Here is a 66342-nt window from a genome sequence, read left to right on the forward strand (position 1 = left end):
GGCCCGGCCAACCAAACCGTCCTGCACCCATTTTCTTTATTATTTAAAATTAATTGTTTTTATAAAGAAATACATATCTTTTTAAAAAAATAATAATAACAATAAATAATACATATCTTATACTTAGTGGGGAAGCCAGAAAGGGATAGTGGCGCTCTCTCCCCTCCTATTATTGTAGTCGTTCCAATTCAATTTCAAAATGGATTTTCTTTTCCATTATTATTTATAAAACCATGACAAGTAAACGATGTCGTTCCACTGGCCGAAGACTTAAAAACTTAAACCACCCACTATGACAGATGACTTGTTATTTTACTATAAAAATATTAACTACTTCCAATTTGATTTCTTCATAAGGAATCATTGATATTTCTTTGGACGAAGACTTGTAGAAAAAATAAATAAATTATAGTTATTGTTCTTGTCGCAGCATCAAAATTTTAGGTGAGAAGTTGATTGTACCATATTATTATATTATGGGACATAAGAGTACGGTCAAGTTATAATAAGAAAATATCGAAAATCATTAGTTGTAAATTCATACAAAATTTATAGTCTGAATAAGCTCAACGAGATATCATATTGTCACCCAAATATCAAATATATACTAGAAAATTTTAAGAGCTACAAAAACAACTTTATAAAAAATTAACAATTAATATTTATACCAACAAAATCATCCTGAGGTTAAGAATGAGAAATAGAAATAGAATTAGAATCGAATATGTGTATTTTCATTGAAGCAACTAATACCTACCAACAAAGAAAATAAAATATATTATAAATCAAATTATAAAGAGAAGAATATTAAGATATATCCATAAATAATATATACTTAAAATACTATATCTCGACATGTTACTAGATTATCTTTAAAACGACTATCACAGTCATTTTAACATGTTTTGTCTTCGCTCACATGCTTTTTAGAAAAAAAATTTAAGAAGTCATCGAAAGCAAAACTACTCCAAATTAAACGGTTAACTTTAGGGTTTTTATGATTGAGCCACCGAAAAGGAAAATACATCTTGCTAGTACAGTAACGATCTTAAAAAAAGATGTGAATTTTAGAAATTAATTATAGAGGTTGAAAATATTTATGAGAGGAGACAACAATATGATTTAGCCGTTGAAAGATGGAGTGAAACTGTTCATCTCAAATTAATTTTCTGCGTTTCAACGATGAAGCAAAATTTATATTTTAACTCCCAAACTGATACCTACCTCTAAATTAATTATATTACTATTCTCCATTTTTTAATTATTGGAAACAAAATAATGTATACATAAAAAATATTCAATTCAAATCATAATAATTTAATATAAGAAAAAAATAATATATAGTTGAAATAATGATAGTAATGACAATTCAATAAAATTAATTGATTTTCCCTCATACTTACAAGCATGAAAATAAAACAAACTCATAGCCAGCTGATCATAAATAATTCACGTAAGGAAATAAAATGGAGAGAATTTTAGTACAGAGGCTGTACTGAATATTTAATACTATTATAAATAGCAGTAAGTCAAAAGAAAGACATATTTATAATTATTATGCAATTAAATGTTTTAAAATTATTATACAAAAATTTAATGATATCAAATATTTAGGTTTAAAAAATATTTAAGAGAATTTATAATTATTATTTATATTAATAAAATTTATAATCTCAAAATTAAACGTATTTGAAATTATTTGATTGTGAATAATTTTATGTTCAATGATTTGTTAAAATTATTTTAAATATTTTAAAATAAACAAAAATAAGTAACTCCAAGTATTATTTTTGACACGTGTCAGTTTGTTAGGTGTAAAATTCTTTATGAATTATGCGTTAACCCATTTAAAGTCTTTTATATATATATATATATATATATATATATATATATATATATATATATATATATATAATTTATTATTTTATTAAAAAACTAGATTCATAAATAAATGTTGAGACATTATTTATTTATTATTATTTTTAATTAATAAACTAAAGTTACTTAATTAGCTATTTAACTTAATGTATGATGTTTATTTTATTCAAGATAACAAAAAAAAAATGCTTTTATTTTTAAAATTAATTTTTATAATATGAAAATCATAGTAAAATTACAAATTAAATTGACTTAAAAATACATAGACATAACATTATTTTAAATATGATTCTCTTACTCTAAACTTCCTTTAAATTTTAATTTTTTTAAAAAAATGATAATAAAAATATATTTTTAGTTCATTTTATAAGTTATTCCAAACACGTTATGAATTCGAAATTATTTAATTTTAATCTTATTATATTAAAATAAAATGATGGGTGGGGATTTTGAGAAGCTAATCATCTAAAGCTTTAAACTTGGAATTCAGGTCACCTACTAACTTCAGGGCAAAGTTTGGTTATCATATATGTAATCATTGGGACACTCATCAAAGCTATTCTATTTTTTATATTCATTTTCAAGAAATTTCCAATTTAATGTAATTTCAATTCTTTTGAGGAAAAAAAACCCAAAGAAATGTTAGTTTATATTAGATATATAAATATTCTGGCTTTTCTTAACAAAACGAAAGGCAAACCTCTACCTACGCGCGTGTACGTCAAACAAATAACTTTATCAAATTGGTATATGTAGTGTACAACACGCGCTATAAACATGAGTGGGATAAAAGTCGTTACGAAGTACCGTTCGTTCGCTTTATATATTTCCCAATTCTTCGTTTTAGAAAGCGGAATTATTACACATTTCTTTGGAATTGCTTGTAAGCGATGGAAGTGGAGCCGATTCGGCCGGCAGTGAAGAAGAAGCTGTGGAATGTGTTGCGAGCGGTTGTGTTCATGTTGAGGAAAGGCGTACGGACATTCGATCTTCACTTGATACTAAAACGAAGCAAAATCGCAGGTAAAGCGATTGGAAATCTGATCGAATTTCATCACGGATCTGCTTTTAGTTGCCAAACGATTGACATCGCCAATTCCTACATCTCAACTCGCGATTACGAATTCAGTTGCAGTAACAGTCCTGCAGCATATCCGTTCCGTTACTTCAACAAACTTCGAAAGCACCGAAACCACCAATATTTCCCCAAATCTTACCGCCACGACGATTTCTCCACCGTCGCCGCCGTCACGAGAGTTCTTGATATTCTCCAAACCGATCAGAACTCCGAGAAGTCACCATTAGTGCCGCTGCCTGGATTCGGAAAGAGTCCGCTAGTTGTACGGCAGTTGCGCGTTACGGATTCGCCGTTTTCTTTGAAGGATGACGGCGATAGTCAGTTCGTCGATAAAGCCGCCGAGGAATTCATCAAGAAGTTCTACAAGGATCTAAGGCTAGAGCGAAGTTTTGCAGCTTGTGAATCGCCTTACCGGAATACGCTTTGCCGATGAAAACAAACGAACGAACGAACTTGAACTTTTTCAGATCGGCGATGTTTACAGTTACACATCGTCATAAATGAACGTCGAATCACTGTGTTTAATGGCTTCAAGAGACGTGATTCATTCTCAACCATATCAGTCTGAAAGCTCCAACAGTTCAAATCTTTAATAAAATTTAGTTTCCAATTTTATTTGAATTTCTAGATTTTTTTATATATATATAGTATTTCTAATGTATTAGTTTTAGTAGATTTAAAATTTTGACCTTAAAAGAGTAAAAGTATACTATTTTCAGAAAAAATTAATTTGAAATCTTTTTATTTTCTATAATTGTTTGAGTGAAATTAGTTGGAACACTATTCCAATATTTAAAATAATTTACAAATAGTTATCTATCTTAAAAATAATATTTTTATTATCAATATAATAATTATAAAGGTAAAGAGATCCAACAATTAACATGTAAATTTTTGCTCTTTATCTCTTTCGCAACAAGTCGATGTTCATTTAAAAAGTGTCGTATATACTTAAAACTATCTCTTCTTGTTTCTCGATGGAACCCACATTTTAATATTTCTCTTTCGAGATGAAGAAGAGAGAGGTTGAAAGGTTGGGTCTGGATTTATTACAGGTCTCGTTAATTTCTCTTTTGTATAGTGACGTTTTTAATTTGTATATTATTAATGTTTTTATTTTATTTTATATTTTTTATTATGATTTCAAGGTTATATGGAATTAGAATGAAAATATTATACGTTATTATTTTGAACGAAAATATTCTCTTAAGACATGCATGTTGAGTTTTATGTCATAAAACTCATAGTTTGTAAATAAAAACATATTCTATTTTCAATAAAGTTATTGTTGTTGTTTATTCAGTAAAGATTGTTATTGAATAAAGTGAACTTTTCGATCATTAATCTAAATCCAATAAACTAAGAACACTCTGACTATAGTATGATTATTTGAACTATATGTAGAGACATCAGAGTTGATCAAGTTCAAGTATATAGTCAAAATGATCTATAGTATAAGGATAAGGCTGAGTACCCTATTCTGGGGACACTATGGATACGGCCCACTTTTGTATATGATATAAACAAAGTGATCACTAAAATTGTACATGTGGAGACATGTGAGTGGGGGCGTCCTATGCAATGAGTAATGCATAAGATCGGACCATGAAGAAAATCACACTCACTTTATAATGTCGTTTACAGTTGAGACTGATTTTCTTTTCATTCAATGACCTAGATAACTCGATCTTAATCCTGAGCTAACCATAAACTCCTGTTTATTCGGAATTATCCTTAGATTTGCATGGGTGAGAGTAGCTAAAGTTCGCCGACTCAATAGGCTTCCCATTTCAAGGGTAAGACTAGGTAAATGGCTGGGGACGTGGGGTGCAAGATGGAATTCACTCCTAGGGATAGAAGAGAGGTAATTCCCTTAAATACTGACTTCAGGTCTTGAACAAGGGGCCCCACCCTCTCATTGGCCTGAGAGGGATTTAGTTTACTGGTTGGACCACAAACCAATTTTTTTTTGGAGGATTAGTGAGACATAAGAAAAAAAGAAGTAACTTCAGGGGTAAAATGGTAAATTGACCCAGCTCTAGTTACGAACAACCTGTGAATGATCGACTTACTAATCATGGTTATATCAAATGGACAGAAATATATCTATAGTAAGGGGAGTGCAACTACTAGGCTATAGTGAAATGTCCTAGTAGTTAACGAATATTGGTTAACAAGGTTAATGAGTTTAACTGGTTAATCTTGGATCGTTGGAGCCCATGATTTATAGGTCCATTAGGTCCCTCTCCTAGCTCATATCGAACTAAACCATAGAACACTGTGACAAGTGAGTTCGAAGTGTTCGAATTCAAATTAGGGAGAATGCGCTACATATATAAATAAGATTTAAATATCTTAATCAAATATTTGTCTAGAATTAATTGGAATTGGTATTTAAATTAATATTAAATGTTAATTCATTTAATATTATTTTAGTTTGAAATTAATAATTCAAATTGGTTGTTGAATCAAAATGAATAAAGTCAAAAGGTTGACTCTAGAAAAATCCATGTTAGTGAAATTTTGAGGTGTCAAAATTTGGTTTAACCAAATGGAATTTTGAGTGTCAAAATTTGGTGATCTCAAATTTGCATGAACACTCTTCTCATATATACAAAATCCCTCCCAAGTTTAGTCACTCACGGATTCCACAATCCCGTTCTAAGGCCGGAGGATAATGGAGAAAACACTAATGGTGGTTCGAAACCGGTTCGTGAGGAAAAAGGAATTTGAACTACAAAAGGTTAGTATTCAAATTCATTAAATTTTAATACTTATGAAATGCTAGTTATTTATTATAATTGATGTTCTAAAAGTGCCTAAGATCCAAATTGCTTCCGCATGTGTTATATTAACACCATCAATGCATATATTTAAATCTCGTCAACTAAAATCAAATCGATTTACACATCATAGCACCATGTCGACGACTATAATCTTACTTTTAACCGCACAGATCATTCAAATAGAGACTAGGGCGACAACTTTTTCTTCCGAGCCTCAATACATTATCATTAACTCTTCTATAAAGATTTCTTGTCTATCATGATGGTTCTAATTACCATATCCACTTTTTAACGTGAAAAGTAAATTATAAAAAGCACCCTACATGTAAATGTTATTCTTGAATTTTCCAATTTAAATATTAAAAGTGTTAAAAAAATTCCACTTTTTTTTCCCACTTTATGATGGTTTATTCAAAGTAATATTAGACATAATAATTATGAGTAAACAATACGCATCAAAATAAATCTAATTATAACTGTTTTGACTTTTATGAGTGTCACTTAAGTTTTGCCTAATGTATAATTTATTTTTCCCCCTTATTCCTTTTATTTATTTCAATCTATCTTCGTTGGTGATTTATTTGCTTATTTTGGTAAAATAATGTGAAAATCAAATGATTTGAACTATCCTTTTCTTTTTGTGTTACAAACCACCATGAGAATTGGGCTGGTAGTTGAGCCCATTTGATCCAATCAATTGAGAGGCTATTGGGCCGATGACCAGTGAGCTGGTAGTCCAGTCCATTGATTCAGCAAAGCCCAAAATGCTCAACAATTTTAATTTTACTATTTATACTTATTTTTATGGGGATGTATCTCAAATATTTTAGATTAAACGAAATACTCGCAATTGTTATGTTTAATAAATTCGATATTAAATATCAATATAAACATAATTAAAACAATGTCTACTTTCACAACTTTATTTGAATATACCAAACGATGAGTCATGTTTTTCTATGTCTTATTGATATTAATCGAGCACTAATCAACTCCAAATAATAACGAGTTTTTTAAAAACATGGTCGTAAAAAAATGTTTCGAAATTTCCAACCTCGGTTAAAAATTCAAAAATTCTAACTCAATCTTCAATTGAAAAGTCTTGTTTGGATGAATAGATTAAGTAAAATATAATTTTTGGCATATAAAATAATTTGAATTTAATTTACCAATAAATTTTTAACTAAATTCTTTATCCCTAGAGGATAGAAATATAGGGATATTGAATTTAGTTTTAAAAAATGATTGGTGTTCCTCTTAAGCTAACGAAATCACGACTTTTTAATGTTTTATTGACAGCCACAACTCAATTCTTTGCGTGTTTCCTTATTTTAAAACCGTTATTATTGTCTTGTTCCTGTCAAACCACATCGTGTTTGACTAATCAATATTTAATTATTTTTTTTAGTGTATCCTTGCACTTTAGACGGCTGGCAATGACCGATTTTGCCTTAACAAGAATCAGCCAATTAGAATTCGACACGTGCGCTTTCTGTATAAATTGCAAAAACATTAAAAAAACAATTAACAATTTCCTTTCCTTTTGTCCTCCAACACTGTAATTTGTAGATGAAAACAAATCTTGTCAGTTCGTTTCATTGTACGGATGGTTCTGTCACGTGGTTGTAAGAATTTAATTCGGTGTAAAAGTGCTAGTTAAAGTAATCCGTTGATATATATATTTTTATTTAGTATTATTGAGAGTGAGTCCACGTTTCTTAGTTTAGTTGAAGATCTCGAGTTTATAATTGAGAAATAGTATCTCTACGAGGCCTCTTCAAAAAACTTAAAACAAAGTTATGAGAGCTTTTATTCAAAATGGACAATTTTATACTATTCTACATAGTCGCGATTTCTTAATATATATATATATTGTTTGCTAGTAGATAATAATTTTTAGGGTAAGAAGGTGAGATTCTTACCTTATCCCAAACTTTCCATGGGGTCATCTTGGCTTGGCTGTGCCAAATTAAAGAATTTTATTCTACTTTATATTTTTGAAAAAAATAATAAGTTGGTCAAACTTGAATGTGAGACTTAATTGGCGATTCGAGCTGTTTTTCTCTTAATAATTACCTTCGTCTTTGTGGTTCTATTGAATATAGACTTTAGTCCGTGTACGGTCCTCTTTAGTCATGGATCTTCTTACGAAGTCTTTCTCAACCGTAGAATTCCAATAATATAAACCTGAACTAGGGATAGATCAACAACTTGTAGTGGCTTTTACCGGAGCTGTTGGTAATAATAGTGCTATCTTTTTACTTAATTATTCATTAAATTGTCCTTCTATTTTCTTGCCTTTTAAAATGAATAATATTACCATTAATTGAGATTTAATGGTTGAATTAATGAATAGATGGAGTTTCCAACCTGGGAGCCCACTTTAACGAATTATTATAATATTATTGAATATTATTATTATTATCATTATTATGTAGGTCCCACATTCATTAATGTAATTAATTTGATAGAGAGATTTAATCCAAACAATAAAAAAAGAATCCAACTCTACATAGAACTTATCTTTAAAAATTCTACAAAAATAATAATAAAAGAAAAATTTTAGAGAGAATAATGAGCAGAAGAGAATTCTTATTGGACAGCATGAAGATTTGAATTATGGCTGTACATCCAACGGCTCAAAATTGATTCGATACGACCAAACAAATGAACAAACTAAACCTGAACGGGTTTAGTAGTTTCCAATTTGTTGTCGGAGGAGACGTGGCAGCGGCAGAGAGGGCAACAGTCGCCGACGGAGAGCCATGAGGATATACAACTTTGATGGTACACATGACCGCAGGGGATCTGTTTACCACCTTCATCCGCCCGGAATTCCTCCATACAAACTGCACATACGTCGTCTGTGACCACCGTTGGCAAATCGGAAACCACCACGGACGGCGGCTCTGTGATGATCATCTGGTCGTTATAATAGTCATCGGCACCGGTGAGGACCGTGTCGAGATCGAACATGGATTCAAGGTCCATGATGTAGCTCGCTGCAAAAGCTGATCTTGTTGCTTCTGGCAAGACAGCAGCCATGGAAAAATGGAGAAGTAAACAAGCAAAAGAGAGAAATTTGTGGAACGGATGCAATATATTGCTTAGCTGTGTATATATATATATATATTAAAACTGAAAGGATCCCGAATTTGACTTTATTTTTTAATTAGATTATTGAATTAAAAATAAAATAATTTGACATAGACGTGAATTGGATATAATTACATGTTTTTGTATTAAATGTCCGAAATAAAATTACAACATAAAAAAAATAATAATAATTTTGAAAATTACTTTTAAATTTTAAAAAATTAAGTTTGTAATTTAGAACTTTTTAAGGGTAATTTTATAATTATATATTTATAGATTGATTTATAATATATTTAATAAATAGATAAATTCAATTTGGAAGGGGGACATTTCCTTTGTCCTTTCTAGCGTGGGGCAAGTCCATTTTAAAGAATGCAATGCAACTTGCTTGCTCATTCAATTCATTTTATATTATATGATATAAATAACAAAATTAACAAAATAATAATAATAATAATAATAATAAATAAATAAAATCACTTTAAAATTTTAAAATATGTGGAGTGAAAAATAAAAAAAATTATTGTTTTTTTTTTTTTTTAGATTTTAATTTTTATTTGTCAATTTATTCATATAATTAACATTTTCAAAGCAAATAATTATTTTTCAAAAAAATTGAAAACTTCCTACACTAGAAACTTCAAAGCTTCTAGGTTAGATTAAGTCTTTGTAAAGAAAAAATAATGCAGTTGACAAATACAATTATTGAATAACAGGATACCAAAATTTTAGTATTATAATTAATAACATTGTAGTTTTTTTTTTCTTATAAATATTTTCTAAGCCAACTTGGTCTCAACTAGTAGGATGTGGTTCGAGAACGAACTAAGGAAGTTATTATATATACCAACAATTTGCATCTCCTTTTTTTCAATGACTCAATTATAAGAACTTCAAATTTAAGTACGATTTGCTGAAAATAATTTTATATCGGGTGATATTTTTGAAATTTGGTAAGTGAAGACAAAACATGTTGAAATGACATGGGTTAATCTATGAGAATAATTTTCTCTTTTTTAATTATTTTAATCTCAAACATTTAATTTTAATATTGTTTTGAAATGTCTATGTTATATTCATAATTTAGAGAAAGATTAAACTTGAACCAAATTCGTCCTCAAACTTGATTAAAGTATTAATTACAATTATTGAGCAAAAGATTTGAACACAATTTTTTTTAGTATCTGGGGGACACAAGCATCCTAATATTTGGGACCTAAACATTTAATTTCAGACTAATAGTCCTTACAGGTGGCAAGAAATTTTAATTTTGTGCGTTCTGATATTATATTTATGATATTATATTTAAATCAGTGTGGAATTTTAAATATATCTATGTAACAAAAAACATTATAATTTCTATGGAACATTAATTATATCAGGCTCGGCCCACATACGAAGCCCAAGATAATATGACAGCTCAGGCCCAAGCCAAATTGAAAGTCAGGAGGCCCAAAACGGAAGCCCAATATAATATGGAAAACTCAGGTCCAACCCAATGTAGAAGTCCGGTGGCCGAAAATGAAGCCCAAGCTAATATAGAAACTTAGGCCCAACCCAAAGTAGAACTCAGGTGGCCCAAAACTGAAGCCCAATATAATATGGAANAACTCAGGCCCAACCCAAAGTAGAAGTAAGGTGGCCCAAAAATGAAACACAAGCTAATATGGAAACTCCGGCCCAACCCAATTAAGAAGTCGGGAGGCCCAAAACTGAAGCCCAATATAATATGGAACTCAGGCCCAACCCAAAGTAGAAGTAAGGTGGCCCAAAAATGAAACACAAGCTAATATGGAAACTCCGGCCCAACCCAATTAAGAAGTCGGGAGGCCCAAAACTGAAGCCCAATATAATATGGAAACTCAGGCCCAACCCAATTAAGAAGTCGGGAGGCCCAAAACTGAAGCTCAATATAGTATGGAAACTCAGGTCCAACCCAATGTAGAAGTCCGGTGGCCGAAAATGAAGCCCAAGCTAATATAGAAACTTAGGCCCAACCCAAAGTAGAACTCAGGTGGCCCAAAACTGAAGCCCAATATAATATGGAACTCAGGCCCAACCCAAAGTAGAAGTAAGGTGGCCCAAAAATGAAACACAAGCTAATATGGAAACTCCGGCCCAACCCAATTAAGAAGTCGGGAGGCCCAAAACTGAAGCCCAATATAATATGGGAACTCAGGCCCAACCCAATTAAGAAGTCGGGAGGCCCAAAACTGAAGCTCAATATAGTATGGAAACTCAGGCCCAACCCAATGTAGAAGTCTGTTGGCCCAAAAATGAAGCCCAAGCTAATATGGAAACTCAGGCCCAACCCAGAGTAGAACTCCGAAGGCCCAAAAATGAAGCCCAAGCTAATAAGGAAACCCAGGCCCAACCCAATGTAGAAGTCGGGAGGCCCAAAACGGAAGCCCAATATTATATGGAAACTCAGGCCCAACCCAATGTAGAGGTAAGGTGACCCAAAATGAAGCCCAAGCTAATATGTAAAGTCCGGCCCAACCCAATGTAGATATCTGGAGGCCCAAAGCAGGAATCCAAGATTATATGGAAACTCAGGCTCAACTAGCTGTTGATATCAAGTGGCCCAAATCTCAAGCCCAAGCTAATATGGAAACGCAGAAGTAACCCAAAATGAAGTAAGGTGGCCCAAGCTGATATAAAATATCAGGCTCTTCCCGAAGTGTAAGTCGGGTGGTCCAAAGCTGAAGCCCAAGCGAAGGCCGGCCCAAAGTGGAAGTTATGTGGCCCCAAGATGAAGCCCAATTGAATATGCAAACTCAGGCCCATCCCAAAGTGAAAGTCATGTGGCTCAAATTTGAGGCCCAATCTAGTAAGGAAACTGATGCCGAACCGAAAGTAGAAGTCAGTCTGGTGTTTGATGGGGATCCGGTGGGCAGAGTGCAGTGGAAATTCGAGGGTCTAGATTTTACCGGCGAATTCATTTCGGCATTCAGTTCGCCGGATATTCGATAAGCTCACTGCTTAGTCGCTAAATCCGATCCATATTCTTTAGGTAAGTTCTCAGTTTCGCATCGCTTAGCTAAATCATCTGCATCAAAACTAGCTTAAATCAGTGACCGGATGGTCCGAGAATCTTTGCTGAATTTGTGGATTCTGGAGCATTTTCTTGCTTACCAAACAAAATTTTTATTTCTTAGTTTCAATTTCGGAATGGTAATGCTTCGTTGCAGTACTATGTTTTGCATTTATTGTGAATCTGATTTAGCAGTGAGCTATATAAAATGATGATCATTGTAGCCGCATTGGTTCTCGGTGTGTTGTTTGGCGCTCTGATTTTAATCCCACGCGACCGTAAGCTTGGTGAAGTGTATTGTTTCAGTTCTTTAATCCTTTTATGCATAAATTCACATCGATTTGAACAAACAATGCTCTTATTTTCTGGATGCAGGAAATGCACAAAAGGTTCAATTAAATTCTACCAACAAGGTAAATTTGGACTTGTTTTCCTTTAGTTTCAATTTTTAAATGAATTAAGCAACCCTTTGCCCGCTTAGAACTGGAACTTAAATTGTAAATCATCATGGTTTGTGCAATTTTCTATTTCCAGATTTCAACTATGGAGAATGTATTGCTTTTCCATTGGATCCGACTAAAACTAGGATTTGTTGAGGATTGTTGGGAGAGAGTCCCACAGTAGCTAATTTAGGGAATGATCATGGGTTTATAAGTAAGGAATACATCTCTATTGGTATGAGGCTTTTTGGAGAAGCCCAAAGCAAAGCCAAGAGAACTTATGCTCTGGATAATATCATACTATTGTGGTGTGGAGAGTCGTAATTTCTAACAGGATTTAGAAATAGAAATGGAAATAGAACATTCCAAGAGATTTAGTGAAACTGAAACAATTTGTACAATTTTCTTTTTCGAGCTTATCTGTTGATGCTGCAAACTTTAGTGATGGGGCTTATTTGTGTTCAATTAAAGGATCTGCGTTGATATTTCATATAGGAAGAAGTGTTCTTTGTGGTTTCTCATTATATTCTAAAAGTTTTTCTTGCTTATAGGCATCTAAAGTGTACGGTAAAGACGAGGTCTCGGTTCATAACAAGAGAACTGATTGCTGGATCATTATCAAGAACAAGGTATTATCGGATGTCTAAGCTCGTAGCAAAACTTGGGGTTTGCTTGTATGTTGTCATAATTGTAATCTATTTTTCGATTTTTATCGAGCATAGGTGTATGATGTTACGTCTTATGTTGAAGAACATCCAGGAGGAGATGCCATCCTAGCACATGCTGGGGATGATTCTACAGAAGGGTTTTATGGGTAAGACAATCTGACACCTCCTCTCTCAATCATTGTTAGATCATATTAATTTGATCTGTCCAGATAATCTGGATTGGATACTCTTATCATTGTTTTAGCTTTGATAAACAATAATTAAGATCAGCAAAGCTTTTTCAAAATGGTTGCTTCTGCGATCCTTTTTTCCCCTGTTTTGTATGCAAACTACAGAATCATGGTGTAAAAATCGATAGCACTTGGATTTGTCAATGGTGGTATATTGATTTTAGTTTGGTTAGCATGTTCATATCACACACTCTGTCATTTGTTGAACACATCGAGCATTTGTTATGTATACTAAATAGATATATAATAATAAATTTTAAGAAATGCATAAACTTAAGGACTTTGAATTCTCTTCTTGTATAAAAATAGTAATCTGGAAAAAATATATTATTTGAATAAATGTGTCCTTGTCGTTTCTATGTCCTAAAATTTTAGATTATGACGTGCATAATGTGCGTCATGTTGTATAAGTGTCTCTTATTTGTATATGTGCTTTTTAGCATGTGGAGGTGAAGATTCGAACACATCTGACTTTGTGATCGATGATATATGTTCTAACCAATTGAGTTATGCTCAGGTTGAGCTCAAAGATCCTATATATAAAAAAGCGGTCAAATTGGCTTTACTCAAAGTTTTACCTTTCTTTCTTCCATCGTTGCAGCAATCTTCCGAACATGTTTATTTCAACCTCAATATTTTTTTGTGCAGGCCACAACATGCAACTCGAGTCTTCGACATGATCGACGACTTCTATGTTGGAGATCTGAGGCTGTAATATCCAAGAAACATCTGGCTTTGCGCTATCACGTAGAGGACGTATTTCGCAGCGTTCCAGCTCTAGAGATGCCTTTCAGGGAAGATATCTAATGATTTGAATTGTCTGGTTAGCATTCTTGCGATGTTGTAACATTTGTAGCTGTACACTTTCATTTAGATCTTCAACTTTGTAGTTTTATCTCTTTAGTTTGAATTTGTTCTTTCTTTTTTCATGATTGCAAGAGGAGAGAAACTTTTCATAGTGGTCTATTTTGATGTTCTAATTTGCATTGTCATGGTGGAGGTGGTAAGGGAAAGCTTCTAGGCAGATTATTTCATAACTTTTAATATTACTCTCGAAAGTTCTGAGCAAGTACTTTTTAAACGTGCTATTGTAAAGGTATTTTTGAATTTTTTTTAAAAAATATAAAATTATTTAAATGTAGTTTTTGAATGATATTTTTGAAACTTTTTTAAAATTTAGGAGTAGTTTGGAACATTTTAAAAAACATTTTAAGTTAAATGATATTTTTGTAAGTAAAAAAAAAAAAAAAAAAAAGATTTATTATTTTAAAATATTTTTATTAAATTAGTCAGCCGGGTCCCACTGGTCGTTCTCAAATAAATCAAGTTCTATAAATATAGTTAAAAACCCATGACCATTAAAAACCCACGTTACAGTTAGGCGGTGGCGATTGAACGCAGAGGACTGGAAAACCCTAGCTGATCGGATCGACGCCATGGGAACGCCGGAAACTTCAAGGGAACCTTGCCCCGATCGCATCCTCGACGATATCGGCGGCGCTTTTGGCATGGGAGCCGTCGGCGGGTCAGCTTTTCACTTCATCAAAGGTCTATACAATTCTCCCAAGGGATCCAGGATTATCGGCGGCTCTCAAGCCGTCCGAATGAATGCACCACGCGTCGGCGGAAGCTTCGCTGTTTGGGGTGGTTTATTCTCTGCTTTCGATTGTACAATGGTGTATGTCCGCCAGAAGGAGGATCCATGGAACTCGATCATCGCTGGCGCCGCTACGGGCGGTTTTCTTCAGATGCGACAGGGACCTGCATCAGCAGCTCGTTCTGCTGTTTTTGGCGGCGTTTTGTTAGCGTTGATTGAAGGAGCTGGGATTATGCTCAATAAAGTCCTCAGCCAGCAACAGAATATGCCTGTTGTCACTGAGGAGCCTGCTGGTATGGCTAGTGTACCTGGATATCCTACAGGCCAATTACCTGGCCGTGCTACTCCCCTGTCTCTACCGCAAGCGGAGTTGACAAGTATTTCTTCTTCGTCTTCTTCAGATTCTGGTAGTGATTCGTGGTTTGGAGGTTGGTTTGGTGGAGGCAAGAAGAAGGAATCTGCAGTGTCAAGTGGAGGAAGTGAGACAACGATTTTGGAAAGCTTTGATGCACCGCCTGTGCCAAATTTTGAGTACAAATAAAACAGGCTTGAATTAAGCTGAGATTTTGAGATAAGAAGACAATGAATTCAATCGTAGAACGTTTGGCATGTGTTATAGATTACTTCAAATTATTGATTATTATGTGCAATCTGCTGACATTGTTACGAATTTATCTAATAATCTTTCACACTACGCTGAATTGTACAATAAGCTCAGGTTATAGTTGAAAGGATTGCATATGTTGCTATTACAATATCCATTTAGTACTGAAGTTGTTTACTTGAATTTTTGTTTCCCTTAGATTTCTTCACTCATTTGATGGTATAGATTCATCTTCTTTTGGTCGAGCTGTTCTCCATGATCTTTCATGATAATCGACCAGTTCAATGCGCATGAATTAGTCATTCAAGTGCAGAATCGTTTGGTGTTCATTGTAGTTTTCATATGTAAAGGCTTCATTTCAGGTTGCTCCCTTTTTGGGTTGTCATTGTGTATGAATGATTTAGAAGTTGAGGGCATTTTTTCTCGAGTTCTTATGGCTTGTGTTTATGTTCATGCTCTGCATATAAGAGTTTTTGGCATCATTTTCTGGTTTTGTGGTTGGCAGTTGCTGTTGTTTCGAGTCTCCGATGTTATAATTTGCTTGTTCTTTGGCTGGGCGGTGTCGGTGTTTGTCTGAGTTTGCATCTCAGTGTTCTGGTACTTGGCTTCATGAATCTATTTTCTGGCTTTTCTGTAGCAGGGAATCTGGTAGTCTAATGCATTTTAGGGTCTGCGCCATGGCGGTTGGAAGATACCAAACATCCTGATTCACACCATGGATTCAGCAGTACAATGTTGAGCATATTTGTAAGGTTTGTGCACCCTACCTCTCATTGAAAATCTATTCAAGTTAGTTTCCGTCTTGCATTCATCTATCCATGGGATGGTCGGCAAAGGTCTTTAGTATCCCGTCAGGTTAAGGATTGGGACCTCACAATTACTGGCCAATATGCTTTTTTCCAATGTGTTTCTTAGTTCATGGTTCGATATTTTGGTGTCCTAGGCATAGAGGAATCACGTTAATCCATCCCAAACTTAGTGGTTAAACTCTACTGTGGTGACGATACCGTAGGGGAGGTCCTACAAAAAAAAAAAAAAAACAGCTAACTCCTTCTCTCCCACTTTTCTGTTTCACTTCACACCTTGGAACACACCATTCTCATCGAGAGAGGGACTTTCACATCTTCTTAACCCGAAATGGCAAATGGCTGAGGAGAGGAAAGGTTCCTTAAGGTACCTTGGGAACAGGTCTAGTGGAGACGGGATGAGACATGTAGCTTAGAGGATTAAAGCACGTGGTTACGAACCATAGTGTCGGGGGTTCGAATCCCTCTTTGCCCATAACCGGCAAAAAAAGGAAGGATTTTTTCCTCTAGAAGTAGGAAAATCATGATTGGGGTAGCGGATCTTATCACATAACAAAGTAAGAATATATATATATATATATTAAACATGAATTCTCCTTTACACTGTACAGAGCTTTTGAACCTGAGAAACCAAAACTAATTAAAATCCAACAAAAACCAAATAAAATTATGTGTTAAAATAATACAAAAGGGAATTAAAGAATGAATGAAGAAGAAGAGAAAATAAAGGGTTTTGAAAGAGGGAAAAAAATGAAGATTACATAAATATACTATTTCACTGCTCAAATCCGGCTTTTGCTTAATTAGATGATCACGGGTTATCATCGCAAACAAGAATAGACGAAAAATTCCTCGAAAAAATTGATAGGATTTCAGAGAAAACTGGAATCGTGTTCATCGTGACAAAGCTCCCTCCTTAGTTTTTGTGTAAAATGTCTACAAGCATCCATGCTTAGATCAATGGCCGCTGCGAGTGCGACAAATAAAGCAGCATCCGCCATGCACGTCACGTGCTGAACTCCGACTTGTACGATGGGCTTGCTTACCTTCCCTTCTCCTTCCACGCTCGAAGCCATTACAAAATTACCTTTAATCATCAATATAATTAAAACTCATTAGAGTTTAGAAACTAAAATAGATACGCAAATTGGCATAAAAAGTTATAAATCTACCTTTAATGTTGGATCGAGAATTTGGACTGAAATCTCTCACGGTCTTACGGTCAATACAAAATTGGCCACCTTTTTTCACGCTCATGGTAGCTTCAGCAATGGGAATGCCAGTTGCTAGTCCGGTATCAGCCACGAGCTCGAACTTGTAGCCGAGGCCATCGATCGGTCCCCGCTCGCGCCAAGCCTCAAGGCGGCCCCATGGCTTCCAACTGCTAACAGAGAAGCCATGGGGGCGGAGGATGAGCCAGGCACCAGGGTTGGAGCGGGAGACACGGTCCGTGCCAGGAGAAGGGACGAATGGCGTAATCATGGAGGCCGCCGCAACAGCGGACCCCGAGAGGTCGTAAACCATGATCATCCAACCCTTTCTTTCTCTCCCGGGCTTCTCTCTTTCGCCGGAAAAAGTTCTCATCCATTTTCCTTTGGTGCTGTTGAAGCTGAAATCTGATGGCAGTGACCTGTTTGCATAATTTTTATTTAATGATTTCAATTAGTTTCTTATAAATATTAACCATACAAATAAAAAAAATTACCATCATATAAAATTTTAAATTAACCCTACTTTCAACTCTTTACGACAACTTTCAATAATTTATCTAATTTTTTTTTACTCTTAATATCCGTCTCTAAATTTTTGTCGAAAATAATTATTTAAATTATTTTCATTAATTTTTTTGCTCCTAATCTACCCAAACGACCTAAAATATAAATTTTTAAAATATAATTTATACAAAATTAGCTTCTTTTTTTTTTTTTTTTTTTTTTTGTAAAATTGAGTTATAGGGAAATAATTACACATAATTTAAGGTAAAATAAAAAAATGGAAACTTTTTACAAATTAAAAATGAATCACTACATGACTTGATAAACAATAAAAGATGGAATGCACATGGGATGGAATCAAAGGTGGTTGAGTTCGACAGTTGCGGAAGATTTTGTAATCTTTTCTTTTGTATTTGACCAACCCCAAATTATTAATTTCGGTTCATTATTTTCTAATAAACAAATAAATGGAAGAAACCAACCGACCTTCTAAATTGCAACTGAGCTTATTTAATCTATCAGCTACCTACTCATCTAAGCACTAAAGACTAATACTAACCTAATACATAACTTTTAGATTAAAAAGCTTTCCGTTTTAGAAATCACGTAAATATATCTATTTAATGGAGCTAATTTAAATTATTATTTTTTTTTTTAATTTTGTTTCATTAATGTTAAATTCTGAATTATTCTTAAATTTAGGTTAAGTTTGGTATTTGTTTTGGTGTAAAGTATGACTAAATGTTAAATACATTTAAAAATTAATTAAAGTGCAATGTATCAAGCATGTTTACTCCAAAAGAAAATATTATTGACCGGTTATGAAACAAACTAGACGACAAGTCGTTAGCTAAGGAAATTTTTAAAAAAGAATAAAACGACAACGACATGGTTCATTCTGGAGACTCGTGTGACAACCCACTTCCACCGTGGCACATGTAAAAGAAATGGTCGAAAAATGTAGGAAAAAGTAAACTACCGTCACCTGTGGGTGACACTGTAAAAAACAAAACCTTGCCTATTTACCGTTGAATGAGATCCTAATTTACTTTCTAATATGATTTTAAATTTTATAGTTTAATTATCGTTAAAGGGTTAAAAAGTAGTATAATTCACTTATTATAAATCGGCTATAAATAATTAATTAAAATATTTACTTTCAGAAATAAGATTTTATTAAGGGATGGATGGGTCGGATAACTTACCGGGTTCTCGAGTTCCGATCAGCACTGAACTTGCAACTGAAAACCGGCTGTCGGATATTGCCTTGGATCTGGAAAACCACCGGGCTACATTCCGGTTCGCCGCCGAACTGAAACACGAATCGGGGGTCCGGTTCAGACCGGACAAGCAAGTGAAGTCGTGCAGATGTTTTATCCTCATCTTTTCCCAAGTTCACCCACCCATTCTGAAACGTTTTCGGTTTATTCTCAGCGCCGTCGATCGAGATAGCGATCCGAACCCGGCCGAGCAATTTGCCGGAATTAACCCCACACGTGTTACCCATCCGACCGGCGAAAACCGAAAGACACATTATAACTGGCTTACCGGAGAGCCGGCGTAGAGATGTCGGGTCGAGGTGGAAACCGGCAGACGACGCGGCGGAGTCTGGCGGTGAGTCGCCTGAGACAGATGAAAGAGGAAGAAGCGCCGTCTGCGAAGGGAAATTCTTGATCGCGATCTTACAGAAGCAGGGCGTTGTCGACGGGTGGACGGCGGCGCCGGCGGGACGGGTTGCCTGAGGAAGGTTGAGAGAAAGGGATTCGACCATCAGTCGGACGAACGGACAGGGATCCATCGGAAATGTGGCTAGAGGAAGAAGAAGAAAAATTGGTGAACATCTAAGTTGGGGAATTGGAGTGTGAACTGTCGGCCATTGATGTATTGAAGGTTTTGCTTTTTATTCTGTTTCTCTCTCTCGTGACAGATGGAGAATGAGCTCCTCTCGACTTTTTTACCAAAAATATTACTATTTACTTCAAATCTTTATAAACTATAATCATTTCTCATTTATTAACATAACATATATCTTTTTTTAATATAAACCCATTTTTTATTTCAACCATATAAAGTTAATTTTATTTATTTATTTATTTATTTATTTTCGTGTATTTTTTTAATGTTCGAGAAATTAAAATTTTAATAATTAATTAGACTATTTTTTTATTTAGAAAATAGTATTTTGAATTTCAATAAAATATTGAGAATTTGAAATGGTATGGAAATGTTATAGAATACTTATTCTTTTATTTGTGGTTATTATAATTAAGATTTATGATAATTAGCGAAATTAGATGGAGATGATTTTATTTTATATTATTTTCATGTTTTAAATTTGTAATCCAATAATAAATATCCAAGTCAGCATATAACGAATTCGGATTCCTCAAGGGAAAGTGGGTCCCATGGGGAGGGAACAGACAGCTGGATGAAAGCTGTAACCATGTTGTCAAGTGACGCCAATGTGGCGCTTGTTTGGGTTAAAAAAATTGCATTTGATTCCAATCTTCAAATAAAAATAATAATTCGTACTAAAAAATACCAAAATAATAATTGTTTTTTGAAAAAATTAGGTTTATTTAGAACTTATGACGTGGCATTCTGTACCGTCTTCTAAATCGCGATCGTGGATTTGGACGGCTGTGTTTGACAGCGCTATTTTTCTTTTTAAATCAATTTTGTAAATTTTTAATTTTTATGAAATTGATCGCATACAAAAATACTTTTAACGTGAAGAAATTAATCATTGAACAAAAATATGTTTGACGGCGTTATGTTTCTCTCTCACGTTAAAGATAGGCTTCTACCGGTTAAATGCAAACATTTTTAGTTTCAATCGAGTGGATGTACACTAAAAAGGACAGAACAGACAAAACTTGTTACAACTGTAGTTGAAAATGAAACATAAAACGTGAATCTTCCGTCTCAACTTAACCATTTTCGTGATTGTTTATTAATCTTTACTCGATATACTTCTATTCTTTATAATTTCTAAATACGGCTAAATCGTATCGATATATTATTGAAAATTGTAAACGAGTATTCGAATGAAATAATGAACAAATGTCTGAATTATTTAGCCCTCGTCAAATTAATTTTTTTCGCACAAAAAGATAAAGAAATAGTGGAAGCGCTTTTAATTGTGGGTGCGGTGGGGGTGGGGCGGGGGCGGGGTCAGGGGGCCCTAAAGTTATTGGCAATGGGCGTGGGGAGCAAGCCTTGTACTCCTTCGTCTTCTTCTACCTTCCTCTATTTTTTTTTTTTTTTTTTTTTTTTTTTCTTTTTTTGAAATTTCTCATTCATTCCAAGCTTAAAAGCAATAATGTTTGTTGCATCCCCACGCTACCAAACACGAACCATTTCTTTAGTTTCATTGACCTAAACCGAAGTTTAAGGAAGTTGTGCTTTAACCGTCGAAACTTTAATCAATTCAATTTTGTTAATAAAGTAATTAATATTAGGGTGTAATTGTGAATCAAACATAGCAATTTAATAGATATGACACTGATTATCATTAGAAATATCAATGATTTGATGTTTAAGGAAAAAAATAGAGAGGGACCATAAACTCTTTTCTAGTTAAAATACATTTGACCAAGTTGAAATAAAAAAAACATATGTAGAACCAAAAAAAAGGATGATGAGTGAGTAAAAGGAGGACTACATGAATGAACCGAGATGTGAGATCCCACATCGATCGGAGAGAATAGCGAAACATTCCTTACAAGGGTGTGAAAACCTTTCCCTAACAGACGCATTTTAAAACTATGAGGCTGGCCACGACATGTAACGAGCCAAAACGGACAATATATGTTAGTGGTTGGCTTGAGTTGTTACAAATGGTATCAGGGCCAGATACTGAGTGGTGTGCTAGTAAAGACGTTAGGTCCCCTGGATTGTAAGATCCAACCTTGGTTGGGGAGGGGAACAAAACATTTTTTATAAGGGCGTAGAAACTTCTCTCTAACAGACGTGTTTCAATATTTGCCAGCAGCAGACTTGGGCTATTACACGAGATCACTTTCGTAGATAATATCTAGTAGCAGTAATCTTGAGTTGTTACATAAGATCACATTCGAATGAAAGTGATCTTTGAGAATGAAAGTTACGAAAAACTTAAAAGAATTGATAGTTCCACTTATATATCAAAATAAAGTTCACTTCCTTTTTGGTAGCTCAATAGGACCCGTGTTAGTTAGCAGAGACAATTTTCACTCTTTAAAGCACTTAAAGGTAACTACGTAAGGCGTCCCCTCGTCCATTATTTTCCACCTAGCTTGACCTAGTGTTCCAACTCAACCAAGCATCATGAAAGGGTCCATTTCATCCTCTTGAATTCTCCTCAAAATTCAGCAACAAAGTAATTGTTTCACCTTTTCAAATTTGAACTTTATTGATTATATACACCTAATTTAATAATAATGTCTCTTAGGATTAATTACATTATAAAATTTAACCTTTTATTTGGTATTTGAGTTTTCAATGCTCAATAAATTACATATTATAAAATTTATAAATCAAAAATAAAAAATAAAGTAGGGAGAATCTAAATCTACAAAGTAAAATCAAACGTTGGCTTGAATGTTGTGAACATAGGACAGACCAATTGGTTGTATTTTTGTTCAACCCCCTATTGCGGGTCCCATGCCAGCCTGGAAGCAGCGTGTTACACGTGTCTCCTCTCAGGTTTTAATAACCTAAATAAATGTTGGTCATATTATAAATTTAGTTATCTTTAAACTTTAAAAAAAAATAAATTGAAAAGAAATTACATATGGTCCTCTTGTAATTAAGAAATTACATAATTACAAATGTACCATAAGAAATTACAAATAGAGACCTTCATTTATATATACTATTATATTTTTTTATTTCATTTATTCACTAAAATGGGCCTCTCTTCTGGGCCCAATAGCTAACAAAGACTGAAACAGAAAAGCCCATTGCCCGTAACCACTCATCTACATATGGCCCAAAAAAGCATGTTGGTAAGAAATACTTAACCATGGTATATAAATAACCTGAGTACTAACTCAAGTGGTTTTTTCAAATTAAAAAATACATTTAATCTCATTTAATTTTTTTTTCTTTTAATTTTATAACAATCTTTTTAAACTAAACAAGTAAGTAGTTACAATAATATTTATCGTCTTATTTCAATTTCTATATTTTTTTTTTCCATAAACCAATAATTACAAAAATATTAAAAGAAAAAAAAATGGAATTCACATATACGTTATAACAACTCTCCTATTTTGAAGGGTCTAAAAACCTGGTCTACTGGAGGTTATATGTGGTTCATTTGCCCGGTTGAATAGGAACTAAATTATCTGATTAAAATAAAATAAATAAATCTTCCCGCCTTTCTATTCTTGCCCTATTTATTTCCATTTCACTCGAAACACAAACAGGAAGAACGAACCGAGCTTCATCCTTAATCTGAAGAAGAAGAACAAGAAGCTCAACGATCCGCAAAGAACAAACGCGAACAGCGATCCAATTTCTCAAGAAAGATGTCGTGGCAAACGTATGTTGATGATCATTTGATGTGCGACATCGATGGCCAAGGCCAGCACCTCACTGCCGCTGCCATTATCGGCCACGATGGCAGCGTCTGGGCTCAGAGCGCCGCATTTCCTCAGGTTTTGTTCCTCTTCCAAGCATATTCGTCTTCTTCTTGTGGATTAGATAGCTTTAGCATCGGTGCGGTTTCGGATGTGGAATTGTGATCTTTGATCTTATGGAAGAATGATAGATTTATAAACCGGCTATGTATAAATCCTGATCTGGTCGTCGTGTTTCTCTATTTGACTTTGGTTTTCGATTGTTTGATTTTTGATAGTTCGTAGTCAATATTATGATCTGAATCTTGCTTGATCGAGCCTTAATTTGGATGGAGAAGGAACTTAAACTATTTTCATAGTCGTATTCCCTCTGTGCCGATGGACTTTGTGTGTCCTTAATAGGGAGAATAAATGATCATTTTATTATCTCTTGTTTTTTAATCATTTGCACGATGGATTTATGGTTCTCATCAATGTGTGTAATTTATATTATTCGATGTTGATTAGAATTCCTGAAGGATTTTGATTGACTCTTCGTTTTTGAATCATCTACGTGATGAACTAATGGCTCTGATCGATGTGTATCATAATTTAAGTGATTAAATGTTGATTTCATGATGATCCTGGTTGATTTTCTTATTGTGTAATATTAATTGCAGTGCAAGCCTCAAGAGATCACTGGTATCATGAAGGATTTTGATGAACCAGGGCATCTTGCACCTACTGGATTACATATTGCAGGCACAAAGTACATGGTAATCCAAGGAGAGCCTGGAGCGGTCATCCGTGGAAAGAAGGTGATGTAGAAAAACATCATAAAATCTGCACGTTTTTGGATTCCTGATTCCTTTTTTGTCTCATTTTGTCCGTAAGGTTCAGACGTTGTCCCTTTTCTGTCCCATAGTACGTTATGCTTAAACGTTTTCCACTGTGACCAATGGTACAGAACACACCATTACATGAACCAAAAGCATGATGTTAATATCCTGATTTGAGAATTCCAACTTGGGATCCATTATGAAATAGTAATTGTTGACACCTCGAGATTTTTTAAAGGCTCAAACGTGACAGCTAAAACTTAATTCATTTCCTTTTGTTTGTTTTCTAAAGAAATGAAATTTCGTTTCGGAAACTCATAGCTGCATTATGGTTGCATTTGGGTTGTTACATTGTGAATTCACCTTTCTGACTAAATTTTATATGGCATGGAGAAAATTCCAACTCCATAGTTCAATTGGTCGAGGCATATGTTCTTAATCAAGCATATGTTCTTAATCAAGAAATGAGAGATTCAAATCTTCCACTTCCCACCTCTGCTTGTTGAACTAATTCTCATGCAATGACCTTGCTTACATCATGCCATGGGCTAAAGTCTATTCTATTTCTCTTATGTTTGATTATCGTGGCAGGGTTCTGGAGGAATTACCATAAAGAAGACTGGTCAAGCTCTAGTTTTTGGCCTCTATGAAGAACCTGTTACTCCAGGACAGTGCAACATGGTCGTTGAGAGGCTGGGCGATTACCTAGTCGATCAGGGTCTGTAGGCTTTATAAGTCCATCTCGGTTCCAAGTATCGAATTTGGGCCTACAAATTATTCTTTTCTTTTTCTTATTTCCTTTTATGTTTGTTTGGTTCCAAGTTTGCAATATGCTTCTATCTAATGCCTCAGATTTGGCAGAGAAGTTAATGCAGACAATAACCTCCTGAAAGATATTAACAGTATTTTCATGAAATTACTGTTTACTCTTCTTTTTCTCTCTCATTTCTCCCATTTTAATTCCTTTTTATTTTCAATTGAAATTACAAACAGGTGATGTGATGCGCTTGTTTTTATTTTATTTTTCTTGATGTCAGTCAATATATAGATAGATATTGAATCCCTCTCAAAACATTATTCAAAGATTAGGACTCTCTTTTGGATGGTTTTGTGTTGATGTTATTGATTTATATTGATACTTAGGTCAAATTTGTAATTTAACTTTGATAATTTGGTTTTTTTTCTTTATAGGAATAAGGTAGGGAAAAAAATTCATTGGTGCACACACAGATTTTTGCTATGCCCCCTCACAATTGCTATTTATCAAAATGATTCAGAAGAGATTCCTTGCTTTTGAAAAGGTGTTCTTTTGAAATGGTCTATTGCTTAAAGAGGATGACCTCTTTATCTTTTCTTTTTTATTTTGACCAAATAATTTTTGCAACCAATTTCAAAGGAATATTTATTAATATTCAATTCCCTATTACATTTTTTCTTTTCAATTCAACCGATTCTATATAAAGCCAAATTTTGTAAATAATACTAATAAATAAGCGATAATATAATATCATAAAATTTAATATTTCAACATAATATTATGGTCATATATTCTTTAAAAAAAGATTAAAATTAAAAATATGTGTAAACAATTTGCAAAAAAGAAAGGAAGGGCATTAATGTAATTTCCTATGGAGAGATCGCAATTATTTTGGGAAAAATATTTATAACTGCGTTACATCAACGCTATCTTGGGCGAAACTGCGGTGAAGTGCACAGGGAGGAGATCATATTTGGAGCTCATTTCGTCAGTTGTGATAAATTGAATCCCCTCTCAATCGATTCAACGCAGAAACGAGCAAGGAAGGGGGGGAAAAAAAAAAAACAAACTCTTAAGAGATCGAACCAGAAGAAAGAGGAAGAAGAAGCGGAGAAAGATGTCGTGGAATGTTTACGTCGATGATCATCTTATGTGCGACATTGAGGGCAATCACCTCACATCTGCGGCCATCATCGGCCATGACGGCAGCGTTTGGGCCCAAAGCGATTCTTTCCCTCAGGTTTACTATCTCTCTCTCTTTTTGGAAATTTGAAATCCGATTATTGATTTGATTGCTTGCTCGAAATCCATGGCTGGATCTGTCTGGATTTTTAACTGTCTCATGGTTGAGACGAGCTTGACAATGATGATGGATTTTATTGGGAATGATTTGATCTGATTGATTTTAAGGTCTATGCATTACATCGTGAATCTCTAGTTTTGAATCGGTTTTCGATGTAATTAGGTTCAGTTTTGTTCAATGTGATTAAAATTAGAATCTGTTGTTTTTTTCATTGTTTCTGTTTATGTCGGTTTGATGTTGCTACTGGCTATGAGGCAGTGAAGATCTGGAGTTTCTGATTTCCTTCATCTAGGCTTCTAGATTTACATCTAATCATTTCGATTCTATTCTCACATATTTTGACCTTCGATTTGAGAAGGAAAATTGATTCGTAGCTCGTGAGAAATAATTTGTTAGTCTGTTGCGTTGCATCTCTCTTTAGGCCGTGTTGGTGATTGAAATCGCATTCTATCATTAATGGAATTTTTAGAAGTCAAGGTTGTTGGTCCATCTAACTTTCCTGGTATCCTGAAGACTTCATGGGGACCTCAATGCATGTTCTTGTTTTATTATTTGCAGTTCAAGCCTGAAGAAATTACTGCCATCATGAATGACTTCAATGAACCCGGGGTGCTTGCTCCAACTGGTTTGTACCTTGGTGGTGCAAAATATATGGTAATCCAAGGGGAGCCTGGAGCTGTCATTCGTGGGAAGAAGGTGATAAACTCTTATTGTAGAATTAATACTTTCTGCTGTGTGTTGCAGACTCTGAGAAATGTGCAATGCAAACAATTTATTCTGAGAATGTTCTAAAAAACAAGCTTATTTTTCTTATTTTTCAGTCAGGATAGTTACAATTATTAGAAGTATGGATTCTTCAGCATAATCTTGTATAATTTTTACTCTCGGGCACTGATGCTCTGTTCTATTGGTGGAGATATCTTTGTTGTTTAATTATGCAAATTACAGTTCTTACTTTCCATTGAAATTTGAACCAATCATCTCTTAATTTTAGGGCCCAGGTGGGGTTACTGTTAAGAAGACTAGTTTGGCTCTAATCATTGGCATCTATGATGAACCAATGACTCCCGGTCAGTGCAATATGATTGTTGAAAGGCTTGGAGATTATCTCATCGAACAGGGTCTCTAAATATCAGTATGTTTGCTACCTTTTTACAATCGATCCGAGTTCTTCATATATTTGCATCCATTTTTTCTCTCATTGCTGATACAATTTTTTTGGATTGTTAATTTCAGGGAAACCGTATTGTTTTTTTTAATAGTCTATGGACTCTTGAGTGGAGATGGGTTTGATGCTTGAGGATTGATGCTTGTGTTTTTCGTTATTAGTGTTGTCTCTTTCACCTTTTACCTTTAAATATTGTGGTGGTTTTCAAGTGAGGTCTATGTCGTAGTTACAGTGACTTCGAAACGTATGTTGTAAACCAATCAGCATAAATTTATCAATACCCTTTCATTTTATCCGTTGATTTTTGCAGCAGGCTTCTGTATAACATGAGGAGGAGATAATAGTTTCTCTAAACCCAAATTTGGGCGTTCTAGACAAACTCCTTCCGTTTTCTTTACTTTTCTTCTTAATTATTACTTTTACAGTACTTGGTTTGGTTTCCTTCCAGTCTCTGGCAAGATTAATCAAAAGAGTCGTCATTTTTCACTAATACTGAAGCTTGGAACTGTTGAGATATATTCGAGTTGGCTTGTAACTTGCTTTATTAAGGGGTCTTGCATTCAACCTGCTCTGTTTTTGTTCTAATTGTGGAAATGCTGAACAGGTGGGTGAAAATAACAAAACTTCTGTAGATTTACTCAATATTCTTTCTCAGTACAGAGATACCAACCAAGAAGTTTGAGGTAGGTATTAATTGTTCAAAATCTTGTTAAATGAACGAAAAGCAATAATTCAATAGGCAGATGGTTGAAGTGAGTGAGGTACATAATGACTAGTAAGACTGTAGTCGATCTAATCAATGCTGTTTGTCAAAAGATGGTGTATACATGTTACATGTGTTTGTCACTCTGGTGCATTAACATTCAAGGGTCATTTGGTTGGAAATTTTGATACCTGAGAATAATATGTTAAAAAACAATATACTTGAGAATTAGATAACAATTAAGTGGGTCTCGACCAAGTCCAAAAGTGGGGGAAGAGTGATTTTATAAGTAACGTGAAAGAATGAAATTTGTTTGTGACATAAACTAGTGGGTCTTCACTTTTAAGAGAAGAAATCATTGAAGAGGATGACCACATCACTCAGGGAGAATCTTGTAAGCACATTAGAAGAAAGTAGATCGGACCCCTCTTCAGAAGTGAGTGGAACTAGGTTGTCCATTAATGTAGTCATGCTAGATGGTTAAGTAACTTAAACGTGAGGTTATGTGACTGCATGAAAACAAGTCAAGAGTTGAGTTTAATGAGTTTAAGTGACTTTAGTAGATACATATTATAAAAGTCAGTCATGATGTGCTCGCAACTAAAAATATACTTTAGGGACAAGAAATCAGTTCTTTACCTTTTTTGGGTCAAGGTGGGTCTAAGTGAGCAACTCCTATTGTGTGGTGTTTAGACAAGATCATTCTAGACAAAAGGATTTCTTGTCAGTGATTTTTAATAAAATTTCTTAGAGAAAAGGGTTCTAAATGTAAGAGTATCTCAAGCAAGTGTTTAAAAGTGGAATAACATAAAATTATGATAAAGCTCAAATAGTTCATCACACTGCATGTGCTTGTGGGTTAGCTTTTGTTACACGTGGCTTTTAGGCAACACAAAGGTCATCACCACATCATGAGTTAGATGAGACATGATAGGTTGCTATCTTTGCGTAGCCAGGAAACCAGAGTCAGGTTCATTGACAAAATGGGATAGGACTAAGTAAAGTGTGAGGTGTCAAATGAGATATGTTTAAAAAACGATCCCAAATAAATAAATACACCATTTTCAACTAACCACACAATCATTAAACAACAGTTTAGAAGTTAATAACAAAATATCACAATAACATTATTGGTATTCTTTTAAATTGAGGGCTAACTTAAACATGTGAGTTTTTAGGGAGAAAAATGAGTCAATATTTATAGCCAAATCTTCACAACAATGATCTAACAATTAGTATATTTATAATAAATTATTTATTATACATTAATATTATGTTATTTTTATTTTTTTAAAAATGCCCCATTAATGACATTATTGAAACTTAATGCCAACTCTAACCCTACCTCTCCCGCTTTATACCTCATCTATCTGCAACGGATGCCCAATCCGGTTTGATCGATTCGATTTTACTCTATCGGTCCGGTTCGATTCAAAATCCATGGACCGAACTGCATATATATCCCGTAACGGCTATAATGTAACGCGCTCCTCATAGTTTGAATTTAATTCATTCATTTTTTTCGCTGTATTGACGAAGCAGGTCGTCGCCTTCTGCACGGAGAAAAAGGGGAAGAACCTCAATCGCACGTTTTTCCTCTCATTCTCTTCTTCCAATCTCCTCTATCTGTCTCTTTTAGTTCCCCATCCGCTATTGAAACCCTTGGAATTTGATAAAGACAACATACAAGATGAAGACCAAGACGCCATTGAAGCAGCTCAAGCTCTCTGTTCCCGCTCAAGAAACTTCTATCCGTTCTTTTCTGTAAGTTCGAATAAATTTTTTCTCTTTCTCTCGACTTAATCCTGATCGCTTGTTCTTCGTTTTAAGTGTTCGTTTTGTTTCAGTTCCTTGTAGCTACTAACTAATTGATCCGGTGAAAATATGCTTTTATGTGTTTTTCAGTGGAGGTTCGATTGAGTTGTAGTCGTAGTTTCTTGGAAATTAACGCTGTGACGAAGAAAAAGATATTTTAAGTGTGGCGAACTTATCTGTTGTTGACTGAATAAATTCAAATGACTTGTTTTATTGTTGTACTTTCCATTTCAAGTATTTCAAATTTCAGGAAGGGCAAAGCACATGATCTGTTCGATTTATTTTCTTTTTCGGTTTTAGTTGTCCGTTTTCCTTATTTCCGTCTCATAGGCTATTGTCGCAAAAACAAATCTCCGCTTCATCCTCTTTCTGATTTTGTTAAACTTCAGAACTGCGAGCGGAACATTTCACGACGGCAATCTGCTTTTGAACCAGAAAGGATTGCGGCTTGTATCTGAAGAGAAAGAAACGCAGGTAAGTTCGTTTCAAGTTTTTGACGTATATCAATGTGTAATCGGAATTAGTGAAAACTCGCCAAACCTAGCCATCTATGTGATTTACATTCACATTAGATGCACGATTCCACTGTTGTTCCATCCTAGGTTCCTTGATATGCATATGAATCGTAATCACTTTTTCCTTTTCTTTAATTTTCTTTGATCAGACTTCAGACTGCAAAGAGGTTGATGCCGATTTCTCATTGGAGGATCTAGAGACTGTGAAAGTCATCGGAAAAGGAAGTGGAGGTGTAGTACAACTTGTTCAACACAAATGGGTTGGAAAACTTTTTGCCTTAAAGGTTGTTATATTGCTGGAACAAGGCTACACTATCGCATTTGTTTTTGGTCATTATACCTTTGTTTTCAAGTTACTTGCACATTTTTATCCGTCATTTTATTATGGCTTTATATTAGTTGAAGAATCTGCTGCTGTAAGCTAGCAGTTCTTGATCTTTACATTTAAATGTGGAGCTTGCTAGTAAATTACTATTACATTCATTTAGCTTTGAGAATAATTTCAAATTTCCTTTTCCAAAACCAGTAGGGGTTGGTCTCGGTTTACAAAATATTATTGAAGTCGAGAGTTCTTAATAAAATGTAAGGCAGTGTACTAGTTTTATCCCTTTGATGTATGAAAAAAATAAAATAAATCAACGAGCTTTGCTAACGAGAAGTGGTAAAGGCAAGATCTGGCAATGCCTCAGTGGAGACTGGCCAGAGTAATATGGTAAGTAAACCATTCATTGGTATGATTATTTCTATAATTTGATAGGATTATGCTTGATGTTGATTGATGGCTTTATTTGTTTCATGTCTTCTTTAAGCTAAAAATAAACTACCACCGCCAAAATAGTGGCACAATTAACTTGTCATCCTGTTTGTAAGCTTTTCAAATTCTGAAACCATGGTAACTTTTTCATTTTGGTCTATATGCCTTGTTTATCTATACTCCATAGTCTTGAGGATTTCAGTCTGCTTAGGTCTCCATTAAAATCTGCTATTACTTGAGCTATTTTGGCTTTTGTAAACGTTCAAATAATCTCGAGTAAAAATTATATAACTCTGCTGAAAAATCTTTTCTGCCTTATGCTTCAGGTCATCCAAATGAACATACAAGAGGATATCCGTAAACAGATAGTGCAGGAACTGAAAATAAACCAAGCAGCACAATGTCCACATATTGTGGTCTGCCATCATTCTTTCTACCACAATGGTGCCATTTCTCTTGTGCTAGAATACATGGATCGTGGTTCTTTAGCTGATGTTGTCAGACAAGTCAAGACAATTCTTGAACCATATCTTGCAGTTGTTTGCAAACAGGTCTCAGGATTCTGTCATTAAAATAAAAAAACTAAATGAAAAGGTCAAGTTTTCCCTCATGCTCACCCACTTCATAATTCCAGGTTTTACAAGGTCTTGTTTACTTGCATCATGAGAGACATGTTATACACAGAGACATCAAGCCATCCAATCTACTTGTGAACCATAAAGGGGATGTCAAAATCACTGATTTTGGAGTAAGTGCAATGCTTGCAAGTTCTATGGGTCAGAGAGATACATTTGTTGGGACTTACAATTACATGTCGGTATGTGAAATCAAAATCACTGATTGATTTTATGCAGATTGTTTATATTTGATATGAAGCATGAAATACTTGTATTTTCTTCAAACTTTCAGCCTGAGCGAATTAGCGGGGGAACATATGACTACAGCAGTGATATATGGAGTTTGGGTCTGGTAGTACTTGAATGTGCCATTGGAAGGTTTCCTTATTTGCAGTCTGAAGAGCAGCAAAGTTGGCCAAGCTTTTATGAACTTTTAGAGGCCATTGTAGCAAAGCCACCGCCTTCTGCTCCATCGGATCAATTTTCCCCTGAGTTCTGTTCATTCGTGTCTGCTTGGTAATGGTTATTCTTTCTGCTTTTCTCATCTTGGTCCGTAAGTCCCAAGTTAATTCTAATTACAATTGTGCAGCATTAAGAAGGACCCTAAAGAAAGATCATCTTCATTAGCTCTTCTGGTTGGTAACCTTTGTTTTCTCCTTCAATTTTTAGTCATGAACAATTTATTATTGGCAATCATAGTATCCTTAAACAATTCCCTTTGTGCTTCTAGAATCACCCTTTCATCAAGAAATTCGAGGACAAAGACATCGATGTTGGGATTCTCGTTGGCAGCTTGGATCCTCCTGTAAGTTTTCCTAGATAATAATCATCTTTAAACATTTACTTTTACTGTAATATGTTAGAAAATTTACTATCCCTTTACCTTGTGTAACATGGAACAAATTTCCTGGAAAGGTGTTCTCTGTTCAAACACCATCAGAAGCCTAATTCTCATCTATACAAAATTGTTGTTTGATAATTATTAACATAAAATTTATCTTTATTGCTTTTTAGAACTAGAAAAAATATGTTGGAAAATATTATTCTAACATTAAAACATGTCGCTATCGTATGATTGAATATTTCTCACCAAAATATTGTTGAATTCTAAAAGGAATAAATAATATTTATAAAATGATTTTATGTTCATTCTCTCTCATAGCTGATATTCTTAGCCACAAAATCCAATCTGGCTTCAAAAGTAGCAACATCTTAAGCCATTAGAACCTCGTGGAAAAAGTCCTTTTAGCTACATTTATTCTTCCATAGGAATCTATATTTCTTATCACACTTCCATTATTATTTTTTTTTAAATGTGATTGAAATTGACTTTATAAAAATGTGCACCGATAATACTAATTGTTTAATCGAAATCAGTTTAATAAACTATCGAAATCAATCTATTTTTTGCTTTTATATTTTATATCAAATCAATGGATAGTTTTCGTAGAGGAAATAAATTATTTGCGCAATTGAGTACTATATTTTATTTTGTAGAACTTGTGGGATTTATTTAAGCCTATGAAAAATGTTTTTTTTTAATTTTTTTTTTACATATTCTTCCTTCTAATTTCTTATTTATAATGCAAAAATGTGTTCTCATTCAACAATTTCTTTTTCTTATTAATTGATCGAATTCCTTCTCATTTTTCATTTTCATCTCTGTTAAAAAGTTAGTATTTATAGTAAAACATCCAATCTTTCTTTTTTAAGGCTTATTTTATTGGATGCCCTTAATTTATTGAACTTTTTCGATTATTGGATTCATTGAAGGCAACACATGGATGGTATGGTTGCCAATAGAAAGAAAAAAATTGAAGACCATAGAAATGGGGAGAGATTTGATTGGTGGGTTAGTTTTAATTTCTGTGGGCATATGGTTGTTGGTATGGATAGATCTCTCACAAGCATGTATGGTGCTAATTTAAATGGCAATCACATTTGGCACACCAATCATGACATTTGATGCCCTTAGTCAAACCTCCTTATCCTTTTTCTTCCTTACCCAAATCCATCACTCTAAAAGGGTATATTTGGAAATCCAATTATACAACTTCCTACGTAAATTGTAATTTATGGTTATTTTTCAGAGAAGTTCTTCATTTAATGTTGGTTGGTTCACTCATTTTCATTGTTGAAATAGGAATTGATTTGTAGATTCGTATTTGAGGTTTTTTTTTTCGATTTCATAGTTTGAATATATGACTTGACTTACTTTTAGATAATTTAAAATTTGATTGAATTGTCATCTTTTTATACCACATATTTGAGTATCTACATTTCTTACGATATTTCTTACTTAGACTTTTAGTAATAATATTGTAAACCATTGAAGCCTTCATTTCTAAGTTGATTCAGTGTTGGTGAATTTTAAATGTATATATAAGGTCGTAGGTAAATGTTTTAGAGTAAAATTATGTCTAAAATGATGAATTTGAAAATAGATATATGAATTGAAGAAATAAATGGAGATAAATTTATTTGACCAATGTTCAAAGGGCCTATAAAGATTTGGTCATCTCTATCATTTTCAAGCTAAGTTGACAATTGAGAAGACCAAATCTGCATTATTAGATAATGGGTCAGCATTTTATATAAATACCAAATAAATGATGGGATGCCGATGACTGTTCATTAATTGAAGTATATCCTACTTTTTTTTTTTTTGCTACATTTAAAATTAATTAGCATACCAAATAAAATTAAATTTTATGACGTCATTAGATGTACCTTTTTCCTCTTGTAAAATAATTAAAACTGCTAAAACTATGGATTATATACTCAAAGGATATGCTTTAGACAACTTATCTTCAATAAGTTGGATTTTGTTTCAAATAAAAAATAGTTTCTTTTCTTTAATTTTGTTAAAGTTGTGCATTATTTATTTATTGAAACTAGATCTTATAACTAAGATTATGGTATTTGTTTGTCTCCGATTTTATTTTATTTTAAATTTCAACCGAAACAATAATAAAAAATTAAAAGGGAGAATTCATTGATATAAGATTAAAGTTAAATTACAAATTTAGTTATTGAATTTATGTGTATAGGTGATCTGAAATTGAAGTGTGATGGGTTAAAAAAAAAAAGAAGATTCCTTTCTTGTTAGGGTAAACATAATCTTTATAAACTAATCATTTAATCAATAATTTAGTTTATCTTAACCTCTCCTAATTGGATGGTGCAATAGAAGACATGAAAGAGTGTAAAATTTGTCAATGCTTTAAGAGGCAAAGTAGGCGAAGATGTTGACATTAGTTTTTCGGCCCTTAAGGATCGAAAAAGGGAGGATGACTCAGATTTGGATGTCTTCAAATTTAGACCTTATCCTCTCTTTTTTTTCTTGTAATATGGAAAAGCTAATCAATTTGGTACCATAAATGCTATACACTATCTCCCAAAATTCTATCATTATTAAAATATATGCATTTCTGTCTATGGTGATCCTACTCACCCTTCTTATTAAATATTCCAAACCCACATGAAAGAATCATTTTTTGGTCAATACCCATTCCTTCTCTTCCAATTCTCTTCTTCTTCCGGCATGGACATGGGAGGCAAACAAATGATTGAAGCTTTTCAACCTTATGAAGCTTTGGAGTTGCAAGAACTTAGTTTAGTGATGGTGGAAACCCGAGAAGATGACGTTTGTGAAGCTTCTATTTCGACTGAGAACTCGATCAGTTCGTTCGAATCCTTTTCGTCAGAATTGTTGGAAGATGCATCGTCTACTTCAACTTCAAGCCTTTCATTATCGTCATTGTCTTCATCTCAGTCGAGTGGACCTCTCTATGAACTTTCCGAGCTCATGGCCAATCTCCCCATCAAGTAAGAAGATATAACAAAACCTTTTTTTTTTTTTTTTTTTTTTTGTTTAAGAAAAAGAAAAGGAATGATAAAATAATAACCCTTTTAATTTACTTCGGCTTTTTCAGGAGAGGACTATCAAAATTCTACAATGGAAAATCACAATCTTTTACATCTGTAGCAAGTGCAAAGAGCTTGGAAGATCTTGCAAAGAAAGTGAATAATAATAACATTACTTCTCAAAGGAAAAAGATGAAGTCTTGTAAGAGCTATGGAGGAGGCTTAGATGCTCAAAGATCTTATTCTCCAAAGCCTTTGATTGCTAAAAAGGCTTCAAAGAGACGTAGTAGATTATTTGTCAGCCATTGATGTTCGATGCTTGTTCCTCCTCCTTTTTCTCACAGACTTTTGTGTACCGTTTTGAGCTAAAAATTATGTTCCTTCTAACGTTAACCATCGAGGGTTCGGAATCCTTTGAGAAAAGAACGCAGTGAAAGAGCGTTCAATAGACATTTAGCTTGAGTTAACAAATCGGAATATCCCAACAAATTTGAATTTGAATTTGAATTTGACACGTATAGTGTATAGTTAAGATAAATACGAGGGCAAATATTTGATTGTGTTTATGATATGAAATTTAATGGGTTTCAATTATTGGGCCATTCAGAAATAGCCCAATTATTAATGGGCCAATAAGAGCAAGTTCAGAAGGATTCCAATAATTGGGCCGGACTATTTCGGCCTGATTGGGCTTTCAGCCCGTTACGAAGTACTTCATTTCGGCCCAAATAAAGCCCTAGGCCCATTGCTCGAAGATTGGTTAGAGTACGTCATGTTTTAGTGGTTATTAAAACAATTTTTATTTATTCAACCTGATTGCTAATTGTATAGAAAGTTGGTTTGATGAGTATTATTATTATTTTTTTAAAAAAATATAGATTAGAATATAATAATTTTTTTTTTTTTACTCCAATAAGTGATAATGGGTGATCTTTTCTTTTTGACTTGTCCTTGTTCAATTTGACCTCTCTTTTTTAAGTATTTGACCCTTTTATTATTTTTTTTAATTAAAAAATGGTACGAATGTCAATTTTATTTTCAATCATTGTAACCGTCCGACCTTTCAAATCTATCAAAGGTTCTCATAAAACAAACATGTTTGTAGGTAAAAATTTCGAGATTCTTAATATAACATAAGTTAATTTGTTTTACATTTATTCCTTAAGAATGACCCTTTGATTGATTGATTGATTGATAGGCGTGGTCATTACAAACACCTCTAGTACATAGTATTATCTCATATTGAAAGATGACCAACAATATCATCATCGTTAGAAATATAAATGAATACTTAGCAGTATCTATCCCGTGCTAAAAGGTGACCACAATATCATTATGGGTAGGAATATAAATAAGTAGATAGTACTATCTTGACGATCAAACAATCAAAACTGTCAATGATCTAGAGACATTCACGAGCCCTACTCAACGTGCAATATGTTGCTATTGCTCGACGTAGAAATTGACCTAAAAGCTAAAAGCTTATAATATAAATACACTTTCAAAGCGGATTCTACAAAGAACAAAGTTTTGACGACAGAGATCATCTTCGACCGTTTTAACGTATTACAGAGAATGTGTCCTTTACATATCCATGTGCAGACATCTGTGCCCCACGTGCGATATGCCTCAGCTCTTTCAACATATTTTCTCTTTAACTTTCACGGTTTTGCCAAAAAAAAAAAAAAAAAAAAAAAAAAACAGAAAATTTGTGGAAATACCAAAAGATTGAAAAGATTCTCACTTCATGAAGATATTTTTATTCAATTTGTGAGATAAGTTTGAAGAATATTATAACTATAAAGCACGGAGTCGCCTAGTAGTCTAAAAAATCGTTAAAATACATACAACTTATTGGTAATTGACATATACTCATTCTTCTAATCTCGGAAGTTCAATCGTCGATAAAGTTTGAATATATAATAAATGGTTTAGAGGGAATGATCTTAAACGTCACGTACCTAGAATTTAGAACTTATACATCGAAGATCATGGGTCACACTATCTCTATTAGTACGAGACATTTTAGGGAAACTAAAACTATAACCATGAGAGGTTATGTTTTGTAACAGCCCAAGCACACAACTAGCAGATTGTAACGATCTAGGCTCACCGCTAACCGATATTGTCCTCTTTGAGCTTTCTCTTTCGAACTTGCCCTCAATGTTTTTAAAGGGAGAGGTTTTCACACTCTTATAAAGGATGTTTCGTTCTCCTCCAATCCGAGGTAGGATATCACATAACTACTGTTAAGGATATTTAATAATAAATTATTGTTTACCATATATATTATATTTGATATTTTATTATAAGGCAAATATTAGATATTTGCCTTATTATAGTATCTTTCTATTTATTTTATTTCCATTTATTACTATTTCCATATCCTTGTAATTCATTTGATTATAAATAAGATAACTTTCACACCATTTAGGTGTGGTGGATTAATCAAACATTCACATGGTATCAGAGCCCTCTCGGTTTAACAACCCCGATCCTTTCTTTTCAATGGCTTTTGAATTCTCTAATCTTCTTCTCCACCACCCCTGCTGGTTTTGACGCTGCAGGGGCAGTCTTCATGGCTGCCGTAGTCGAAGCCGATTGATTACTCTTCGGCTCCACCCTATTGACCTCCAAATCACCTTTCGTCATACTCTGTACATACAACCTCACCTTTCCAACCCAATCGGTTTTCCCCTTGGCCAATATAGTCTCTCTCATTTTCTTCCCAATTCATCCTTCACATAAACCCTAACCTAAACCTATCAACCTTTTGCAGAGATTTACCTTCGGAATCTGGGTGCCGCACTGGCCTATTCGCCAACCAAGTTGCCGCCGCCCTTCCTGCCAAAATTGGCTTCTTCGCCCGATGAGGCGACTCTTCCGACTGCCCTTCTCGCCAAAATTGGCTCCTTCGCCCAATGTGGCGACTCTTCCAGCTTCAACATTTTCTTTGTCCCTTGCTCTAGGTTTCCCCTTCTACTTCTTGGGGTTAGAAATATTCTCACCAGAGCCAAGGCAGCATCGTCGCTAAGCGACAATCCCTCTTCATGGGTTAACATATTCTCGCCGAAGCCAAGGCAGCATCGCCGCTGAGCGGCGATCCCTCTGCAATTTTTGATGACCAAGAATCGGGTTGTTAGCATCTTCATGAAAAGTGTTTCTCAACCTCTTTGAATTTTTCAGATTCAAGCTTCACGTTCGTTTAAATCCGACGCTTAGCTTGCGGTGGGGTGTTAAGGATATTTAATAATAAATTATTGTTTACCATATATATTATATTTGATATTTTATTATAAGGCAAATATTAGATATTTGCCTTATTATAGTATCTTTCTATTTATTTTATTTCCATTTATTACTATTTCCATATCCTTGTAATTCATTTGATTATAAATAAGATAACTTTCACACCATTTAGGTGTGGTGGATTAATCAAACATTCACAACTACTATCTACTTTGGCTCATTATATATCGCCATGAGCCTCATGGTTGTAAAACGTGTTTACTAGAGAGAGAGAGATTTTCACCCAACTTATAAAGAATGTTTTGTTCCTATGTCCAACCGATGTGAATTATTCTTATCTCATTGGCCAAAAAAAACCAAAAAAACCAGCGGCCATGAGAGAGAGAGAGAGAGTACTTCACTTCAATGATCATCATCATGTGTGTTTCAATTTCAAATCCTGTCCCTGCAACCAGCTGCCCGCCGCCGCCACCGGAATTACTTCAGTTTTTCGATGTCTTTCCTAAAAAGAAGAGTCAACAATCATTTTCATGTCCGACGCTGACCGGTCTGTCAGAGATTATAACCGAAACCAAATCTCTGTTCTCATTAGCTTTTCCGATTGCTCTAACGGCTCTCATAATTTACTCCCGTTCAATCATTTCCATGCTTTTTCTCGGCCGGCTCGGTGACATTGAACTCGCCGCCGGTTCACTGGCCATCGCTTTTGTTAAGGATATTTAGTAATAAATTATAGTTTACCATATATATTATATTTGATATTTTATTATAAGACAAATATCTAATATTTGTCTTATTATATCTTTCCATTTATTGTTATTTCTATTTATTACTATTTCCATATCCTTGTAATTTATTTGATTATAAATAAGATAACTTTCACACGATTTAAATGTGGTGGATTAATCAAACATTCACAGCTTTCGCTAATATTACCGGTTACTCTGTTCTCTCCGGTTTGGCTTTAGGGATGGAGCCACTCTGTTCCCAAGCGTTTGGAGCCCACCGTCCGAACCCCTTTCTTTAACTCTTCACCGTGCGGTTATTTTTCTTCTTGTTTCTTCTTTACCCATTTCTTTACTGTGGGTAAAAATGGGTAAAATCCTCCTCTTCCTCCGCCAAGATCCGAGCATCACAGTCATGGCACAGACTTATTTGATTTTCTCGCTCTCCGACCTTGTCACCAATTCTTTCATTAATCCAATCAGAATTTACCTTCGCGCTCAGAGCATCACCGTCCCGCTCACTTTAGCGTCGCTAGGCGGGGCTCTCTGTCACGTGCCAATCAATTTCCTGTTGGTTAGTTATTTCGAATTTGGAGTAGCCGGCGTGGCGGCATCGGCGGCGGCTACGAATTTTTTGATGTTGGTTTTTTTGGTGGTCTACGTCGTCGTTTCGAGGGTTCACGTTCCGACATGGACGGCGCCGAGCCGGGAATGTTTGAGCGGTTGGAAGCCGCTCTTGGAGCTAGCCGCGCCGAGCTGTGTATTGGTTTGTTTGGAGTGGTGGTGGTACGAGATTATGATCGTGTTGTGTGGGCTTCTTGTGGACCCCAAAGCGACCGTTGCTTCGATGGGTGTTTTGATCCAAACGACGTGTTGATTTATATTTTTCCATCGTCTCTTGGTTTTGCTGTTTCCACGCGCGTTGGAAACGAGCTTGGCGGCGGCCGGTCAGAGAAGGCGAAACTCTCTGCCGTGGTAGCGGTGTTTGTGGCGGCGATGATGGGGTTGGGAGCGACGTCGTTTGCGACGGGGATGAGGAATAAGTGGGCCAGGATGTTTACCGACGACGCCGAGATTCTCCGGCTGACGGCCGTGGCTCTTCCTATTTTGGGGCTGTGTGAGCTCGGAAACTGCCCGCAGACGGTAGGATGCGGCGTTCTGAGAGGGAGCGCGCAGCCATCAGCGGCAGCGAATATAAACCTCGGCGCATTTGACGGAGTGGGCATGCCGGTGGCGGTTGGGCTTGCTTTCAGTTTAGGGGTTGGGTTTTGTGGGCTTTAGTTGGGCCTCTTGTCGGCCCAAGTTTGATGTACTGGGCTTATGTTGTATGTGGTCGGCACCACTGACGGGGAGTTTCAAGCTTGTAGGTCCCATGTGCTGACGTGTACAGTGGGTGGCCCATATATAATTCTTCCTAATTGACCCCTTTTCTTTTTCCTTTTATTTTATTTATCTAATCCCATCATATTATTAAAAAAAAAAAAAAAAAAACTATTTTAAATTTATTAATCTGTAATATTTGTTAATAATATTGACAATTTTTTTTTAATACGATATGATATGAAAACCTTAACCAATTTGGATCAAATAACTAATTTCATATTTTATGATTATAATGTAAACTAAAAAATTTTAAAACAAAAAAATACATTAATAAAATATCATAAATCTAGATTTAAATAATTCAATACAAAATTTATAATCATTTACCAAAATTTAAGTATCTATATTCATCCTAAGAATTGCTTTCCTTCCTTTTATTGGGCTTCGGCAGGGTAATTCTACATGGGCTGTAGAGGAAGTTGGGTCCATGGGCCTTTCTATTTCAGCCCAATATACGTTTTTTAATTAAATAGTTTCAAATATTGTATTTATAGCTATACGCGCGTATCGGATTTTCTTATGACTGAAATACCCCTAATAGAATTATAAGTTTTTATGGGCCTGACCCAAGCTAATCTTGTTGTATTCGTTCGTTAAAATGCTCCACTGGGCTCTTATCGAAAGGAACGGAAAGTTTCGAAGCCGCGAAACCACCGGGAAATTATGGCGCCGTCGTCTCAGATCAAGCGGCGGAAAACCCATCATACGCCATTGCGCCGGTAATTCTTGCATCTCCATTACGGCCACCGCTTCGTTTAAGTGGACAATCTCATCTCTGTTAGTTTCATTTTGTTTTCCTTTTGCTGTGAGTTGTTAATGTTGAAGCACCACGGATGCGGGGTTTAAAATTTTGATGGTTTGAGAGATTACGACATAGATGTTTGTTACTGCTGATGGTTTGATAGACAATTTCGGTAACTGATTTTGATTTTAAGGTGTTTCAATTTTTTAGGTTTCCAAGCTTTGTTTCTGTTAGATTGAGAAATGGAATTTGCGATGGTTTTGGAGGATTGAATGAAATTATCGATTAAGGGATTTTAATTCAAGTTGATTTTGATGTTTTTATTTTTGGATGATTATCGAAACTTCTGGATTTGATTTCATCTTGCTCATTGATCTTTTCGACGATGAAATAAATACAAAAGAACAGCGGCATTTTGTAGCAGGATTTAATGATTCTGAGATGAGTTCATTCCTAAAATGCTCCTATTGCAGAACTTTATCTTCAGCTGTTGTTTAGAGAGGAGTTTCAACATCAACCAAAGGCTCAACTGTGAGATTTTTCTCTCTTTGGTTTTGTTTTCGTAGTAAACTCCCATGGTTATTTATCAAACTTCAGTTTGCTTATGAGGATTTTGAATTTGCACAGTGGGATTGAATTTAGGATCCAACAGGCCAAGCAAGATGGTAGCACAGGTAATTATAAGATCCTTTATTCCTCATTTTGAAATTTTCTTTTGCCTGTTACTCTTTCTCCTGCTGAATTCATTGAATAATAGTTTCGAATCTGGTACTGCTTCTTTTGGTCTTAGAAGCATTCGAGATGAAAAAGATTAGAGAGTTGGGTGCCCCAAGCAAAGAAACATGGCCATTTCTTATCTTACTGAACAACCTTTGTGTCCAAAAAGGAAGCCTTATATTCTAAGAACACTCTCTCTGAAAGAGTTGGCACCCTGTAATTAAAGGAAACATTACCCGATTAGCACAAGTAAAACATATCTTTTTTCTAACAACAAATACATGGTTTATGTCTGAGATAATAAACCTTATTTAGTTGAGTTATAATCAATTTCTAACTTTTATTAATACTCACTCTAAATGTCTAATTTCATCAAATTGTACTACAAGCTTGCAATTTTGATTTCAAGTTTGATAAAATGTTGTAATTTTATTCTCAAATAAATTTTTGTTTAAAAATTTGTAAATGAAAAAAATGTTTTCACTTCTTGTCCATGCAGTATAAATGATATGGTATAATATGTATGTATGATACAAAATTGATAAGATTTTAAATAAATATTATATTATGCTTAAACTTTGTTGAAATTAGTGAGTTTATGGATTAAAGTTAGTGAATTGGAAAAAAAAAAAAAATGTTTAACAGTTTCCTTGGGACAATGAATTCTCATTTTGGAAGTCCAATAATGGGCAGGGTGCTTTTAGATGCGATTGAAATTTTAAACTTTTACTGTTGCATGATCTTTTCTCAAGACACCCCAAATCATATCCAAACAAATAACTCTTTTTATTTAAAAATATTACACTGATTAATAAATCAACAGATTCAAAACCAGATAGGGTTTTTTTTGAAAAAAAATAAGAACTAATTTAGGAAATATTTCCTGAGCGGCCATTTTTTTTAAATCCATCCAATTTATTTACAACTTAGAGTAAAAATTAAATGAGTAATTTTAAAATATGAATAAATGTGACCGTTTTCAATTATTTTCCTTCCCTCTTAAATTATGGTGAGGAGTCAATGATTTTAGAATTTAATCCACCAGGTTTTTGTCAGAATATTTTGGAGTCTTAATAATATAATGTTTTTAGTTTGATCATTTGGGTGGGAGATTGAACCAAACTTTTTTTATATTGTGTTTGATTTTTGGGCTTATAAATAATGGTTGAAAATTATTATTAATAAAACTTCCATAGATTTGAATCTACCTAACATGTTGTTCTTTTAACCCATGAAATTAACAAGTTTCTTTCGTTGAATTAAAGTTTCTAATTTTAATTTTAGAGAGAGAATTCCGTAACGGAGTCTTGTTCTTATCTAAAATAAAAGGACTAAAAAAGCATCAAAATTGAAATCTATATCAAGTTTAATTCAACATAAGAAAAGTTGAAAGCTGGATACAAAAAAGGTGCTTGTTGGTGCTCATAATTTACCAAGTTGTTGGTGCTTATAATTTACCAAGTTGAAATCTAATAGAACATAAGGATTTGCATGTACGTAAACAAACTAATTTTCCCCCCACGGAAATGGTTGAATGATTAATATCTCTTAACAGGGCTTTTGTTAGGTGTTGATTTCACCGAGAAAAATGTCGATTTTACTGGAAATTCGCTCAAATTCTTTGGGTTTCCTTCTAAATCACCAACTTTACTATTTTCTTTTTCAAAAATACCTTTTTCCTCCATTTTTATTAATTCCCATAATCGCAAATTCATCACAGGCACCTACAAGACTATAAACTGATAGAACGCTTTTTGATGAATCTAGAATTTCCCTGATCGAGAAATAGGAGTGGCAAAGTTTGCGGCTTTTGCCTTCGAGCCTGACCTTCTCATTTTTGGGTTGTTTCCGTTCATTGTCAATGGGTAGGGTTGCGGTGGGCGTGGCGGTGGTCAGTGCTGCGGCGGTTTGCGCGGTGGCGGCGCTGGTGGTGCGCCACCATATGAAAAACTCCGGCAAGTGGGCTCGAGCAATGGCCATTCTGAGAGAGTTCGAGGAAAAGTGTGGAACCCCTATTGCGAAACTCAGGCAGGTGGCCGACGCCATGACCGTTGAGATGCACGCCGGTCTCGCATCCGAAGGCGGCAGCAAGCTCAAGATGTTGATCAGCTATGTGGATAATCTCCCAACCGGGTAATGCGAATTATACTTTACTCAACCCCTTTTGATTTCCTTCTGAATTTTATTAGATCTATTTGTTAGTGGTGTTTGTTGGAGAAATTTTAAGATAATGAAGCCTTTTACCTGATGAAACAAGTTCGAATTTATGAATATTTTTCTCATTTCGTTGTGAACTTATTGTTTTTTAAGCCCATGCAGTGGCTTAAAAGACGACGAAACATTTTTCTTTGTTGTTTTGTCTGTATTTGAGGTTCTTTCTGTGATCTGGAGAGTTTGAAGAATCTGATTTTTTTCATGTACGAACATGCAGTCTTTTCCTAGATCTATCTTGATGTTTTTAATATAATATTCATGGTGTTTATTTTAATTGTTGATCTGTTGGATTTAACATTAATTCTTGCATTTTGTTACTATACCCCTTTTAGTTAATTTTGTTTTTTTAATTTCTCTCGGTTTCAAATCTCGATTGGTTTTCCCTTGAAGTTATCTCAATGGATTCGTTTTACTTATAATCGTAATTGGATATCCTCACTACAAATTCCAAATGCAAAGTTACTGGGATTCAAGAAATGTATGGAGTAGTTCCAATCTAATTTGATATGCCATATACTTTTCCATGGATGATATCTTTTAAAATGACAATTTTTCCAAGCTGTGAATTACTTACTTTTCCCTGCAAATTTAGAGATGAAAAAGGGCTCTTCTATGCATTGGATCTTGGCGGTACAAATTTTCGAGTGTTGCGTGTGCAGTTGGGAGGGAAGGACAAGCAAGTTGCTAAGCAAGAATTTGAAGAGGTTTCAATACCTCCACACTTGATGACTGGGTCTTCAGAAGTTAGTATTTTCCTCTTGAATTTTTAGTATGCATTTCCTTAGGATGGAGCTAAGCGGAAGTATCTGGTGCTGGTTCTGGTTCTGTCAGGCTCTATTTGATTTTATAGCTCAAGCACTCGCAAAATTTGTTGGGAAAGAAGGCGAAGGCTATCACCCAGCCCCAGGTAGGCAGAGGGAACTGGGTTTTACTTTCTCCTTCCCTGTGAGACAAACATCAATTTCGTCGGGGACACTTATTAAATGGACGAAAGGATTCAACATTGAAGACACGGTTAACCCTTAATCCTTAAGCTTTGTTATCATCTTTTATGTTGATAGGTTGCCATTCGTTGGACCTTTTAATCTATCATTCGTTGGACCTTTTAATCTATGTAACATTGTCATTTTACTTTGTTCTTAATGTGTAGCATCAAATCCACACAGATGACTGGCATTATCATTCAGAAAAAAAAAAAAAAAAAAAAAAAAAAAGCTGATTAGCTTCATTTAGGGTGTTCTTGTTGAGTTTGCGTCATGTTATATGCCTGAATTACACTCATCCCTGGTATGGAATTATTTGCTACCTAATATTCTGGGATGAACAAAGATAAAGAGATTTTACTCTTGCAGTGCTGGGTTTGGTGAAAAAAGGCTGGACTTCACCGTTGTTAGGAATGATGTGTGCCATGCTGGAGATATAATATTTCTTATTAAATCATATAGGTTATTTTCATTTGAATTATGAGAGGATTGTGGAAACTAAGATAATCAATTAGTTCAATACTTTATTGACTTGTGTAAAATGTCCATGCTTGTTATATGTATTGAAAATGGGGCACATATCATAGAAAAGTAAAACCATCTTCTCATGCTATCGTTATAGATCAGTTAGTTTCTCTTAGGATTGTCACTGGATCATGGATTTAGAATATATACACACACCATACAAAAAAGTTCATCGACATTTAGATAAATCATATTTGATCTTCACTGTTCATTGATTAAACGATTGAATGGATAAGTGCAAATGTACTTCACCAGGAGTTTGCAATGCACCGTGAAACTTTAATTTTTAAGTAATGGATCTTTCTTGAAAGTTGACAATAATTTGGCATACTATTTCAGGTTGGGGAAGATGTGGTGGGTGAATTAACTAGAGCCATGGAAAGGCAGAAACTTGACATGCGTGTAACGGCTTTGGTAATTCGATAGTTCAAGTTTTTTCCTACTTTTCCCTTTTCCAATGCTGATGCTCGATGTTCAGTTTGCACTATGATTGCATACTTTCATATTTCTGTGTGAGTTGATGAAGGGGGGTGTGGGTTTGTGTATGTGACTTTCTCCTTTCTGAGGTATAGGTAAATGACACAATTGGAACGTTAGCAGGAGGTAGATACCATCATAATGGCGTAATTGCTGCTGTGATTTTGGGCACTGGAACAAATGCAGCTTATGTAGAGCGTGTCCATGCTATTCCCAAGTGGCATGGGCTACTTCCTATGTCAGGAGAAATGGTTAGTGGATTGTGAGTTTTGTTATTTGTTTTTTGATTGTAATAATTTTACAGTCCGATGATGTGCATGAATTCATCAATGTATTGATGGTACCTGGGACGTTATATTAATGCAGGTAATTAACATGGAATGGGGTAACTTCCGGTCCTCGCATCTGCCTCTTACAGAATTTGATCAAGCATTGGATACAGAGAGTTTAAACCCTGGAGAACAGGTAAGATCATTCTTTACACAACACCTTCATTTGAGAATTACGCAAAAACAAAAAGGTTTTCAGAATATGCGTTGAATAAACTCCATTTCTACTTGTCAGATTTTTGAGAAGTTGATTTCTGGTATGTACTTGGGAGAAATTGTTCGTAGAGTATTGCTAAAGATGGCTGATGAAGCGGCTCTCTTTGGTGACACTGTTCCACCCAAACTGAAAATTCCATTTATATTGAGGTATACATACACTAACCATCTGTCCCTGATTATATTCGCTTCCTTGTAGATTGATGTTGGCATTTGCATTCTGTAAGTATTCCAAATCTGAAATGATGATTGTTGCTAGTTTCTGTTTCAGCCTGCACTTGCTATAACCAATACTTATTGCTGCCCTCGCTGTTTGTGGCTGATTGTGGAGATCTGAAACTAATTCTTCAAACCTGAACCTTAAATTTCTTCCCTCATAAATGGTTTAATTGTATTATGGGTCTTCATGTATGGCTTGTGTTAATGAACTTGGCTGTTAGGGTAAACTTCAGATTTGAATGGACTGTCTAAAAAGTTATCCCGTAGTGCCATTTTAGTTTAGTCTCGAAATTCTATTTGAACTTGCAAAAGTAACTTTTGGCCGCTCCAAAAATGTGCAGGACTCCCCACATGTCTGCCATGCATCACGACTCATCGCCTGACCTCAAAGTTGTTGGAAGCAAACTGAAGGATATTTTAGAGGTAGGGTGCTACTTCATAAGATCTCTTTGCGTTTAGTTTAATATATGGAAGTTATGGTGACCATTCATCTAAAATTTAATATCCTACAACTTGCCTTACTTTGACGATCAAATATAGTAACGTACAGTTAGACTATTGTCCTATGCGAATGTTGCATGCTGATCTAAATACTATTGTCCTATGAAAATGGTTAAGATCTGTGCATGCTGATCTAAACACTCACTTATTAACTCGAATGCATAAGGTTTACTCATTATTCTTTTCCTTTTGCTTTGCTTCCAGATACCTAATACCTCCTTGAAAACAAGAAAAATCATAGTGGAGCTCTGTGACGTAGTTGCCACGCGGGGCGCACGCCTATCTGCTGCTGGTATCTTAGGAATCCTGAAGAAACTTGGAAAAGATACTGTCCAGGATGGAGTGAAGCAGCAGTCCGTTGTAGCAATGGATGGAGGGTTGTATGAGCACTACACGAGATTCAGAACCACCATGGAAAGTACACTGAAGGAGCTACTTGGAGATGGGGTAGCTGAAAACATCGTTGTCGAGCATTCAAAGGATGGTTCTGGCATCGGAGCTGCGCTGCTCGCAGCCTCTCACTCTCAATATCTCGAGGCATACGAAACCTAAGGGAAAAGGGTCAAATTGCAGGTAGTATGCTATGTGGAGTGTGGTAGAAGCTTTAGATTTCGTTGAATTTTCTGCTCTCCTTTTCACATTATCTCACTTTCTGATGCCTTAGACCCTAGCTGAAGAGTTCATTCCCAATCCTTTATTTATGGTTATTGAGAGCATATGAAATGCACCAAACCTTAAAAATGTAGCCAAACAAAGGGAGCGTGTCGGAAAACCGACACTAAGATAATTTTTCATGGTTGCTATGCAAATAAAAAGGGCATAAGCATAAGCATAAGCAATGTGGCTGTGCTTCTATTGAATTTGGGTGTTATCAATGCATTCTAACTGTCTTTTCATATTATCTTCTCACACTTGCAATGGTTGTACTAAAAATGAAAAATCTATCGACCGAAACAGAAAAGTTGCCTGATTTGTGAAGAATTTGTGGGGGATTTTTGTTAAATCGATTTGGAGATTTGCATCGGCAATAACCAAGCAATTGATTTCATCGCATTTTGTCGTAAGTTGTAGTGTGAACAAATGGTGTATTTTGTTAGTGTATAGTTCTTAGTGTGAACAAATGGAGTTTTTTATAACCGCCAAAATAAGGTTGTCCACAATTTGATATATCATTAAATAATGTATTATTTGATTCCATCAAACTATACCTAAACATCTTTATTGAATGAAAGTTAGTATGAACAAACCCCACACCAATAAATCACTAGAAATTTGGACATTCTGAAACGATATGTTCAAAAGAAAGAATGAATGAAGAAATAAGATGATTATCCTCTCAGTGTACAGATGCCACCTAACAGTCGCACCAAATTTGGGGAATGAATTTAGAATCGTTTCTGATAGAAAAGCTTCTTCTTCTTCTTCTTCTTCATTGACTATTCCGTTTCCATAATCTTCACATTCTGCGGATGATTCCATCGCACTTTTTTTCTCTCTCTTCTCAGATTGACTTACAGTGGACAGATTCTCTCTCGATCACTCTAATTTGGTCGATTCCTTAATCTGTGGTGTTCGATTTCTATTTCTATTTCCTTCGCTTTCCAATCGATTCCCCTTTCGCTCCAATTTTCTACCACCGTCATGTTCCTCCACCCTCTTTGACTCTCGTTTCCACAGAAATTGCGTGGAATTTGAGTTTTTTGATTTGATCATCTGGTATTGGGAATTGGTTGTTGAGATGAAGATAGTGGAATTGGAAGATGCTGGGACTGATCGGGAAGATGAAATTGGTAGCGGTCAGATTGTGAAGGTGGATGCTAAAAGAGCTTTGGTTGGGGCTGGGGCTCGAATCTTGTTTTACCCTACCCTTTTCTACAACGTTCTTCGTAATAAAATGGAAGCCGAATTTAGATGGTGGGATGAAGTCGATCAGGTTTGATTTCTGCGTTCTTTTACTTGTATGCTCTTGATTTTGCTCCATTCTGATCAATCCATGAATGGATTGTTATGTTCTTGATTGGAGCTGTTTGACTTTCCGGACAAGAAAACTTTAGTCTGTATGATGGATTTGATTGTCTTCAGCCCTCGAGCCTCTACAGAATTCCGCTCGCCCCAGTCCTTAGTAGCATTGACAAAGGAGAACAGTCCCCTGTTGTTGATAGATAGAGAGCTTACCGTCACACCCCTATATCGTTGCGATTGTTGTCATAGAAAAAGAGTTTGTTTTCGGTAAAAAAGCATGCTTATAGTATAACCGTACTCTCTCTACAAGGACATAGGGAACGAGTTACCTATTCTTAATGGCCAAAGCGAACCCAAATCAAATCTAGGATTTGAACCTACAACCAATTGGTTAACCACCAACCACTCTACGACTGAGCTACTGAGCAACAACATTAAATTAGGTCTCATTCTCAACCCCTGACCAATATGAGCTCGAGGACATATATGATCTGTAGCTGGTAGTGATAGCGGAACGAGAGAATCACAAGAATTGTGGATTTGTTTGTATGTGATTATGTAGTTTTTGTTGTAGATTTGTGTCTGTTATTAATGTGAACGAATTTGTTCTTCCTTGCCAGTATCTTCTGCTGGGTGCAGTGCCGTTCCCCAAACACGTGCCGAGATTGAAGAAGCTCGGTGTTGGCGGCGTGATCACTCTCAATGAACCTTATGAAACATTAGTTCCATCTTCCTTGTATTATGTGAGTCCTGAGTTTGTTTGAATATCCATTTGATGCTTCAAAGTTGTACTAATTGAATGTTGTGCAGCGCCATGGAATTGACCACTTACAAATCCCCACCAGAGATTACTGTTTTGCTCCTAAATTTTCTGATATTAGACGTGCTGTGGACTTCATTCACAGTGAGCTACTTTCTTACCTCATTTCTTCCTCTGTTTCTTCCATTATGTGTGCTATACATGTTGTTTGTCTTTAGGAAATGCATCATCTGGTAAAACGACATACGTCCATTGTAAAGCAGGGCGAGGAAGGAGCACGACCGTTGTGCTTTGCTATTTGGTAATCTCATATGTACCCTTCTATGCAGAACCTCTGTATAGTAGTGAGTCGAGATTATGTTGATTTGCTTCTTTATTTTTCAGGTCAAATATAAGCACATGACCCCGTCTGCCGCCCTGGAATATGTGCGCTTGAGAAGACCACGCGTGTTGCTCGCCCCATCGCAGTGGGAGGTAAAAGAACTCCTCAAACTTAAAATTGTTTAGATCATAAGCTTGTGGAAAGCCATACAGTTTTTAGTCTGTTGATTGAGCAATTCAATAGCCAAGTCGTATTGTTCTCTGATAACGTAACGACTTAAGCCCACTGCTAGTAGATATTGTCTTCTTTGGGCTTTCCCTTTCGAGCTTCCCCTCAAGGTTTTTAAAACGTGTCGACTAGGGAGAGGTTTTCACACTCTTACAAAGGGTGTTTCGTTCTCCTCCCCAATTGATGTGGGATCTCACAGACAAGCTTTGCCTCATCATGGGTTTCTTTTGTGGTATTACAACATGCAGGCTGTTCAAGAATACAGCAACTGTCGTCCAGCTACGAGTTCCAGCTCACCCTCAGGAGGAGATGCGGTGCTCATTACGAAAGACGATCTAGAAGGATATCATGGTACGTGCATCGACGGTGCGGGTAGACAACTTGCAGTTGTCCCTAGGATGGGTAAGTCAAAGCCAATGATAGCAAGGTTGTCCTGCCTCTTCTCCTCGTTGATAGTTCATGGCAGTAGTGGATCTCTCATTAAGCGTCTGCCCGTGTCGGAGGCTCGTGCTTGTTGATGACCAACTTACATCACAGCACACCACCTGCTCGCTCTTGTTTAGAAGCGTCAAGGAAGTAAGAAACAGAATCAAACAAACGATGTTCGTCAAAGCACATAGAACACGAAACTACAATTAGGTTGTACATAACTGGTACGTCGAAATTTCCCTTCCCTTGAATTATCTTATGAAGAAAACCATAATTAGGTTTTTGCTGATGGAAAATATTAAGCTTGTTGGGTATGGAGTCGAACGTGGTAACGACCGTACTTAGGTTGTATACCGATGTCCTTTGGTTCGATGGAGTCGAAAATGTAAACCACAATCAATGTCAAGGAGAAAGCAAGTTCTTTCAATTGGGTTAAAACTTTGTGAATGAATGGAGCCTACTTGACCAACTATTGTGGTTTGGTAACGCGTCTCTATCCAAAATTACTCCTTTAGATATCATTAGTGTATTGGATAGTTGCATTTAAAGGTGATGAAGTTGGTCGATTGGGCTACTGTTAAGCCACAATCATGTTTTAGTTGATCTGTTTAATCTAGTTTGGTATAAATTAAGCTCGTTTATAGGTTTAATGACCCTGAACTAAAAACTATTAGAATCGAACCTAAATTTGAGATAAAGCTAGCCTAATCAAAATAAATGCTAAGTAGAAACGGAGTCGAAGCTAAACCAAGTCGTATTACGTTTTAATGAAGTGTAATGCGTTGATCAAACAAAATCATTATGGCTGAAATGAACAATCATGTGTTGAATCGAACAAAATCATAACGTTTTAATTGAATTGTAATGTGGTAAGTGGAAACACAATACCTTAAATTGATCAATGAAATTGCACGTCCAATTGGCGATAGAGGTCACATCTTCTTCAACGAGCTCGGGTGATGCTTGCAACAAACTGAAATGCGGGTATGATTTCTATGAGCGAAAACAATAGCAAATTCAAGACAAGATGCAACGACAATGACCTAAAGACAGTATACGGTGGTATAATGAATAAAGGGATTAAATGAGCATTAGGAAACCTAAGACCAACGAGTCCACCTTGCCTCATGGACATCTCTATTTGACACGAAAAGGAAATCATTGGTGGAACAATTAAAGCTTGTGGGAAGTGCGATGTGATTTGTGAAGAAGAGACAAATGTGACGTGATTTTCTGGTACCAAAGCTATTCAAAAAGTCTCTAACTTCTATTGATGTCAGTACTGAAGACATCAACCGATGTTATTTCTTGATGTCCACGAGGGAGGTTTCTGTCGATAATAGGTTTTGTATTACATTAGCCTATTTTATCATCAACGAAACGTAGACCAACCAATCTTTGTTAACACTTTTGCCGACGATTGTTTTTCATCAAAAAAACCTTTCTCAACATTTTTTCTTTTTACATTTCTCTTTGGCATAAAAAAAAAAAAGAATCCAAATTATACCATACCTTAATTATGAGCTTCCAAAAAGTTACATGAATGGTTTTAGATTAAAGATCAACATTTTGTTCTAATATCGTCAAACATACCTCAACTTCCTTAAACAAACATGAAAAACGAGATTCGAGATAGAAACGAGAATTACTTACATCCTACTCAATTCGGACTTAAAGATAAAGATTGTCTGCGTCCCATTTTTGATACCCGATCTTCATGTTCTACCTCTCCATTATACTTAGGGCCTAAGTAAAGTACTTTACAAGATGTATTGTCTACATACATACATATATATATATATATATATATTTAACATCTCTCATATCTTATAAGAAATTTAATAAAAAAAAAACATAGAGAATAAATAGATTATGATTGGTCATTAAAAAAAATAAATGCAAAAAGGGAAAGGGGTCTATGGCACTATGGAAGAATCCAATAAAAGGTTGAGTTTGGCCATGTTGTGATATTCCTCTTTGCACTAATATAATTCTTTCTGCAACTTCTTTTTGGGACCAAATCTGCAAACCAAAAAGATAGCCCTAACCCTAATATTATATCTTTACAATCTTTCCAAACCTATCGTCTCTCTAGGATCTTCTTCTCTCCGTAACCCTAGCAGCACGGAAACGGTAGAAAATGACCTGTAACAACCCAAACCCACTGCTAGCAAATATTGTACCATTCGGGTTTTCCACTTTCCAACCTATGTGGGATCTCACAGGCCAATCAGATAACATTGTTAAGCTTAAAACGTGACGTTTATCTACCATGATCGCTCATACTCTAAAGAAATCCCAAGTACACACCTTGATATCTTGAACCATTAAGTCAGCTAACTCGTGGAGATTCACTCTATCTTCTTAACACTTCGTGTTAGCGTTAAACTAAGCTAAATTCAAATTTCTCGCCAATGTACCTAACTTTATAATCGACCCGAAAACCGAAGTTATAAGGAGGGAGAGAGAGAGATTTGGAAGATGATGAGCTCATTATGTAATGTCATTTTCAAATCCAAAAGCTTCTCTCATTCATAATTGTCTTTGTTCTTCCATTTCTATTATATTAATTCCATGCATGTCCTTCAGAATCAAAAAGAACCCAACATGCACCACGTTACTCTCTCTCTCTCTCTCTCTCTCTCTCTCTCTCTATATATATATATATGTATATACAAATTGAGAGAGAGAAACATACACTGCATCATATCTAATTATATATGAATTCCTTCAAAAATGAAATAAAGTTGGAATCTAGAATAGAATAAAGTAAAAAAGGAAGTAAAATGAGTGTCTTAAGCTACCAAAAAACACGAAATTAGCTGACATTAAGTATGAAACTCCATGCCATTCTTATACGAACAGAAAGATCCTCAAATAAAATTCCAATAAGAAGAAAAAAAATCGATATCTCGAACAAAAAAAACGACGTATCGAGGCCTACCAACATGCATATAGACATAAATCTGCACCTCAAACACATAAACTCTTTTAAAGGCTGAGTCATGGTTGGATGAGAAAGAATAAAAGGGGAAATATAAAGCACATTCTATGATATGGAGAGCCACTATGAGTGATTTCCCATTGACATGTCTAAAGTTAATTTACTTTTTTCAAAACGAAAATATGTAGATTATAACAATCACATTATTCCCACAAACTTGAATAATGCGTAAGCTGTAAAAAAAAGGTTAAAAAAACACTTTTTCCACAAAATTTTTGTCTACACAAGCTCACCGCTAGTAGATATTGTTTGCTTTGGCCTATTACGTATCGTCGTTAGCCTAACAGTTTTAAGATAAAACCGCATCTACTATGGAGAGGGTCTAGCCCTACTCCGACCAGTGCCTCACACTGTTCGGTGACTGGCTATGATACCATTTGTAACAACCCAAGTCTATCACTAGTTCTAGTAGATATTGTCCGTTTTGGCCTATTACATATCGCTTTCAACCTCACATTTTTAAGGAGAGATTTCCACACCCTTATAAGGAATGTTTCGTTGTATCTCCAACCGACATGGGATCTCACAATTCACCTCCCTCGGGAACCTAGCGTCTTTGCTGGCACATCGCCCAGTGTCTGGCTTTGATACCATTTGTAACAACCCAATCCCACCGCTAGCAGATTACGTATCGTCGTCAAACTCACGGTATTAGAACACTTCTACTAGAGCCTTATAAGAAATGTTTCGTTACCCTCTCCAACCAATCTGGGGTCTCCATAATCCACCCCCTTGGAGGCCCAGCGTCCTCGCTAGCACACCGTTGGATGTCTAACTCTGATACCATTTGTAACAACAGCTCAAGCCCACCGCTAACAGATATTGTCCGTGTTGTCCATATTGTCCGTTTTGTCCCGTTATGTATCACCGTCAAACTCACAGTTTTAAAACGCGTCTGATAGAGAGAGGTTTTCACACCCTATAAGTAATGCTTCGTTCCCCTCTCCAACCGAGGTAAGATTTCATAAAAATGGTTTTCTCGAGCTTAGAATATCAAACATGTTGGTTAACATATGCTTTCTAAACCTCCGAGTTAAAGACGTCAAACTTGTGCCCGCCCTAAGAAATTAAACGACAATAGTGTAGAGAGGGCGGGAAAGAGAATGATTGGAATATAAAGGTTTTGAAAGAGAAGCAACCACACAGTTGGTTCCCTTTTGAAAAGGATGAAAGTAAGTAATACAATAGCAATTAGTAGTAGGAGCATGCAGCATCTTAATTTTCTCCAAAGTGCTCATAAAGTTGAAGATACATACAAAAACAAAAATTCAATCTTTACCTGTAATTGCATATCAACTTTCCTAACAACACAAACAATCAGTGATAATAGAAGCTCAAGCTCAATGGGATAGAAACGCTTATCAATTTCTGGTGTATTTCTGTGTAAATTCCAAAAAAAGAAACAACATAAAAACATGAACTGTACAAGAATTTCAAAACAAAAAAACAGAAAAAAAAGAAGAAAAAAAAAACAATCAAAATTAAAGAAAGAATAAGTGATGAAGAAGATGATACTGTAATGATAACGGTGGTGATTTTGATGCCTCTGACTGCATTTTTCTTGCTTTCATTCACCCTTTTCCTTCCAAAGCTGCACCCTTTTTTTTTCTTCTTTTTCTTTTTTCCCCCCTTTTCTTTTCCAGCATGGAATTTGTTTAATAAAAAAGAAGACAAAGAAATGGGATTATTTTGTTTCCAAGAGAAATCGAAGAGAGAAGCTTGGGAGGAGTAATAATGTTGTCTGTCTGTCTGTCTGTCTGTCTGTCTGTCTGTCTCTTCAAGGAAGAAGAAACTTCTTGGGTGTTTTGTTTTGTGTTGTGTTTCGTGTTTTGTGTTTTGTTTTTTGGTCCTTTTTTGGTTCTATCAATGATGATTTGGGTTGTCAGGGTCAGGCCAGAAAGGCGAGTACTTCATCCATTCTGCTGCTTCTTGAGCGTTGCTTCCCATGGTTGACTCCTACATCATAAACCATGCACAAATATTAGGGTTTACTTTCCCTTACGTTCTCGTGTTGTTCGTATCGATAATTATGATAATTATTCATCGTATCGATACAATACAAAACTTATGGCATTAAAAATTTTGAACACAAAAAAGCAGAATAAGTTTCATTCCAAATTAAATGAAGCAGAATATATTCTGTTGTCTGAATCATTTTGAGCTTTGCTTTTTCCATAATCATAAAATAAACACTAACACTTTGATTCTGAGAAGAAAACTATAATAAAAGAAAGAGATAAAGAAGGGAGAGTATCACTGTTTCCTTACTCTTTAATTCAAAATTATACCAATAAAGAATTTCCATTTCTTTCCTTTTTCTTGTTTTTATTCATCTCCCTTTTACATAAATATTCCTTCCGAGTTTAGTTCCTAAATTTTTAAAACTTAGCTTAATAACCCGTCAAAGTTCTCTATTTATAAATTTGTTAGACACAAAATTAAAATTTTAGACGTGAAAGGGTTCGTAAAATTGACTCACTTCTTTGATATTAGAGGAAGTGCAGCCCATTATGAGTTCTTCCAAACCAGAAGCAGACCTCCCTCCTAGCTTATGATGATGTTGTTGCTGTTGCTGTAAAGAAAACCCATCATCTTGAATGACTTTTTTTTTTTTTTTTTTAATAAAACTTTCTTTTCTCAAAGCTTATAATATTCCAAAGTGAAAAGAGTTCGTACGATATGCCAAATCTTTCACTAAAACAAAATTAGTTACCTGAAAGCTTTCGTTTTGCAGTATCAATGGAGAAACACGGTACGAGTCATGGTCGAGAATGATCGAGGAATGGTGGAGAGGAGGCGGGCAGATGATTGTCGAGATTGGGTTTGAAGGTCGGGTGATTTGAAATGCAGTTGTCGCCATTGGATGGTGATGCTGCCGTTGAAGGTGGTGGTGACGGTGGTGGTCTCCGATGTCCTCAGTCGGGGCGGATTCTCTCGTCGTTGAAGCTTCTCCAATGCCAACCTGTGGAAGATATAGAACAAACTAGTTAAATTACAAACTTTTGGTAATTTAGATGATAATTATAATAATGTTCCCTAAATCTCTAATTAGGCCCATGAAATTATGCTGCAAATGCAAGCAAAATGAGGTATGACAAAACCTAATTTTAAATTATGATTGATTTAATCATAAATATATTTATTTGTCCTAATTAGCTTATTCTTTCTAAATTGCATTTACACCCCTAGACTACAAAGAATACAAAAAATGGACTATTCCCTTCTTTGCATGGAATCAAAAATTACACGAACCTCATCGAAGTTTCTCCTGAAGGAACCAAACCCAAAATGATCGGCTTTGAATTGTTGAATGTGATCCAATCCGCCGTAAGTGACGGCGATATGTGGCGGAGGACAAAGACCGCCACTGCCGCCCACGGGAGACATTTCGTCTCTCGGGGTCGCCATTTCCCGAGAAGAAGAACAACTCCCGCTCCCACTCTCCCTCCTACTACTAAGAACAACATTGTCGCCAGTAACCTCTCCGATGCCGCCGCCGCCGCCCTTCTCGGCCGACGACCAGTTGCACTGACGTGGCTGTGTCTGATAAAATATCTTAGAAACGACAAGCTCGCCTTCTTTCTCCTCCTCGTGTTGGCCCAAATGGTATTGGTGCATGACCCAGTTGGTTTTTTCGGGTTTTCGATTTTTTCCGAAGTTGGTGTAAAGTACGAGGATTTTCTTGCAGCCCTTTTGGCGGCCGCTGGCCATAACCGGTCGTGTTTTGCCGGTCTTATGCCACCGTGTTTCGCCGCCGCCTTGGAAGTCGCATTCCGTTTGGATTTTTCTTCGCTTTCTTGTTCCTGTCGTGTAGGCTTTTGATGGCCTGTGGAAGAAATGCCTACTCAACCCATCTCTTGTAACTCCTGCACCAACAAACCAAATTATTCATTTTAAAATTAAAAAGATTGGATTTTTTTTTTTTTTTTTTTAATTGGGACAAGAATTTAGCAAAATTCCAAGTTGGTTGGCTTAGGTGCAACCATAATGCAAAATGGGTTTCCCTCTAAAGTCATATCCAACTTGAAAGGAAGAACAAAAGAACAAAAAAAACAAAAAATCCTAGCTGAATTGGATACATATATAAGCAAACATAATTTCCCTCTTTTTAAAAATTAAAAAACAAAAACAATAATAATAAATTTGACTAAAAATATTCCTGTTTATCCAAATTGTTTTTTCATTTGATAGAGAGAAAAAGAATTACCAGGAAGCTTTTCAGGGTGAGTATAGCAAATCCCATCTTCACCTTCAATTGTAGGAATGAACTCATCGATCAAAGGGTGAGATTTGATATCATTTTTAGCTTCAACTTTAGCTTCAAGGTGTTCTATCAGTTCTTGGTCTGTCGGGTCAAATTTCACTCCTGCTGGTAGACCTAACCAATCCTGCACACTCCATTCCAAAATCTCCCAACTAAATCCCACCTAAACCCAAAAGAAGTATTGTTTTTACGAAAGTAAAAGTAAAAGGTGTTGTGTTTTTTTTTTTACCGGCTTGGCTTCAAGCTTGTGTCCGCACCCTGGGCACTGCTTTGATCCGCACTTTTGATGCTCCTCAAGCTTCGCATCTATGAGATCAGAGCTGGTGATGCTCCCTAAACTGCTCTTCATGCTCAAACCCTTTGATATTCTTCTTTGAACGCCGTCGTTTTAGAAGCTCCTCCTTCTTCTTCTTCTATCATTCAAGCTTGATATCAACTTGGTATTGTGAATTCTCATCACTGTAAACAAAAAGGAGCCAGCTTCTGAAACCCCAGTGATTGAATTTGAAATCTAAGAACTGGGTTTTGTTCAAAATAGAAAGAGGAAGAAGGGAAAGCTTCAATTTTGTTGAAACCCACAGAGAGGAGAAGATAAAAGCTATATACTTACTTACTTACTTACTTACCCTAAATAAAGAAAGAAAGAAAGAAAGAAAGAAGAAGAAACTGTGGATTTGGGTTTGGAGAGAGCTATAAGGTTTGCTTTAACAACAGAAAGAAGAAGAAGAGAAACAAACCAGAATTTGGTCTTAACTTTAACTGAAGAGAGAGAGAGAGAGAGAGAGAGAGAGAGAGAGAGAAGGGAAAAGAAAAAGGTGAGCCTCAAAACCTACACAGAAGCTTTAAGGGTTTGGGGAAATTTAGAACAAAATGATATCATAATATCTAATGATATCATATGTAGGCGGTTTGTGGGAAAAGAGAGAGAGAGAGAGAGAGAGAGATTTTTGTAAAGGCTCAAGGAGCTGATCTCTGCCTGCTGCCTTGTTTGTTTCTTTTGCTTCAACCCTTGACTACAAAAGCAAAAGGCAAAAATAAAAACAAAAACAAAAACGGCCTTCTTTCACAGCTGTTAATCTCTTAGGCCCAATTCCTAAGGCTTTCGAATATTTCACTCCATCCATCCTATCTTTTCGTTTTGTTTTAGCCCACACCCACTTCTCCATTTTCACACACAACCCACTGTCTCTCCTTTCTTTCACTAATTTAATTTAAAAAGAAATCAACGGTTAAAAAGTTCAATCTCTGTTGTCTGAACTAAACTTAAACTTAAACCTAGTTTGGTTTGGTTAGGTTGAGAGGGTAGAAGTGATAGGTTTTGGACATGGCAAAATCTTTGAGTACAAACTCAGATCCTAGAGAAAAAAATTTAAGCACCCACCTCTTGTTTTTGCTTTTCTTTTTTTCTATGTACTTTTTTTTATACATTTTTTGCATGACTGTTTCACTTTCGAGCCTAAGTTTCTTCATGAGGAAATGCTAGAGAGAGAAACTCACATGGGTATCGAGCTGAGGTGCTGGGGTCATTATGCTTTTAGCCATGAATGTTGCTGAGAGAGAGAGAGAGAGAGAGAGATTAGAAGGAGGTTGCTTGATATGCAAGGCAAATGAGCAGTATATTTGATGGACCACCACCACCCCTTTCAATTACATGTTTAAATAATCATATAAATATAATTAATCACATAACAAAGTCTTCATTCTCTCTCTCCAGATTGGAGTTAATGAATTAGGGTTTACAAAAGAAAAAAAACTGTGGACACGGAAATAAAAAGGGTGTGGAGCCCAGAGGGAATGACGTGATCTAAAATTGGGAAATCTTGTGGCCCACAAAAGCAATTTGATCAGATGATGGTTAGTCTTCACGTTTATGACATACTTCCTTTGATCAGTCAAGAAGCAAATCATGATGAAGCTTCTTAACTATGATGTGTTCCCCCAGCAGATTTCTGACCATGCTTCTTCATTTTGTCTCTCAACCCCTTTGCTTTTCTTTCCTTTTCTCTTTTCTTTATTTATAAATAAAAAAAAAAAAAAACTATCTCGGTGTTCTTTGTTTGTCTACTACTCTTTATATTCGACATCTTTTGACTCAAATACGTCACGCTCGAATCAATTTAGTGTTTGATTCTACACTTTTAAACGTGATTTTTACCATTTCTAAATCCCTCTCAACTATTGTTTAAACCATGATCTCTCTTCAACATACCTCTATCTACTCGGTTTAAAAACTAAGGATAGGGTGAGTTTACTCAGCCACTCTCTCTGTGGTCAATAAATAATTTGTATCCTTACCAGAAGAATAACAATATTAAGAAAGTTTGAACGCTAGTTAAAGTTCGCTCTTGTTCACTCTGTATAGGGAATTGTTCTTGGTAACTATATAAATGTAAAACATGAAGGATAAAGGGGAAAAAATGAAAGTTTCCTATAATAGATTTGCCCGAAATAAATCATTGATGTCACATTTATTATAACAACTAAATACACCTAGGTGTGAATGAAAGTATGTCTCAAGTACCTGGTTTGAAAGTTTAAACGAGAAGGTCATTCTTTTTCGTGCAAGAACAACCAAGCCTTTTCTATCCATAAGAGTAAACTTGCATTTCTTGGTGAGCCAAAGTGCTTCGTTCCTGTAATCTAAATCATATTTTAAAGCTAGGAAACTTCATGTCATCCTATTGCCACTTATCTTTTCAATACGTTAAATGTTCTTTTGATGAAACAAATATGAGCTTAAATTTAGCAACTTAGAATCAACAAGCCACTTGACTATTGTGAAACAAATCTGAATGTATAAGAAAAAATGCAAGAAAAGAAGACAAATGCAAAAGCTAGAACTCTTGCTACAACTGGCATTATAACCTAAGGTCTGAAAAAAGCCACCAATGTTCCTATTCCTATCTTGGGTAACACTAACCCTATTCTCTTACATTTGGTTTCTTTTTTGCTTTCTACGAATTTTCTTTTGTTTCATTTGTTGTATTTATATACATGCATTAGTTTCATCTCTTTTAACACTTCTTTTCAAAATAAAATTAAAGCATAACTAAGAACTTAGGTGACATCACAACATCACATTAAAGTCATTCTACATTTATATACAACTGTATACAACATCCCGACAGCACATAATTTTTACATGGGTATCGTATCACATCATTGTTTCTTGTCACAACCTAATCTAATTAATTTACTTGGAAACTGAATTAATATGTTTATAATAAAAAGATATATAAAACAAAGGTATAAAGACCTAAACATGTGGGGACCAAGAATAATAATGTAAACTAAATATATATAAATGAATGGAAACCACGAAACTATCTTTAAACATAAATTACCGGAAATGAGTAGAGCAGTATATATTCTCCGTAAAGATCTAAGTGGATTATACCCTATTCATATATGGCTAGTCACATTATCCATTTATGGTTGACATTGACTAATCAAGCAGTGGACCCACATCACATTGGCTTTCTCACACCAGGCATATATACTTTCTTATTGGGATATGAATCATATAATTTTATAGAGACCATAATATCACATATATGGTTTAATACGTATATTGTATATTCCCGAGTAATGGAAGAAACAAATGTGACAAAAGAAGTTAACTAAAGTATAGTTCAATTAATTAAGGTATCAAATCTATCATGCAAAAAGTCAAATATTTAAATTCTTCTATTTGTTAAACTTAAAATGGCAACTTAATGAGAGATATAGAACTATTTTTAGGCAAAGTTTGCAAATTATTAGATTTGCTGTTGACATGTGTGTAGGCAGAAAATGAAACAATGAATATGAAGAATAATAATATAATTAGTAGTTTTAGATTATGCATTAATCATATCCATCATCTTGAAGTTAGATGTTGGAGGCATCTTTCTGAAGAAATATACACATTTTCAAGCAATTCGTACAGGTACCTTTGGAGAATAATACCTCGTATGTATCCAACCAATCCTTTAGCAGAGATCTGAGTAACTGAATTAAAAAAGAAATGAAAAGAAAAAAAAAGAAAGGAAAAGAAGAAAAGCTCTGAATAACGAATAAACGTTGCACTAAACTCAAATCTTGTGCCACAAAGTTGCAATTTCTCTAAAGTTAATGGTATGTGTCTAAAAGCATATCTAAAATTGACCGTTCAAACTAACAAAGTAGGTCCCCAGCTTACTCTAACTATACTTTTTTTTAAAAAAAAAAACTGACGTAATTTAAAGCTCAAAAGCTCACGCATGTGTTGCAAATAACACTTTATTGTTGAGATATTCAAAAAAAAAAAAAAAAACAAAAACTTAGATTGTTGCTCGAGACATGGAAAATTACAATGTTCAGTAAGAATATTTTTCCAAAATACAAACGTCCTGAAATTGCTTTCAGAACATGAACTTTCTTCAAGATAAAACTGTTTTAACTGAAAATACATCACTATTAGATAGAAGGAATAAAACATGGCATCAACAGAGATCAGGTATTAACAAAAAGGTGCTTGCTCAAATGTACTAATTATTGAGAAAGATAAACTGGACCTTAATGCTTTTCCTTGTTTTCAGAAGTCAGAGTGACCGTACAAGGCTTGAAGACAGCAATTCCTATGTTCGATGCTAGTCTGCCAGACTAGTTTGATTCAAAAGAAGCGATTGGTCACTTTGACTTAAACTTGCTGCTGACAGAATCATAGCTCGGAACATGACTAACTGCAGAACAGTATATAAATAAATAGTTATATCGCGAGCTAATAAAACAGTTCTTTTTTCCGGGAGGAAGCAAGATAAACTGATATCATGAGGTTCTAATTGAGCATGATAAGTAGGCGATTGTCAATGGAGAAGAGAGAAGTTTTTGTGCAATTGAAGCTATATCCTCCAGAGTTACAGCGTCCGCAGCTTTCAAGAAATGTTCCACGGATTTCCTGGATAATGGGATACATTATATATTTAAGACATAACAAATGATCATTAAAAATGAGCATGCGTGGCTTGAAGACAGATCACTGGTGTAACTACAAAGCTTACCTCAAAATTCAAAGATAATCACTTCACATTATATTTGCAACTTCTAACAGATCTTAAGAAATTAACACTCTTAACTAAGGCCAGAATCCCTGGAGTGTAAGTGCGTAACCAGGAGGCATGATATATATCATTTAGAAAATGTGAACAAATGATCATGTAACAGAATGCAGTTCAATGAGGGAAAACAGCATAACTGAATCTCAGATCTTTGAAATAGATTTACCCTCCTAGTACAAGAGAAATGAATTAGAAATGAATGGGCCATGGTGCATCAGATTAAGACTACAATAAATGATTTAGACCGTACCCTTCACCATATGTCAAAGTCCTCTGAAGCAACCACCTACAAGATACAATTCCACAACCACAATCAGTGGACACATTCTCAAAGATTAACATTTTAAAAAACTGTATTATTTTTATTTCATCAACCTAAGATCCAGGCATGGTAAGGCCAACGAGAAGAAAGTACAATGATACATACCCTGGATTCCAAATTCATTAGCACAGATGAGTTTATTGACTATTTGGCACGATCTAGCTGCCCCTGTTCAACTGTAAACAGGGAAATGTTATCAGTGATCTAGATAAAATGGTTCTTGCGGAAATGCTAGAGAAGAGAGAATCACAAATGACCTTTTCAGGCGTTGCAATGGCTAACAGTTCACTAGCTGCAATATCGAAGGCTTTTGGCACGAAATTAGAACCCTCAAAAAAGTATATCATCAACCAAACAATTCTACCATCAAGATCAACATAGTGATTCTGCATTATATCATGTTAAATATCAATCCAAAGAGAATCATTACAGTAGTTGCTTGGATGCCAAATATGCCAGTGTTATTGTAAATACTGCTGAATGCTGAAATCGATTGAAACTGTGGATACTCATTTAAGACCTGAAGATATGCTTACCACATTGATAATTACAAAGAAGTTAACACTAGAAAACATACAATATGCGTAAATTAAGAAATATACATGCAGAAGAAGGTTATGTCTGTCTAGAAATAATTGCATAACAAACTATCGATATGACCTGACTTGGCAGGCGTGAGGACAATATTTTCTCATGCAAGTATAGGAAATATAAATTCCTCCCTTCAAACCCCACCCCCACCGCCCAAGAAAAGAAAAATATCTCAGATGCATGGCCGTCAAAGTCAAAGAAATTTAGGACTTACACGGCCGAGAGCTCATCCCCTTTCCAGGTCCACCAGCTGAAAAAGACCCTCCACCTCCCTTCAAACCCCACCCCAAGAAAAGAAAAATATCTCAGATGCATGACCGTCAAAGTCAAAGAAATTTAGGACTTTCACAGCCGAGAGCTCATCCCCTTTCCAGGTCCACCAGCTGAAAAGGACCCTCCACCTCCCAGAAGCATCTGAGAGATGAGATACATTATTGCCTTTGTCTTTTCACAGTGATAAATTGCAAAATGGACTAAACAACTAATGGTTGTATGATCTAAACCCCATGTCATAAAAATCACTTAAGCACAATAGATATCCATTGTTAAGACCTGAAGAACAGTTGAGGCCATAGCATCCTTCTCCTTATGCCAGCCGCCTGGGAGTTCCTGAAAGAGAACAGTTAACGAATGATGCCTGGAAATGAAAACTGGATGCTAGAGTATACAATATAAGATGATACACACCCCAGTATCACCTTGATGACGATAATCGCCCCCATTGTACACTGACTTTGGCACCTCACGAGGAACACTTCGAAGGTCAGATAGAAGTGGTTCAGCAATGGATAAGAGTTCCTCGTGTTCAACGCCAGATACTGCAAGTACTATCCGAGCTGCAGTATAATTTTCCTAAAGGCAGAAGCATGACCAATAAATAAATAACATCATCAAATAAATATGATATTATAATCTCCTACTCAACTTACAGAAACAAATTTCTCCAAAACTGTACCACTCAGACTATTTATAGCAGACTCGGGGGCTAAAAGAGAATTTGCCAAGGCACCAAAATAACCAACAGCATGTTAATAAATGAACGTAATTCATCATTAATTATATGGGTGCACATGGACTGGTTTTGAAAAACCAAATCTGTGGGTGCACATGGGTGCACCGGTGATGTTTCTGATGCTACTCTTACACCATTTGGAAGAGTTGAGATTTTCGTCTTACTAGATTCAACATAATCTGGCAATGGAGACGGAAGATTCACATCTGACAGGGGAAAGTCTAGTGGAGATGATATAGAACGGTCTCGAAGCAACCAGCCAAAGAGACCCCCAGAA

General features: G+C 35.3%; 14 protein-coding genes, 1 long non-coding RNA gene and 1 pseudogene across 25 annotated transcripts in view; 11 read left to right on the top strand and 5 right to left on the bottom strand.

Moving 5' to 3' along the window:
• The first annotated feature begins 2741 nt into the window (after positions 1-2741).
• On the top strand, positions 2742-3571 carry LOC111465667. The gene has a single exon (XM_023110171.1). It carries the CDS (start codon positions 2769-2771, stop codon positions 3387-3389), a length of 621 nt encoding a protein of 206 aa, XP_022965939.1. The 5' UTR covers positions 2742-2768; the 3' UTR covers positions 3390-3571.
• A 4847-nt stretch (positions 3572-8418) lies between these two features.
• Positions 8419-8787, bottom strand: LOC111465331 (E3 ubiquitin-protein ligase RNF181-like). The gene has a single exon (XM_023109647.1). The coding sequence runs from the start codon at positions 8785-8787 to the stop codon at positions 8419-8421; it is 369 nt and encodes a 122-aa protein (XP_022965415.1).
• Positions 8788-11695: 2908 nt separating this feature from the next.
• LOC111465731 (cytochrome B5-like protein) lies at positions 11696-14186 on the top strand. Of its 6 annotated transcripts, none has more exons than XM_023110252.1 (6): positions 11696-11851; positions 12030-12159; positions 12248-12285; positions 12864-12941; positions 13035-13126; positions 13859-14186. In XM_023110252.1, exons 2-6 carry the CDS (start codon positions 12081-12083, stop codon positions 13923-13925), a joined length of 354 nt encoding a protein of 117 aa, XP_022966020.1. In that variant the 5' UTR covers positions 11696-11851; positions 12030-12080; the 3' UTR covers positions 13926-14186. The 6 variants fall into 6 exon arrangements, with proteins under 6 accessions (XP_022966020.1, XP_022966024.1, XP_022966019.1 ...); XM_023110256.1 differs by having other exon boundaries at positions 12030-12150; XM_023110251.1 differs by having other exon boundaries at positions 12065-12159.
• A 376-nt stretch (positions 14187-14562) lies between these two features.
• LOC111465652 (mitochondrial import inner membrane translocase subunit TIM17-2-like) lies at positions 14563-15604 on the top strand. Its single transcript, XM_023110140.1, has one exon. It carries the CDS (start codon positions 14647-14649, stop codon positions 15346-15348), a length of 702 nt encoding a protein of 233 aa, XP_022965908.1. The 5' UTR covers positions 14563-14646; the 3' UTR covers positions 15349-15604.
• On the bottom strand, positions 14605-23411 carry LOC111465766. Its single transcript, XR_002714283.1, has 3 exons — positions 23342-23411; positions 21699-21705; positions 14605-14615 (listed from the first exon to the last, which is right to left on the bottom strand). It is a non-coding gene; the product is annotated as an uncharacterized LOC111465766 (long non-coding RNA).
• Positions 16925-19872, bottom strand: LOC111465558. Its single transcript, XM_023109997.1, has 3 exons — positions 19138-19872; positions 17390-17847; positions 16925-17304 (listed from the first exon to the last, which is right to left on the bottom strand). Exons 1-3 carry the CDS (start codon positions 19728-19730, stop codon positions 17090-17092), a joined length of 1266 nt encoding a protein of 421 aa, XP_022965765.1. The 5' UTR covers positions 19731-19872; the 3' UTR covers positions 16925-17089.
• Positions 23348-25544, top strand: LOC111465721 (profilin). Of its 2 annotated transcripts, XR_002714233.1 has the most exons (4): positions 23348-23574; positions 24156-24293; positions 24906-25216; positions 25352-25544. XR_002714233.1 is itself a non-coding variant. In XM_023110235.1 (3 exons), exons 1-3 carry the CDS (start codon positions 23446-23448, stop codon positions 25038-25040), a joined length of 402 nt encoding a protein of 133 aa, XP_022966003.1. In that variant the 5' UTR covers positions 23348-23445; the 3' UTR covers positions 25041-25246. The 2 variants fall into 2 exon arrangements, 1 of the variants encoding a protein (XP_022966003.1); XM_023110235.1 differs by lacking the exon at positions 25352-25544 and having other exon boundaries at positions 24906-25246.
• Positions 25545-25985: 441 nt separating this feature from the next.
• On the top strand, positions 25986-27843 carry LOC111465722 (profilin-1-like). Its single transcript, XM_023110236.1, has 4 exons — positions 25986-26311; positions 26933-27070; positions 27369-27509; positions 27611-27843. The coding sequence occupies exons 1-3, from the start codon at positions 26189-26191 to the stop codon at positions 27501-27503; spliced, it is 396 nt and encodes a 131-aa protein (XP_022966004.1). The 5' UTR covers positions 25986-26188; the 3' UTR covers positions 27504-27509; positions 27611-27843.
• Positions 27844-29718: 1875 nt separating this feature from the next.
• LOC111465588 (mitogen-activated protein kinase kinase 6-like) lies at positions 29719-32911 on the top strand. The gene is made up of 8 exons (XM_023110044.1): positions 29719-30009; positions 30450-30534; positions 30725-30859; positions 31656-31880; positions 31964-32146; positions 32239-32462; positions 32536-32581; positions 32677-32911. Exons 1-8 carry the CDS (start codon positions 29936-29938, stop codon positions 32767-32769), a joined length of 1065 nt encoding a protein of 354 aa, XP_022965812.1. The 5' UTR covers positions 29719-29935; the 3' UTR covers positions 32770-32911.
• A 2432-nt stretch (positions 32912-35343) lies between these two features.
• Positions 35344-36200, top strand: LOC111465679. The gene is made up of 2 exons (XM_023110187.1): positions 35344-35774; positions 35882-36200. Exons 1-2 carry the CDS (start codon positions 35428-35430, stop codon positions 36120-36122), a joined length of 588 nt encoding a protein of 195 aa, XP_022965955.1. The 5' UTR covers positions 35344-35427; the 3' UTR covers positions 36123-36200.
• Positions 36201-39954: 3754 nt separating this feature from the next.
• Positions 39955-41158, top strand: LOC111465332 (annotated as a pseudogene).
• A 610-nt stretch (positions 41159-41768) lies between these two features.
• Positions 41769-42854, top strand: LOC111465739. Its single transcript, XM_023110267.1, has 4 exons — positions 41769-41889; positions 42386-42443; positions 42540-42586; positions 42706-42854. Exons 1-4 carry the CDS (start codon positions 41769-41771, stop codon positions 42813-42815), a joined length of 336 nt encoding a protein of 111 aa, XP_022966035.1. The 3' UTR covers positions 42816-42854.
• Positions 42855-44105: 1251 nt separating this feature from the next.
• LOC111465510 (hexokinase-1-like) lies at positions 44106-48964 on the top strand. Of its 2 annotated transcripts, XM_023109919.1 has the most exons (10): positions 44106-44122; positions 44499-44762; positions 45436-45586; positions 45675-45857; positions 46691-46765; positions 46924-47079; positions 47195-47293; positions 47393-47523; positions 47934-48015; positions 48298-48964. In XM_023109919.1, coding segments are annotated over exons 1-10 (1491 nt in total). In that variant the 5' UTR covers positions 44106-44120; the 3' UTR covers positions 48646-48964. The 2 variants fall into 2 exon arrangements, with proteins under 2 accessions (XP_022965687.1, XP_022965686.1); XM_023109918.1 differs by lacking the exon at positions 44106-44122 and having other exon boundaries at positions 44350-44762.
• Positions 48965-49383: 419 nt separating this feature from the next.
• LOC111465628 (putative dual specificity protein phosphatase DSP8) lies at positions 49384-52375 on the top strand. The gene is made up of 6 exons (XM_023110107.1): positions 49384-50026; positions 50676-50798; positions 50866-50959; positions 51034-51116; positions 51200-51289; positions 51614-52375. The coding sequence occupies exons 1-6, from the start codon at positions 49832-49834 to the stop codon at positions 51881-51883; spliced, it is 855 nt and encodes a 284-aa protein (XP_022965875.1). The 5' UTR covers positions 49384-49831; the 3' UTR covers positions 51884-52375.
• Positions 52376-55992: 3617 nt separating this feature from the next.
• LOC111465540 (NAC domain-containing protein 72-like) lies at positions 55993-60044 on the bottom strand. Of its 4 annotated transcripts, none has more exons than XM_023109965.1 (7): positions 59689-60043; positions 59292-59521; positions 59006-59186; positions 58051-58664; positions 57512-57760; positions 57278-57370; positions 55993-56754 (listed from the first exon to the last, which is right to left on the bottom strand). In XM_023109965.1, the coding sequence occupies exons 2-7, from the start codon at positions 59409-59411 to the stop codon at positions 56662-56664; spliced, it is 1350 nt and encodes a 449-aa protein (XP_022965733.1). In that variant the 5' UTR covers positions 59412-59521; positions 59689-60043; the 3' UTR covers positions 55993-56661. The 4 variants fall into 4 exon arrangements, with proteins under 4 accessions (XP_022965733.1, XP_022965734.1, XP_022965735.1 ...); XM_023109966.1 differs by having other exon boundaries at positions 59677-60043; XM_023109967.1 differs by having other exon boundaries at positions 59006-59193; positions 59292-60044.
• A 2827-nt stretch (positions 60045-62871) lies between these two features.
• Positions 62872-66342, bottom strand: part of LOC111465333 (mitochondrial-processing peptidase subunit alpha-like) — a gene marked incomplete at its 5' end in the record, with an annotated part of 4284 nt that continues 813 nt past the window's right edge. Inside the window, 9 exons of the mRNA XM_023109648.1 lie at positions 62872-63052; positions 63598-63765; positions 64391-64426; positions 64568-64640; positions 64721-64848; positions 65606-65662; positions 65741-65905; positions 65983-66038; positions 66230-66342. The exon at positions 66230-66342 is cut by the window's right edge and continues 40 nt beyond it. Coding sequence (XP_022965416.1) covers positions 64607-64640; positions 64721-64848; positions 65606-65662; positions 65741-65905; positions 65983-66038; positions 66230-66342 — 553 coding nt within the window. The remainder of the gene's footprint in view (positions 63053-63597; positions 63766-64390; positions 64427-64567; positions 64641-64720; positions 64849-65605; positions 65663-65740; positions 65906-65982; positions 66039-66229) is intronic.

The sequence above is a fragment of the Cucurbita maxima genome, unplaced genomic scaffold, assembly GCF_002738345.1.
Source record: "Cucurbita maxima cultivar Rimu unplaced genomic scaffold, Cmax_1.0 Cma_Scf00029, whole genome shotgun sequence".
In the NCBI taxonomy this organism is placed as follows: Eukaryota; Viridiplantae; Streptophyta; class Magnoliopsida; order Cucurbitales; family Cucurbitaceae; genus Cucurbita; species Cucurbita maxima.

What these genes read in the sequence shown, in the direction of transcription:
- LOC111465667 (XM_023110171.1), top strand. Translation starts at nt 2,769, where the DNA reads ATGGAAGTGGAGCCGATTCGGCCGGCAGTGAAGAAGAAGCTGTGGAAT.
- LOC111465331 (XM_023109647.1), bottom strand. Translation starts at nt 8,787, where the DNA reads ATGGCTGCTGTCTTGCCAGAAGCAACAAGATCAGCTTTTGCAGCGAGC.
- LOC111465731 (XM_023110252.1), top strand. Translation starts at nt 12,081, where the DNA reads ATGATGATCATTGTAGCCGCATTGGTTCTCGGTGTGTTGTTTGGCGCT. An exon ending in GGATCATTATCAAGAACAAG is followed by an intron (nt 12,942 to 13,034) that starts GTATTATCGGAT and finishes TATCGAGCATAG; the next exon opens with GTGTATGATGTTACGTCTTA. An exon ending in TCTACAGAAGGGTTTTATGG is followed by an intron (nt 13,127 to 13,858) that starts GTAAGACAATCT and finishes TTTTTTGTGCAG; the next exon opens with GCCACAACATGCAACTCGAG.
- LOC111465652 (XM_023110140.1), top strand. Translation starts at nt 14,647, where the DNA reads ATGGGAACGCCGGAAACTTCAAGGGAACCTTGCCCCGATCGCATCCTC.
- LOC111465558 (XM_023109997.1), bottom strand. Translation starts at nt 19,730, where the DNA reads ATGGATCCCTGTCCGTTCGTCCGACTGATGGTCGAATCCCTTTCTCTC. An exon ending in GATCGGAACTCGAGAACCCG is followed by an intron (nt 17,848 to 19,137) that starts GTAAGTTATCCG and finishes TTATGCAAACAG; the next exon opens with GTCACTGCCATCAGATTTCA. An exon ending in TTCTCGATCCAACATTAAAG is followed by an intron (nt 17,305 to 17,389) that starts GTAGATTTATAA and finishes TGATGATTAAAG; the next exon opens with GTAATTTTGTAATGGCTTCG.
- LOC111465721 (XM_023110235.1), top strand. Translation starts at nt 23,446, where the DNA reads ATGTCGTGGCAAACGTATGTTGATGATCATTTGATGTGCGACATCGAT. An exon ending in AGAGCGCCGCATTTCCTCAG is followed by an intron (nt 23,575 to 24,155) that starts GTTTTGTTCCTC and finishes TATTAATTGCAG; the next exon opens with TGCAAGCCTCAAGAGATCAC. An exon ending in CGGTCATCCGTGGAAAGAAG is followed by an intron (nt 24,294 to 24,905) that starts GTGATGTAGAAA and finishes TTATCGTGGCAG; the next exon opens with GGTTCTGGAGGAATTACCAT.
- LOC111465722 (XM_023110236.1), top strand. Translation starts at nt 26,189, where the DNA reads ATGTCGTGGAATGTTTACGTCGATGATCATCTTATGTGCGACATTGAG. An exon ending in AAAGCGATTCTTTCCCTCAG is followed by an intron (nt 26,312 to 26,932) that starts GTTTACTATCTC and finishes TATTATTTGCAG; the next exon opens with TTCAAGCCTGAAGAAATTAC. An exon ending in CTGTCATTCGTGGGAAGAAG is followed by an intron (nt 27,071 to 27,368) that starts GTGATAAACTCT and finishes TCTTAATTTTAG; the next exon opens with GGCCCAGGTGGGGTTACTGT.
- LOC111465588 (XM_023110044.1), top strand. Translation starts at nt 29,936, where the DNA reads ATGAAGACCAAGACGCCATTGAAGCAGCTCAAGCTCTCTGTTCCCGCT. An exon ending in TTGCAGTTGTTTGCAAACAG is followed by an intron (nt 31,881 to 31,963) that starts GTCTCAGGATTC and finishes TCATAATTCCAG; the next exon opens with GTTTTACAAGGTCTTGTTTA. An exon ending in TGTTCATTCGTGTCTGCTTG is followed by an intron (nt 32,463 to 32,535) that starts GTAATGGTTATT and finishes ACAATTGTGCAG; the next exon opens with CATTAAGAAGGACCCTAAAG.
- LOC111465679 (XM_023110187.1), top strand. Translation starts at nt 35,428, where the DNA reads ATGAAAGAATCATTTTTTGGTCAATACCCATTCCTTCTCTTCCAATTC. An exon ending in ATGGCCAATCTCCCCATCAA is followed by an intron (nt 35,775 to 35,881) that starts GTAAGAAGATAT and finishes CGGCTTTTTCAG; the next exon opens with GAGAGGACTATCAAAATTCT.
- LOC111465739 (XM_023110267.1), top strand. Translation starts at nt 41,769, where the DNA reads ATGCTCCACTGGGCTCTTATCGAAAGGAACGGAAAGTTTCGAAGCCGC. An exon ending in CATCAACCAAAGGCTCAACT is followed by an intron (nt 42,444 to 42,539) that starts GTGAGATTTTTC and finishes GAATTTGCACAG; the next exon opens with TGGGATTGAATTTAGGATCC. An exon ending in CAAGCAAGATGGTAGCACAG is followed by an intron (nt 42,587 to 42,705) that starts GTAATTATAAGA and finishes TGGTCTTAGAAG; the next exon opens with CATTCGAGATGAAAAAGATT.
- LOC111465510 (XM_023109918.1), top strand. Translation starts at nt 44,491, where the DNA reads ATGGGTAGGGTTGCGGTGGGCGTGGCGGTGGTCAGTGCTGCGGCGGTT. An exon ending in GTTTAAACCCTGGAGAACAG is followed by an intron (nt 47,294 to 47,392) that starts GTAAGATCATTC and finishes TCTACTTGTCAG; the next exon opens with ATTTTTGAGAAGTTGATTTC. An exon ending in AACTGAAGGATATTTTAGAG is followed by an intron (nt 48,016 to 48,297) that starts GTAGGGTGCTAC and finishes CTTTGCTTCCAG; the next exon opens with ATACCTAATACCTCCTTGAA.
- LOC111465628 (XM_023110107.1), top strand. Translation starts at nt 49,832, where the DNA reads ATGAAGATAGTGGAATTGGAAGATGCTGGGACTGATCGGGAAGATGAA. An exon ending in TTCCATCTTCCTTGTATTAT is followed by an intron (nt 50,799 to 50,865) that starts GTGAGTCCTGAG and finishes AATGTTGTGCAG; the next exon opens with CGCCATGGAATTGACCACTT. An exon ending in TCGCCCCATCGCAGTGGGAG is followed by an intron (nt 51,290 to 51,613) that starts GTAAAAGAACTC and finishes TACAACATGCAG; the next exon opens with GCTGTTCAAGAATACAGCAA.
- LOC111465540 (XM_023109965.1), bottom strand. Translation starts at nt 59,411, where the DNA reads ATGAAGAGCAGTTTAGGGAGCATCACCAGCTCTGATCTCATAGATGCG. An exon ending in TGCAAAACGAAAGCTTTCAG is followed by an intron (nt 57,371 to 57,511) that starts GTAACTAATTTT and finishes TTTTCTTTACAG; the next exon opens with CAACAGCAACAACATCATCA. An exon ending in CTTCCTCTAATATCAAAGAA is followed by an intron (nt 56,755 to 57,277) that starts GTGAGTCAATTT and finishes TTTATGATGTAG; the next exon opens with GAGTCAACCATGGGAAGCAA.